This window comes from Chenopodium album, chromosome 1 (assembly GCF_948465745.1).
Source record: "Chenopodium album chromosome 1, dcCheAlbu1.1, whole genome shotgun sequence".
Classification (NCBI taxonomy): domain Eukaryota; kingdom Viridiplantae; phylum Streptophyta; class Magnoliopsida; order Caryophyllales; family Amaranthaceae; genus Chenopodium; species Chenopodium album.
Window position 1 is genome coordinate 17,535,977 of NC_137834.1, and position 72,089 is coordinate 17,608,065.

At 35.5% G+C, this 72,089-nt stretch overlaps 6 protein-coding genes, 1 long non-coding RNA gene and 1 other non-coding gene across 8 annotated transcripts; 1 reads left to right on the top strand and 7 right to left on the bottom strand.

Annotated features, from left to right (window-relative positions):
* Window positions 1-1,190: 1,190 nt before the first annotated feature.
* LOC145628924 (uncharacterized) lies at window positions 1,191-2,081 on the bottom strand. The gene has a single exon (XM_081681360.1). It carries the CDS (start codon window positions 2,079-2,081, stop codon window positions 1,191-1,193), a length of 891 nt encoding a protein of 296 aa, XP_081537486.1.
* A 12,964-nt stretch (window positions 2,082-15,045) lies between these two features.
* Window positions 15,046-15,151, top strand: LOC145565527 (small nucleolar RNA R71). Its single transcript, XR_014095048.1, has one exon. It is a non-coding gene; the product is annotated as a small nucleolar RNA R71 (small nucleolar RNA).
* Window positions 15,152-19,370: 4,219 nt separating this feature from the next.
* LOC145568814 (uncharacterized) lies at window positions 19,371-20,597 on the bottom strand. Its single transcript, XR_014095982.1, has 3 exons — window positions 20,466-20,597; window positions 19,699-19,773; window positions 19,371-19,466 (listed from the first exon to the last, which is right to left on the bottom strand). It is a non-coding gene; the product is annotated as an uncharacterized LOC145568814 (long non-coding RNA).
* A 6,273-nt stretch (window positions 20,598-26,870) lies between these two features.
* Window positions 26,871-27,935, bottom strand: LOC145628932 (uncharacterized). Its single transcript, XM_081681373.1, has one exon. It carries the CDS (start codon window positions 27,933-27,935, stop codon window positions 26,871-26,873), a length of 1,065 nt encoding a protein of 354 aa, XP_081537499.1.
* A 511-nt stretch (window positions 27,936-28,446) lies between these two features.
* LOC145628941 (uncharacterized) lies at window positions 28,447-28,968 on the bottom strand. The gene has a single exon (XM_081681380.1). The coding sequence runs from the start codon at window positions 28,966-28,968 to the stop codon at window positions 28,447-28,449; it is 522 nt and encodes a 173-aa protein (XP_081537506.1).
* A 1,177-nt stretch (window positions 28,969-30,145) lies between these two features.
* Window positions 30,146-30,943, bottom strand: LOC145628948 (uncharacterized). Its single transcript, XM_081681394.1, has one exon. It carries the CDS (start codon window positions 30,941-30,943, stop codon window positions 30,146-30,148), a length of 798 nt encoding a protein of 265 aa, XP_081537520.1.
* Window positions 30,944-55,867: 24,924 nt separating this feature from the next.
* Window positions 55,868-58,767, bottom strand: LOC145628956 (protein FAR1-RELATED SEQUENCE 5-like). Its single transcript, XM_081681406.1, has 6 exons — window positions 58,397-58,767; window positions 57,883-58,055; window positions 57,098-57,708; window positions 56,863-56,966; window positions 56,162-56,168; window positions 55,868-55,978 (listed from the first exon to the last, which is right to left on the bottom strand). Exons 1-6 carry the CDS (start codon window positions 58,765-58,767, stop codon window positions 55,868-55,870), a joined length of 1,377 nt encoding a protein of 458 aa, XP_081537532.1.
* Window positions 58,768-58,932: 165 nt separating this feature from the next.
* Window positions 58,933-60,274, bottom strand: LOC145628964 (protein FAR1-RELATED SEQUENCE 5-like). The gene is made up of 2 exons (XM_081681416.1): window positions 60,223-60,274; window positions 58,933-59,501 (listed from the first exon to the last, which is right to left on the bottom strand). Exons 1-2 carry the CDS (start codon window positions 60,272-60,274, stop codon window positions 58,933-58,935), a joined length of 621 nt encoding a protein of 206 aa, XP_081537542.1.
* Between the last annotated feature and the right edge of the window lie 11,815 nt (window positions 60,275-72,089).

Here is a 72,089-nt window from a genome sequence, read left to right on the forward strand (position 1 = left end):
GAATTAATAACAACCAGCTTAGCAGCCGCTGATAAACGCCTCGAACTAAATGCAGAAATCCGCTGCGAAATCTTGTCAACTAGAGGCTGAAACTGACGGCATTTAGCGCGACCTAAATCCACATGAAGGCCCAAATACTTACCCAAAGAATCCTTCGACTGCATGCGAAGGGCAGAACTTAAATTAGCCCAATAATCTTCCGGGATATTCGAGCTAGACTTAACAAAGGATTTCTGAACATTAACCATCTGACCAGAAACCAAACAGAAGCGATTAATCACTTGCAAAATATTAGAACAGGCCTCTGGCAAAACTCGAAAAAACAATAATGCATCATCTGCAAAAAACTGGTGAGAAATCGACGGAGCACGCCTGGAAATACAAATACCCCGAAATAAACCCTACGCCTAAGCTTTCCTGATCATAGCTGAAAAGACTTCCATACAAAGAACAAATAAATACGGGGACAAAGGATCACCCTGGCGAAGCCCACAAGAAGGACGAAAGGAGGAAGACGGGCGACCATTAACTAAAACCTGATAGGAAACCGTAGAAACACATTGTTTAATAATCTGAACCTAATACGAAGGAAACCCAAAGATCCCAAGAACTTCCCATAAGAACTCCCAATCAACCCTGTCATATGCTTTGTTCATTTCTAACTTCAAAGTTGTCAAACATTTCTTAGTCGAAGAGGTATTCAAATAAGAAAGAACCTCATAAGCAATAAGACTATTGTCTGACATAAGTCGACCCGGAACAAAGGCGGACTGAGAATCTGAAATAAGTAAAGGAAGAAACTTGCGCAACCGAAAAGTCAGGCATTTCGCAACACATTTTTATAAAACATTACATAAGCCAATGGGACAAAACTGGGACGGAAATTCAGGATGCTCCACCTTGGGTAACAAGACTAGAAACGTGCGGTTCCATTCCTTAAGCATATAACCATGGGCAAAGAAATATTGAATGGCTGCGGTAACCTACAGACCCACAATTGACCAATGAGATTTAAAAAAAGCCGCAGAATAGCCATCCGGTCCTGGAGATTTATCATCACCAATTTGAAACATTGCACTTCTAATCTCTTCTGCCGAGAACGGCACCATAAGCTGTTGTATCTGATCAGGCATGAGCGAAGGTAAATCCAGATCATCCCAAATACCCGAAATGGAAGAGGGAGAAGAGCCCTAACCTTTATAAAGAGTGAAAAAGTGATCCAACAAAAGCCTGTTAACACCCGATGGATCCAAGATCCACCTATCCTGGTTATCCTTTAAGCTGAAAATTTTGTTCCACCGACGACGGTCCTGAACCGAAGCGAAAAAAAGATGAGAATTGGTTTCTCCACAAGCATCCCAACGAATTTTAGACCGCTGTTTCCAGTATGAAAACAACGTCTGAGCCTGCGATAGCTTCTCATTTCTAGTACAAAAAAAATGGGCACCCTGAGCTGCCGAGTCAATTAAGGTAGCCTGAGAAGAAATAGATCCTTCCAAATTCTTCCAGTCGATACCCCAAGCTCTCTTATGCTCCACACACCAACGAAGTAAACGATGCCTAAGAGAACCTAACTTACGAGAAATAGCAAACATTTGCGACCCTGCTTGGGACGTGTGCCAGGAGGCTACAATCAAAGAAGTCACTTCTTTGACTTCTAGACACCAGTTATCAATCCTATACGGTCTTTTGGATACAGAAGAACCAGCTACTTCTTTTAAAATGATTGCATCATGATCAGAGAAGAGAATTAGTTGGTGAAGAATAATAGCCTCAGGATGATTATCTAGCCAAGATCTAGAAGCATACCCCTTATCAAGTCTTTCAAAGGTAGGATGTTGTAATTGACCATTGGTCCAAGAAAAATGGGGGCCCGAGAAAGGAATATTCACTAGACCCGAGGCTAGTTTCCATTCCAAAAATTCAAACCGGCCTGGAGTGAAGGAGGATCCCCCTATTTTATCCTCCAAATACTCCACCTGATTAAAGTCCCCTATCAAAAATACATTAGGATTAACTCGAATAATATCCAATAATTCATCCCAAACCAAAGCACATAAAGCAACATGGGGGCGACCCATACACAGAAGCTACAAATCTTATTTCTTGGCCAGGAACAACAACTTTACAAAATATAACATGTGCTGAAACTGAAATAGGAACAACTGACACCGGGGCAAACCAAAACACAACTAGGCCCCCACTTAAACCTAAAGCATCCTAACCACAAAACCCATCAAAGCCTATATTAGCTAATTTATCTACTGCTACATTAATAGAGACCATGGTTTCCATTATAAACATGAGATCGATACCAAAAGAGCGGACCAGAAAAGACACATAAGGAACTTTAGGGGAGTCCGCTGTACCCAATCCCCTACAGTTCCATGCTGCCACATTCATGGTGGCAGTGGTGGCCCAGTCCGGGGAGCCACCGTACCCTCAAAAGACGAACTAGTAGGAGAAGACCCCCTATCCAAGCCTTTGCGTTTTTTTAAAAAGGCTTCAAGCACAAGCAAATTGCAGAGTTAGCATCCTCAATATCCAAATTAGCACCAGACGATTCTTGAGACACTGCTGAACGCTTGCGAGGGCAACCATCTTTAACCCAAGACCACACCTTATCTCCTTGCCGAGCCAACCTCAAAAAGAGAGATTTCGGACCATTACCTTTAGCTGTCCTTGCTGAATCAGATGAACCCAAAGATAATTCTCTAGACTGAGGTAAGGAGTCAAGAGGGGAACAATCCATGGGAACTGGGCAATCCATGTCTGCCGTTTGAGTTCGATCAGAGTCAGATAAAACTTCCAAGGTGTGAACAGAGGAATCAAAATCACCCGAGGAAGAATCCGCTGAGTAACCCGAGTCATTCGCTACATTATCCCTTGTATTTGCCGAAAATGGCAGAGATTCCACCTGAACTGCAATCGGAGGAGGCAGAGATGCTGCCATCCAGTTACTACAACCAGCGCCAAACGGGTCTGGGAAGGCCGGACCAGACGCCCCAATCGGAGGAGGGCAGAAACGCAAGCTTGGAGAAATTTCCGGAACCATAGAAATTTGGTCATATGTAGTATAAGGGTCAGAACCCACCATTCCCGGCCTTGGCAAGGCAGCAATCCCAGATTCAGGACGATATTGGTGAAGCATAATTCTTTCTAAAACATCAGAAGACTCCCCACAATTACCTGGATTATTTTGGTGAGGATCAGAAGCAGGGTCCATAAACCGAGGTCAAAGATTAGAGCCCATAGTAAAAGAAGGCTCAGATGCAGGACCCATAAATCGAGGTCCAAGATTAGAGCCCGTAGTAAAAGAAGGTTGATCCCCAAGATAGTCTTGATCTCCAACTTGGGCTGGCCCAGAAGAATTATTTTGCGAAGTTCGGTTCATGAGATTGGGCTCATTAAATTGCACGTGCTGGTTTAGGTCAACATGTTGCGAAGATGAACTAGAGTCCAACACTCTAATTGATGAGTCAGAAGTAGAATTATGAGGTGTCCTGATGTTAAACATTATGGGAGGATTATCATGAAAAATTTGATGAGGAAGTAGAGACACACCACGTGAAATCGGATAGAACTATCACCCACTCCCATGTGATCACACTGAAGCTGGTGTCCAGGGAGAGAGTCATTACGCCAAGTGCATTGATAACTCTGTGCATGTGAGAAGGTAAATCTATGTGGGACATGTGATCTGAGGGGTTCTTATTACGTGTCTGCGGAACCTCCAGCGAAGGTTGTTCTGCTCGTTGAATTCCCTGCCTGCGCCTCCAAACTTCATCTTCTGCGCCGCAAAAACCACCCGGAACCGGATTTGGAAATAAACCTGGAAGGGAACGAGCATGATAAGGAGGTAGTGGGGGAGATTCACCCAAATCTGCACCACACAAAGCTGTATCCGACGGATGAGAGTTACCGAAACCACCCGACGAGACCTCATCATCTAGACCACCAAATCGAAGCTTCGTATTCCAAACCTCCGGATTTGGTCTTATACCTCAAATTGCATTTGTATATAACGAAACATCCGTAGGACCAAATAAAACACGTGCACCGCTGTCGTGGAGGTGATGATAGCGACGTTCCAAATGAAAATTAATTTCATCTTGAGCTTTAGTACACGTATCCCGACCGTGTCCGACCAAACCACACTTTTTACAGAATCTGAATATTCCTTCATATTTAAATCGAACCCACGTAGCTCGACGACCGTAGGTAGGGAAGTAACAACAAGGTATAATAGGAATAGACAAATCAACCAGTAATTTAATACGAGGACGAGGAATAGGAAACTGACCTAGAAGCTCTTCCCTATTAGTAACCTCACTTACTCGTGCTATTACCGACTCAGCTACCATAGGCGTCTAGTGTTGGATTGGTAGGCCTTCTATAGTAACCCACATATCCACGAGATGTAGGTTGAGATTTTCTGGAACCGAGTGTCCTCGAAGCCTTTGTATAACCATAAGACTCCCTTTAAAGTGCACCCATCCTCTAGCATCCAATTCTAAAACATCTTGTTCCGTACCACAGAACAAAATAAAATCAGTTCCATAGGGTCGAACAGCCACCGGAGCACGAAGGTGCTAAAAGCGAGAAACAAGACGTTGAACCAGAGATAGCGAAAAATTTACGATCATCCCAAAAACGACCTATAACGCAGTAACTCCAATCTAAAAAACTTGTTTCATGAAACGGAAGAGTTCACTAAATTCCCCCACTCTGTGAGGGTAAACAAAGGTAATTGGAAACTCGTAGTCACTCATTGCTATCTTACTAAGAACTTGACAAACTAAATTAGGAAGAAGAAAGAAACAGAAGAACAGAGAGGACTAAACCACATAGAGGATTTTCTCTCACTAAGACTTTCTCTCACTAGAGAGTTTTTTGTTTTTTTCACTCGTTGTTAGTTGTGTCTGAATATAGTGAAATCACATCAAATGAAGTAATCAATTCCTCATGTCTACTTGAGTAGTTATTGTATCATGTGAAGCTGACATCATTTGGCACCATCCAACAAGATAAAAATTAGCGGGAAAATTGGTGGGCAAAAAAATTGTAATTTTGGCGGGAAATATTCCACTTCAATATAAAGACCATGTTTACCCATTGTAAACAGAGTGTCACCTTCTACCAGACATGGGTCTAGATGAAATTTCCAATCCCAATGAGGTGTAATGTGAGTGTTGATCCATATAGGTTAATTGTGATCGTCATGGTAGATAAAAACCAATTTATCTACAACACAAAAAAAAAAATAGTTCCATTGTTGATTATCCACACAAACTCGGTACAAATTCAGAAGCGACACCCACAGCCCTTAACTGGGAGTAGCTTCAATGGAAGAGGGTTCTTGGGAAAGATAAAGTCGTGCATGCTTGACTATAGAGGTACAATTCCTACTCAACTCATACGAGCGCGGGATGTTGCAGCTGACAGGCTAAAGTCGTATCACCCAATCAAAAGTAATTCCTAAATTCTCTAACTAATGTAGATAGGGAAGTAGGGTCGAATCCACAGGGAAACTATTCTTTCTATTCCTAATTAATTAAAGCAATCTAAATTATTAAGTAATCAAATTGTTATTAAAAAGTAGAACTAAACTACAAAGAGTAAAAGTGGGAAAGATTAAAAGTAGGATGAAAATCAATAAAATAAAAGCCTAGGGCATAGGTTCACCAATAAACAATATTCCAGGGTAAATCATAACAATTTATCATCAATGCATCAATTAATCAGATCATAAAGGGCTTTCGCTACGTATTACAATCACAGAGTTAATTTATCGGAATTAAATCTCATCTCTCGAATCTCGACTTAACCATTTATAAAATAACCTGCCTATTGAAACTAGACCTAAACATTAGTTCTCATTTCTCGAATCTCAAATCAATATTGTCAAACTCATGCATAAAAGATAAGGCCTGATCTAGGTACATAGCATTAAATCAATCAATAGGAAATTAATCTAGCATTGATAATCAACAATAATAACTTACCCCTTCATATTATTTATGGATCCCCACAAACCCTAGAAAGGAAACCACTTATACATAATTAAATATAATCTAAACAAAGCAATTAAAGGAGACATGATGAAAGAATTAAAGTAAAATAAATGAGATTAAAGTAGAAGAAATCGTTACCAAAATAATCAGAATTAAGGAGTTGAATTAGGGACAAAGTTGTAGAGAGAGAAACTAATCTAAAGCTAAGTAGAGAGAAAGTCTAAGAGAAGAAGTACTAAGCAAAAAGCATTAAAATCGTACTTAAACAACAATCTCAAATTACTCCTAATTAGAAACTAAGAAATCGGCGAAGAAGTCTCCCCAGAAACACGCGCCCGATCGGGCGAAGGGCCGCCCGATCGGGCCTGCCTTTTTCTTCGCACACCCTTCTGAACAGCCGCGCCCAATCGAGTTAATGCTCACCCGATCGGGCCCGGCTTCTCCTTGAGGCTTGGAAATTCGATTGGGATTTCTCCTTAGCCCAATCTGGATATCCACCTAGGGTCTTGAATACTCGGTCCAATGCTCGTATTCCACAAGTCGAGCCCTTAATCATCGGCTTGATAACTCTAACCGGCCCTGGGCTTCAAAAACGGTCGTGCTCCTCCAATGTCCGTATTTGCTCCATGAAAACCCGGGAAAATGCTCCAAAAGTGCAATTTCCTACAAAACTCAACCAAAACTACGAAAACACTAGAAAACACAAATTAGTAATAAAAGTGACTCTAAAGAGCCAAAAAAACTACTAATTATGACCAAGGGACGGGGGTAAAATACTATATAAATTAGACACGTATAACTCCCCCAAGCCATAACTTTGCTTGTCCTTAAGCAAAGAGCTCATCAATGAACATATAAAACATGCCTCACCCCAAGTAATCAAAATCAAGCACAAACGATTCAAGGCAAATCTAATAAACATGCTTCAATGTCAATCAATCTCATTCATCTAATCACTCTTCCTCCCCAATAATTGTCAAGTAGCGCAAACCACATGAGCATATAGAATTCAAGACTAGTGCTCACACACTCAACTCTCATTTATGTGGCGAGTAAAAGATGTACTCGATCGCTCTCCATCCCAACCCCTTTTATGTGAACAATGCCCTCCCAACTCACACTCTCGTGTGTTTAAAAAGATATACACTCAACCTACTAGTCGACTCGAAATATGTCAAATCATAACTTGCATTGATAAACAACACTTTCACATTCATACAACTCTATGCACAAAGTTCGAAAAGTCTTTAAAGCCTGTAATGTAGGGCTAGGGAAAAGGGTAGGAAACATTTAGGAAAATGTGGGAGAAAAGTCATGCTTAAGGGAGCCATATCCTAACAAAACCCAAGGTCAAAATAAACAACGACCAAATCATCTCCAATCATAACTGAACTCCACAAAGTTCACCAAACAATCCCATACATAACAACAATCCCAACATTTACACATTCACTCACAAAAATATGATAATAAAGAATTAGAGTGAAATAAAACAAACTTTGAACTCATTCTTTTTTTTTTTTTTCTTTTTTCAAACTTGAACTTCTTTTTTTTTTTTAATTCTTTTCTCTTTTTTTTTTCTTGAGAAACCTTCACATAGAACATTTGAATATTTGAAACAATTTTTTTCCTTTTGCTCTTTTTTTTTTCTTTTTATCTCACATTGGAAATTTTTTTCATTCTTGAACAACAAACCATCAACAATTTTTCCAACCACAAAATCAAAAGAACAAACACTCTTCTTTTATTCCCACATTGTGCAAATAATATGCACATCACAACCCCCTCACCTCACCAACTAATAGCTCCCCCAAGCCAATCTTGGGACTAGTAACCAATGGGGCTCATATAGGCTTGTAATGTGGCTAAATAATCAATAAAAGGGCACAAGCAACAACATGGGTAGCAAGAAGGGAACAAATGTATCTAATATCGTCTGAAGGCTACCTAAAAGAACAAATGTCTTCGCCCTCCTCAATGTGCATAATATTGAGCCATACTGTAGGCGTCGTTGGAAATGCGCCTACGTTAAAAGCATGTGTGAATATGCTTGGCACTCATAGGAAGTGGGAATTGACATAATATGATTAGGGACAAAGCAAAGTAGGGAGCCGCCAACAAGTTTTTAAGGAACTTGTAAACCGTTCACGGATCATAAAAGGCAACCACGAATAAGAGACAATGATTGACCCGTGAAGGTTACACCTGCCCATTCATAATCCATGAGACTACTAACTTCATATGGTTCGAAACCACGAAAGGAGGATCGGGGATGATGGTAGGAAGTGAGTCATGGAGTCACATTCTCCCGTATTGGCCTCTACTCGATTCTTATAGTGAAAAGTGATTCCTGCGATCTTAAAGGCATACAAACAAAGATTCAATTTGCTCCAAACTATTATTATGCTAAATTGGTTGAATATTAATGCAACATATAATTCTATAATATCGTGATCACTTGATTAAACAACAAGATTAAAAAGGAACCTAAACCGGTCGTCCAAATTATCTTATTAGGCGTGATTTTCAATTACATATTCCCTTTAAACATGCAATATAGTGATCATAATAATAAATAATGGAAAAAACATTAATATTGGAAGCAATTTAACAATAATAGCGTTAGTCAAATTAAATATAAAATAACCTAATCATGATACTAGCAATAAGAAAATAAAATAAGAGTAATTAAATTAATTAATTACTCACATTCCGCGCGTTCCTTTAAATTGCTACATCATGAATAAATTGTTAGTAACTTCAATAAAAAATATAAATCAAATGAAAATTAAATTAAATAAATATTATATTTGATTTGGTCCAAACCCTCAGTCAATTATACCTTTCACGCCTTGGTTAAAGTATAGAACTTCAGGTATTGTATGGACTCCTTGGAGTGCTTAAAGGAAAGAATAGTAAAAGAATGGGGAGGCTAGTGTTTAGGCTAAAGAGGGAGAAGAGAATAAACTTGTGATCAAGCTTGTTGATGATTGGAAAAGGGGAGATATGACCTCTATTTATAGAGAAAAAAGAAGGTCGAAGAATCAAGAAAAGATAAGAATTCGAATCGGATAAACTCTTGCGATAGACAGCAGTTTTTGCGATTTTTGTTTTTATCATATCTTTTGATCCAGAAATCGGAATAAGATAAATAAGATATCGTTGGAAAGATATTGAAGTACACTTTCTAAACCAATTAGAATCAGATTAAAATATTTTATAGAATAAAATATATGGCCGAAATAGTGAGACGGTGTCAGTTTTGGGTAGAGTTTGATATCTTATTCATATCTTTTCCGTTATAGCTCGGAATTGATATTATAATATATCATTGAAAGATAATTTCAAGGGATATCCAACCATATAAAAATTGGATAAAAAATATGAGGCACGAAAATAATATTTGTCTATCTTTGAATGTCTTTCAATTCGAATAGAATTAGGACTTTCAAAAAGAAAATTTTATTCAATTTCAAACTCTTTCATTTTATCTTTTCAAAAAGGATAATTAAGATCTTTTAGACACTTATAGAAGCTTCTAATTAATCCTAATTGGTTTATGAATGGGATTAAATAATTTGGACCCTCCACATGATCATTGGGTCATAGATATGGTGGGCTTAGGTTCGGTTTGGGCTCAGTTTAATATTTTGGCCATAACTTATTCGTTATAACTCGGATTTGGGCTTATAATATATCGTTGGAAAGCTCTTTTAAAGCCCCATCAAATTATTAAATCATTGGACCCAGATTATGGACCAAAATAAACTGAATTAAACGTTTTTATAAAAAGGACACGAAATGAATTATTTTGGGTTTAAAGGCACGAAAAGAGAAAAATAAGTTATGGTTTGGGGAAATGGGCTAGGAATTGGGTTGGTTTTATGAAATGGAAATATGTATTTAAGCATTTTTCCATCATCGGGTTTGGTTTTGGGAAGACATTTTTAGGTGTCTACACATACAAACACTACTCATAGTTGCAAACCAATACTCAAATTCCTTGACATACCAGGAACTATCACACAATTCCTAATCAAATCAACTAGTCAAGCACTATATTCACAAATAGTTGGCAAAATTGACGCATGTTAAGGCATCCGAACAATCAAACTTCAAATCATGATCAACAAATTCACAATGCTCATTATCATATACCAAGAATCAAAACAATATTTTTCAAGTATGGGGCACAAGGAATCATGATTGCAATTCACTGGAACGTATTTTTGGATTTTTTTTTTCAATTTTTTTGTATTTTTTCATATAGGAAAGCAATAAAAACTACATTATAAAGCAATTAAATCTATACTAGAAAGCAATAAATAGAAAAAAGAGAGAGAGAGAGTTACCATATGTACAAGATCATCTCCCCCCCCCAAGCCAAATCAAGCAATGCCCTCATTGACTTGGGGTGTAGCTAGGAGTAGCTACTCCTCATCATCATCCTCATCTATCCTCGAGTAGCCACCTCCATGGCTAGAGCCGGCACCTCCATGGCTCGTACCAACGCCACCATAACCTGAACCACCTGCAAAGTAGTTATGGTCCACATTCTCCCCAGTCCCACTAAAAGGAGCATTGGCCCCATAACAATGGACTGAAGAATAGTCCACATAACTACCCTAGGCACTGGGGGTCAAATACCCTCCTTGGGGGTATTGAAACCAGTTGGGAACAAGAGTCTCGGGGGGGATAGCCCCTCAGCGTGCATAGTCATCGTACATGGGGTATAACCCCTCCCTAGGTTTCTCTCCACATACCCAACCCTTCTATCTAGAGAACCTAATCTAGAGTCCAGGTTTTGCACCAACCCCTCTACTATTCCCTATCCCCTCTCAATCCTATCGAGTTGGATCCTAAAAGCCGAAAAGTCATATGGGGGATGAGGGTGAATGTTGTAATCAACGAACGAGGTAAGGATGTCATGTGTGTAGGGTTCGGGTGGTGGTTGGAATTGAGGTTGTGGGTGGGGTGGTGTATGGTGAGCTGCTTGAGCCTCCCCTTGACCATCTAACTCGAATGTGTAAGAAGGCTTACCCTTCTCAAATTTAGTCAAGGTGGGGTTGGGTAGCTTAAAGGCTTGGTCTCTCCTACCCGACTCTCAGTGGATTATCCACTATGTCTCACCACCCATGGGTTGGATCCAGTTAAGGCCTCCTAGGTAAGCAAGATCCATAAGGGTAGAACCCTCTACTTTCCTATGGCTGATCGGGGTGAAACCTAGATGTTTGACTGCAATGTGGGTAACCAACCCACCAAAATAGATAGGTGCCCTAGACCTACCCCCCTCGGCCGCATTGGCCGCCCTTTGGAAGTGTTGGGCTATCCTATGCGGTATGTTCAATTTTTTGGCGCTAGGAATCATATAAGAGGCTAACAGCTCTAGCTCATCCCTCCTTACATTAGCCGGTTCATGCCTCCCAAAGATGGTGAGGCCAACAAACCGTTGCCAAAATTTTGACACGGGATGTTGAATCCAAGTTCCCTTGACATGTTGGAGGTTAGTTAAACCCTCCCCTGTGAGTTGTTTATAGACCACGGCAATATGGTCTTGGGAAGGTTCAATGGGTTTATCCGATTTTAGCTCAAATAATTTACCAAATTCTTTCAAAGTCATTCGCACATTATTGTTAAGCAATCGAAATTGAACATGAGTAATCAAAGCATTAGATTTAATCACATTAAAACTAGAAATAAATTCCAAAGTCAAATAATCATAAGTATCATAATGCATTTGAAAAAAGCCACTCATTCCAATACCCTTGAACAATTTTTCTACCGATTTATCAATTCCTAATCTAGACAATGTAGGATGATGTACAAAGCGCGTAGAAATTAACTACCTCTAAATGAGGTTAAGCATCCTAGCTCGTTGTTCGGTTGAAGTGATCAACACCTCGCTCCACCCCGAAATTTGGAGTTCCGGGTCAACCATTGGTTATTGTTGTTGTCTTGAACTTTCACCCCTTTGTTGCCTAGATCTCTTGGAAGCCATTGGAGTGGGAATTTGATGATTTTGAAGCTTTCTCTCTCTTAGGGTTTTCACAAATATTGAGAGAAAGTGGGAAAAATTGTATGGAGAATGTAGAGGAAGGTGGGAGGATGAAGATTATGTGAAAATTTATGGGTTTTGATGGGAGAATTTAAGGGGATCTTGAAGAGAAAGTGAGTTTGAAGGTATGAAAATGGAGTTTAGAGAGAGAAAGAGTGAATGAAGAAGATGAAATAAGGAGGAAAAGAAGAGAATAGAGGAGAAAAATAAGTAATTAAGTCGGCCTAATTTAGGCGCGCCCGATCGGGCGGCAAAATACTTGACTCTGGAAGTTGCATTTGCGCACCCGATTGGGGGACCTCCGCCTGATCGGGCGCAAACTCAAAGTAATTTTTTCCATATAATTTGCCCGACATTTCTTTTTCATTCACTCGATTTCTCCAAAATTGCGCCCGATCGGGCGCCTTCTCGCCGATGGGGCAAATTTCCCTTGAATTTCTTTCATCACTTGCGCGCGCGATCGGGCGAGCTAAAGCTCCAAAAATTCTTCACTTGCGCGCCCGATCGGGGCTCCTTGCCCGATTGGGCGAATTTTTGCTTGATTTCGGCCTTTACTTGCGCGCCCGATCGGGCGACCTTCGCCTGATTGGGCCCTTGCCCAGCTCGGAGTACGAAAATTCTTCTACTTTTTCTCTTTAAATCTCCTTACTTGTTGATTCTATACCTGTACAAAAACACTTTGGAAAGATAAAATTGCACTCTCCTCACCTCTCTAAAAAAAATAAATAAAAATAAAGGAAATGAAAAACTAGTCTAGAAAGCAAGAAATACGGGTTGCCCCCCGCAAAGCGATGGTTTCTCTAGGTGCCGCACAACCTTCTTACCAAGTTTAAAAATTAGGACCCATGGCCTACCTCTTGGTCGGGTGGTTTCTCACCCGGTCGAGCGGTGTTTATACCACGACGTGGCTTCCTGACATACCCTGTGGGACGCCAATTCACCTTGTCAGGTGGATCCTCCTTGACTTGAACTGGGGGTTCTTCACTACTACACACTAGAGACCCCTTTTTAACCGATGGTTGCTTCAAATTATTACTAGATTGAGCAATTGCAACTCGATCTGGCGGAACACTTACTGTAGGCTCAATTTCCACAACTTGCTTGTTTATTTCCACCTTCGTTCTCAACTTCAAAGCCAAGACTGACAGTGTAGAGGGATATTTCTATTGCATCAATTTCCTTTTGCTATTTGTCTATCTCATCTGTATAAGATGCAACACAAGATACCGCCTCCAAGGGATCTTTTACAAGAGCTTAGGGCTTGTTAGAATAATTATGAACCACATTAACACTAAAACACTTCTCCTCTATCATGGGGCTTTTAGGGGTATTATTCAGATAAAAAGTAATTTTATCGTCCCCTACTGATAGTGTCAATTTGCCACATTTCACATCTATAATTGCTCCTATAGTATTAAGGAAGGGTCTACCCAAAATAATCGGGGTTTTCATATCCTCAGCCATATCAAGAACAACAAAATCAACAAGTATATAAAATTTACGTACTCTAACAGGAACACCTCTAAAACACCTAAGGGGTATTTAAAAGAACGGTTGGCCATTTGTAGAGTAATATTAGTAGCTTTTAATTTACCTATGTTTAACTTGGAACACAAAGACAATTGCATAACACTAATTCTAGCACCCAAATCACATAATGCATTATCAATCATTAGATTGCCAATATGACAAGGGATAGAAAAACTACCCGGATCTTTCAGTTTAGGTGGAGATTTATTTTGAAGTACGACACTACATTCTGCAGTAAAAGCGATTGTCTCTACCTCACTAATAGACCTCTTTCTAGTCATTATTTCTTTCATGAATTTTGCATATGAAGGAATTTGTGTAATTAATTCAGTGAAGGGAACTGTTACTTGCAAATCTTTAACCATCTCTAGAAACTTACCAAACTGCTTATCCAAATTTGTTTTCAAGTGACAATTGGGGAATGGAAGTTTGATAACTGGCTTTGGAGCATTACTGCTCTTATCTGGAGCTGCTACCTTCCCTGAAGTCGTACTCTGCAATGTATTATCATAAATACTAGTACTACTCTTTATCCCTGCAGGGCTATTAGCTACATTGTCAGGTTTAATGGAACCAAGATTAGCATTATTCATTAAAACATGTTCATCAGCTCTGGGCATAGGGGGCCCTTCATAGTGTGAACCACTCCTTAGAGTAATTGCATAAGCTTGATCCGTAGGCCTTGTTGGCTGTGCTGGCAGGGCACCCTGTTGATGAGCTTGTAGAGTAGCAGAAATCTGCGCAATTTGATTATCTACAATTTTATTATGTGCTATGATCGAATCAATTTGAGCATCTCTACTCTCCATGTGCTTCTGCATACTAGCCAGCATTGCTCTAATTTCTGCCAAAGCAGGGTCGGAAGACGAGGAGGGTTGTTGAGATTGGTTCTTCTGGCCAGCATTGGGGTGGTAATATTTCTGCTGAGTTTGTTGTGGCGCTTGTGATTGTTGTGGAGGTGGCGGATTTTGAACGTTGGTGCTCCAGTAGGAAAGATATGGATGATTCCGGTATCCAGGACTGTAGGTGTTGGAGTATGGGTCATTCTGCCTATAAGCTTGAAAGGCATTGACTTGCTCCACGGAGCTCCTGCAATCTTGCTCCCAATGACCTACAATTCCACAATTTTCACAAAAAGCCTCATTAGCATTATTATTAATTGCAGAAACATTAGCTACATTTGCAGTACTAAGATTATCTAATTTTTGGCAACTAGAGGTTAATTGAGCTTGTAAAAAGGATACAGAGTCGACACTATGTTTACCTTTGTTAGCAAAGCCTTTAGGATTCCCATATTGGGAATTATGTATTGCCATATCTTCAATAACTTGACCTGCATCATCAACATAAGGTTCATAAACCTCCCACTAGCTGCAAAATCCAATATTATTCTAGATGAATTTCTAATCCCATTGTAAAAGGCTTGGATTAACTGCCATTGTGCCTGATTATGGTGGGGGCATTCTCTCTGTAGATCCTTGAACCTCTCCCAAGCCTCATATAGAGTTTCATCGGCCTCTTGGGCAAAGTTCTGAATCGCACTCCTTAGCACAGTTGTTCTCTCTGCAGGATAATATTTATTATAAAAATTTAAAACAAGAGTCTCCCAGTCAGTTATACCAAGTGCAGTTCTATTCAATCCATTATACCATAATTTGGCTAAGTACAAAACTCTCAGCTTCACACTAGAAGCTTACACAACCATGTAAAAAGATAACAAACTCACCCAAATAACCCAACCAATATAAATGTATGACACCTAGTATATGATAGGCAAGCTATGCACGAAATCCGAAACTAAAATGACAAGTTAGAAGCTTGGTAAACTTACTCAATTAATGCTCAGTGATATCTCCACGCATAAACTCGCAAAAAACCTTAAACCCTTTCGATCTCTACTATTTATACAAAGTATGACTTGTATAGCAAGTAGGTTTTCTAAAAGATAAATAAGTTAACTTAACTTATCTTTATAACACGGTTTTATGAAAATCATATTTGAAGAAAATCTTTTCCGGAAAATAAGATAGAAAGATATTGTTAAAAAGAATCATATCTTTTAACAAACCGATTTTAAGAAATAAAACATTTTAGAAAATCTTTTCTAAAATCTATCTTTTATATTTTCCTTATTAATTTATTTACCAAGCAAACTTGCCACGGTTCTAATAAATCTCGTGCATTAACCTACTTAACATATTAACAATAATCTAGAAGATAAAAACCTTAGCTAAATTAAATTGTTGCGTCGTGCTTCTGTACAGATAGGTTACTTGGGCTCCACGCAGACTAAGTTCCTTCAGGGACCTTAGCTTGCTGACTTCAAGTTCCTGTTAGGAAACGTTCCTGTTAGGGAACGTTCCTGTTAGGGAACTCGGTTCTTGTTAGAGAACTTAGTTCTTGTTAGAGAACTCTTCTTCTTTTCTGTTTAACTATTTGTATAAAGATCTCCTCATGTCTTCTTAGTTCCAGTTACTTCTTCCATCACCACGATCAATTTCACCTAAACTAATCAAACATTTGAAAACCTTTATTAGAGGAGTTTGCTTTAGTTTAAGTTCCTCATTATCAAAACCTTTAAGCTTCAACAGTCGTGATATGGCTAGGAAAACATTTATGGGGAACTTCAAACACATTATTTCAGTCCAACCCTGTTCACATTTACTGAATTGAGCTGAGCTAAACTAAACTGAGCTGATTGATAAGAGCTGAACTAAACTAGACTGAACTGATTGATTAGAGCTGAACTAAACTAGACTGAACTGATTGATTAGAGCTGAACAGCATTGGTGCCTCGCGCAAACAGCCAGCGTTGGCGCTGGTTCTTTTTTTTTGTGCGCCAGAACTCTGTTTTGATAATTTTATCTTTTTGGCTGATTTTCTCTATAAATAACGTATTAAAAACTCCGTTTTCATTCACCTACAACCAGTTTTCAATTCTCTTTCATTCTCTTTAATCATTCACCAACTCTCATCAAGATTCTCTTGATTACTCTTTCTCTCTTTTTCTAAACTAGCTTTTTCAAATACAAAATTCCGCATTCATTAGATCTAGATACACCTAGCCATATTCAAGTTGCCTTCGCCCTAGACGTGAATGGTTTAATTTCTGAGGGTTTGTTCTCTTTCAATTATTTAATTTAATTGTTTTGATTATTATTTTCCTTGAAGTTACTAACGTGTGTATTTTGTTATTAGAAAGAGGTACGAGGCATCAAAGTAAGTACTTTAATGGTTTTTATTGATGTTATGATGTAGAGTTCATGCTTAGATTTTTATTATGATTCCTAGTATCATGTCTAGGATAGCTTTAATACTAAGTATGATTAAAAGTATGATGCTTCCTATGCGCTTCCTAATATTTATGATTGTTAGTATCATGTTAGGATTAAAGATTTGATTTTTATTGCTTAGTGGCATGCTAGGGTTTGTTATTAATCTTGTTAGTATCATGCCTAGGATCTTGCTATTATTATTATGCTTTAACATGATTATGTTAATTATGATTATAATTGTTATAATTTATGACCATGATTATTTTAATTATTATCATTATGATTATTATTATAATTGTTATTGTGATGATTATTGTTTTAATTATTTATTATGATTATTTTGATTATTATTACTTTATTATTATGATTATTTTGCTTGATATTTATTGTTATTGCTTGATCACACCTTTTATGCATGTTTGAAGCGAATTTGTACTTGTAATCACGCTTAATAAGATAATTAATAATCTTGTTAGGGTTAATATGATTGTAATTTCAAGTGATCGCCAATAATAGTTTTATTTGTGCATTAATATTCAACCAACATAGATAAACAGGTTTAGGGTTAATCCTATTGATTGCATGTTAATCAGAAAGCGCACATGAATACGATCAGAATAAAGTAGAGGCATATTATTAGGGCAGGTTCAATCTCTTTTAGGTTGGATTTGTACCTTCATCCCCAAACCCTTATTTGGTTCAAGACCTTATGGAGTTGACGATCTCTTTAATCGTTAAGGGGTGTAACCTTCACCCTGTGACTGGTTTACAAGTTCCTAAAACTTGTTGGCGACTCTTTTGCTCTGTCTTCTTCCCTTTTAGACGCCACCGTACTTTAGTGTATGATCATAGTGGGGTTCAAGCTAGGAGGTTAACGCTTGAAAAATATTCCCCACAAACACATAAAGATGAAGAAAATTGTGGACATGGTTTATTGAAGTGAAAAAAAGTGACAAGGAATAAAACTCATGGGGCTATAGAGGACTTCATCTTTATATGCCCTTTACAAGAAGTCGTTCTACCTCTCCTTGGCCGATACATAAATCCTACTCCATGTTGTGGTAATTCCTTTATACGTGATTTTTCCATTGATAGATAAAATAATAACTAACCTATAACACTGTCACAATGCCAAAGCAATATCAAATCTTACTTTAACTAATTCACAGTGGCAAGGTCCTTCTGTATCCCTCGCATCTCTTGGATGTTGTTCACCGTATGCTACATCCAAGACCTACATGTATCTCCATTCCCAAATATCAAATAAACGGGGGTTATAAGCAAAACGGAAAAAATTCAAAAGAAATCTCACAAACAATTACACCTAATTTCCCAAAGTCCCCTAAACATAAATTATCACACTTAGCTGCCTTCCCAATCTGTTGCATATTCCATGCCTTGATTCTAGGAAAGGCATACCACTCCATCGGATCCCTATCCAACTCTAAAAAAAATATATGTGACACAAAGTTAGTAGTTAGGAGTAAAACAAGAAACTTGGAATGTACTAAATGTAATAGGAAGAGGAAACTGTAACTAATAGACATGAAATACATAAAACAGCAAAGATTGCACATCCACCACATCAACCAGATACACCAGTTGTGTAGAACCATCATGTAAAACTAGTCACACTGCCTATGAATTTGGATAATACCAACCCACACCAGTCATATTAAGCCGTATCCATTGCAATACTAATAGCAAGAAGAAGATCAGCCGCAAGCCTTGGTGACTGTGTTGGGCACAACACCATCATCTCCAGCGCCACAATAAAAAACAGGGTCTTGAAAACCTCTTCCTCATCTTCCCCAAAATACCGCTTTAACTGATCCATCATCTCCCTAGTAACTGGTATCCCTACAGACGTGTACATCCGTCCACTAGGTTTGCTAGACTTTGACTCCCACGATTTTCCATACCTTAACAGAATGTTCTGCTTTTTTATACGACCATCTTCAGTCATAGTTTTCGAGGACAGAACAGGTCCGGAACCATTTGGGATGCCTAACACCCACTTCTTTGACAACTTAAACTCCCTACTAGAAGTTATCATCTTCTGGCTTATCGGGTCTATTCGGGTCATAACCCAGTAAGCCAATAGTATTGGTAAATGAATATCACATGCAAGATGCAGCAGCCCACCAAAGCCCATTTCAATTACCTAACGTTTCCTACGGTCATCAAATTTTTTGACATATGCGGCCGAAAGATTCAATTCGACTTTCATATTTTGGGGCTGCCAACATAATAACATCACATCACACTCAAATTAATAGAATATCTATATCCCTATTAAAAGAAGCTCAAATGTCACTTACCCTCCTACAAGAATCGCTACGCCACGAAATCAACTCTGATCTAGCTTTCACACATCCCCCAAAACTTATGATGTCATCCTACAAGGTATTAGACCAACCTTATACAATCAATAACACACACACACACACACACAAAATAATAATAAAACTTGTGTTCTTAATGCAAATAAATCAATTATTAATATCAACAACATTGTACAACCTTAAACAAATTGGGGTACAAAGTGATTGTCTTCTGGATAGAGTTTTGGAAGGACACCTCCGCAGATTCCTACAATTTTTAACAAAATAACATAGCCAGGAACATACACAATCAAGTTCATAACAGAAACCTAAACCCTAAACAACCTTCACCTTCAAAAAACAACACCTTTACTACCTTGTCATTCTTCAAGTCAGAGCCCTCAGTAGTACCATCCTACACACACAAAATAGCCTGAACAAATCAAAGGCTAGCAAAAAATACAAGCCATCTAACATGAAAATAGGACACATGTACTCACCAGGGATTCATCACATACATTGCGCTTTCGTTTACCAGTGAACCTATCTTAGGACATCGTCAATATTTCTTTTGCCTGCACATAAATTCAGAAACATGTGTATGCTTATTCAGTGCTCTTTAATCAATAGTTTACAATTTTAAAAATGTACAAATGAACTTTGTTTATCAATCATCATTCATTATCCTAGTGCGGATACATATGAACATCATATAATTTTAAATTCATTCAGACAAACATTAATGTGTTCAATGCAGCTAAGGTCATCTATCAATAAGTTTTAACCAACACCCCCGCCTTGCAAACATTTCACCTTTTGAAAGGTTTCTTCATTCCATATAGGCTCCCATTCTAAAATCGCAACAACTTAAACTCAAAACATCCAGCTAATATTCCTATGACAGTGTGCCAATATGCCCCATTGCCTAATTTCAAAAAAGAATTATAATCAAATATTTAAATCCTCATTCGAAACACCCTAATTCAACAATACACCTATCTTTCTTTCCGGATACCAACCAACACATTATTCAACACCTGATTCGATAATACCCTAATTCATCAATACACCTATCTCTCAAAATATGTATAATCACATATTCAACTCTAGATTTAAAAAACCTAATTCACCTAAATTCCTATATTTCATTTTCAATACTAACCACACATTAATAAATTATTTATAACATGAACACAGAGCAAATAGAACTATATTCATACATCAAACACTGAATAATATAACAACCTACAGAAGAAGACGAACAAACCTTGCCAAATTAATAGATACCACCGGGCAGAGAACACTGCTATTGTATTTCACCGATCGGCAAAATGCCTATACTCTGTCCTTCTGCTGAGTGTGCACCACTTCCACACTGGCTACAACAAAACCACTACTGCCGCAGCAGGCACCCTTTTGGGTTTTTGTTCGATTCCAAACGACAAATTAAAGATAGATGTCTGCAAGAGAGTAAGTAACTGTCAAAGGGATAATGAATTTGATTAATGTAGTGTGGTAAAAAAAATCAAGGGTAATTGGAATTGGTTACTGTATAGGGGTAAAATATTCACTTCACGTTCCGTAAATTTCTCCAAATTTGAGAGTTAACGGCTGTTTCTACTTAAAAGTATGCAGTCAAGGGAAAAAGTCACTTATACCCTAAAATTGAGGCAAAACGGACGAAATTACCCCCTTGAGAAATGCTTCTTGTTTCTCAAGAAGAGAAACTTGAAATTACCCGAAATTAAGCTAAAGTGAACAGGCCCTTAGTCTCAATATCCAATTTTATAAATTATTATATATATATATATATATATATATATATATATATATATATAATTTTAGTAATATCAAATTAAAGATATTAATGGTGAAAGTTGTGCCTCAATAAATTTGCAAACCCAAATTATCTTTGATATGAAGTAGAGTTTTTCCCCCACAATACACACGACTGCGTAGTGGTGTCAAACCCAAACCGACCCGAAAAAAACCATCCATTTTGAACTGTAACCGATCCGATATAATCTAAGAATTAAAGATCCAACCCCATCTTCAACTAAACTAAACTCAACCTGAATTCTTGACCCAATTTGAACTTAATTCGGCACTGATTTGACCCAACTTGAACTCAAACTGAACATATTTGAACCGACCTAAACTCAATCCGAACCAAAATTGACCCAAAAAATATCTGATTCAATCCGATATGTTTTTTTTTCCGAACTGATATTAACCAACCCAATTTTTATCTGACCTGATTTTGACTTGACATGATTTCAAACTGACCATAATTTTAACCTTTTTTTTTACTTAAACATATATTAAGGACACAATATAAAAACATGAAACATAAATATTGACTTGATATCGATGTAACAATAAGATTTAAAAAAAAAAAAAAAAAAAAAAACGTCAATAACTACTCTAGTTTTACAAATGTACTTATTTGAATATTAAATTTGGTCAACCCAACCAAAATTTAGCCAAACAGAAAAGTATCTGAATCTGAATTGACCGAATATTGATCAACCTTAGTATTCAAACCGAACTTAACATAACCGAAATCAACTGAACTGAAAGCACACCGATCCAAACTTAACCAACAAGAAATTAACCCGGCCAAGCTCGTTTTGAACCTGATCCGAATATAACTGAATCAATTATGAACCAATCTAAATTGACCCGAAAACCAGCCGATCCGATTTGAACCCGACAGATCTTGACCTGAATTTAACTTGACTCGAAAGTGACCTGATCCAACTCGAGGTTTGGTTAACAGGGTAATTTTGAACCGAATATATCTGACCCGTATAGACTCGAACCATCATGGATCAACCTAAACTCCATCCGGTTATTGGAATGACACCTCTATGGTTGCGGATTAATCAACAGGAATAAGGACCCCTGTTTTAATGCAAAAGAAACTTGTAGCGTTAACAATGAACAATAAATTGGACTACTTTAAGGGCCTGTTCTCATTGACTGAACTGAACTGAACTGAACTGAACTGAAATGAATATTTTATAAGAGAAGGAAATTAGGAGTTGAACTGAACTGAATTTCAACGTATGAGAACAAGCCCTAACTCCAGCACTTATAAACATGAAAGATGGACTCGATGGTCCAAATGTTATGTAAACCTCTATACTTAGTATTTATAAAAACACAAACTATAAATTTTTTTGGCATCACAAGTCACTCATTACCCCATATGCACAGTCACCCTTAATAATATTTATGTTTAAGTCTTTATGCATTCTACAACTTTTCAAGAAACAAAATGAAGTGTTTCATTTCCATCATAATAAAATAAATTTCAATTAATTAGTACGCATTACATGACATATGAATTATACTCCGATCCCTCCGTTTTTAAATACTTGCTCCACTTTCCTTTTTCGGCTGTTTTTAAATACTTGCTCCATTTCCTTATTTAGAAAGCTTGTACAATATTTAATTAATTTCTCTTACCTAGTGGACCCATCATAAATTATATTTTATTACTTTCATATTCTCTATCCTCCAATTCTCTCCACTACTTTTGCTTATTCCAATTTTTTATTCTCTCACATACCCTACTACCTCCATATTTTATTACTTTCTCCACTTTCTCCTAAAACTCCGCGTATGGAGAAATGGAGCAAGTATTTTAAAATGGAGGGAGTAATAAATATTGTCTTTTTATCTCATAGACTTTAATTAAATACTTCCTCCGTCCCCGATTGATAGTCACTTTTTCCATTTTTGGTGACTCAAAATGTTAGTCACATTTGCTTTTTTCAAGTACCATTAATATTATTTTTTTACCAAAATTCTCTAACATTTGCAAAAATATTTGTGCAAATTTAACATTACCATGTAAATTTTACTTTCCGATGTACTTTAATTACTTTCTCTCTCTATTTTTTTGCATACCCAATGTAAATTTACTTTTTCAATGTACTTTCTTTAATTCTCCTTAATTCCCGTGATTTTTCTTCAATAGTGACTATCAATCGGGGACGGAGGGAGTATAATTTAAACTAATATGTTATTTCATATCCCACAATCTTCATGTATATATATCTAACTAAACTCCTTCATCTTCTTTCACAGTTCTACTCTCACTCTTTTTTTTCTTTTAAGTTTTAGAAATGAGACAATATTTCGAATAAAAACATCAATACTATTTACTAAAAGACACACCATTAATGACACATGTCATTTTTTAGTGTGTCCCTTACTCAAGGAAGTTATGGACTGGAATCAGAGATTGGATCTCTCTCCTCTACTCTGGGCTAGCAGACTGCTTTATATTTTTAATTTTGTTTTTAAAAAAAATCCATATAAAAAAAATTTATACATAAATAAAAGATTTGATGTGTCTTTATATTTATTGTCAACTATAAACTTAAGTATAAAACAAAGTTTCTAATTTATATAAATAAAATATTTGATGTATCCTTTAACAGAACAATATATTAAAATGCATATTTTTAAATATCTATTTGGCAAATAGGCTATTTTATAATCCATTGTAATATTTACATAGGTAAATTTACTTATACAATGTTAATTTAAAACTAATTATTAAAATTTCCGTGCATGGCACGGGGTCTAACCTAGTACCTATATATGAAAATAATTAACCCAAGTAACAACCCGTGCATTAAACGAGCAAAAAAGCTAGTTATTCTCTTAAAGAAAACACTCTTATAATTTAAGTTGAAATTTGGCAATCACACGTACATTGGAAAGTATAAACGCCATTAACCGAATGTTAAGTCAAGAGACTCAAGACTCTTAGAAGACATGTATTCCCTCCATTATTCTTTTTTATTGTCCAGTTTCGCTTTTTGTATCGTTTTATTCCACACAATCACTTGTAAAATAGAAAAAATTGTTATGAACTGCTCACTTAACAGATCTATTTGTAAACAATTATTCGCTAAAAAGTCTATAAAAAAAACTACCCCCTAAAATTTTCCGGCAACTAATTCCGACGAGAGGAACCCATATGTTAGTTTTCCTCTAAAAAAGTTCTCTCCCTTGTATATATTAACCAACCCTCATCTTTTTTTGCAAAAACTCAATCCAAAAAACCAAATCTTTGTGAAAACCTAATTGTTTTTCCTTCTTTGATTGGTGATTTTCATAATGAATAGGTATTTTGGATTGATTTTTTTGCAAAGAAGAGGATGGTTAGTCAATATATATGAGGGTGAGGATAATTTTTTTGGAAAATAAAATGATAAATGGGTCCTACTCGCTGGAATTAGTTGTCAGAAAATGAAAAAGGTAGTGTTACCCAAAATTTTTAAAATTAGGGGTAGTTTTTTTGATAAAATTTTGGAAAATTTATAAATAATAATCCAAACTTTGCTCCATTTTCTTTTAATAATCCCAACTTTGGATTATTCTAAAATAATCCCAACTTTGGGGCTATTTACTTTCTTCAATCCCTTTGACCTATTACCGGCTGAAAAGGTTATTTTTTTTTTTTCATAAGTGCCACGTGTCTATACCTAATTAGCCAAAAATATTATTAAAAAAAAAATAAAAAAAAAATAAAAAAAATAAAAAACCAGACCTCACCCCTTCCCTGACCACCCAGCCCAGCCGCACCACCTAGGGAGGGGGTTGTCGGAATTGGACGGGTAAGAGAAGGAGGCAGAAACGGAATCCCAAACACCAGCTCCTCCACCACCGCCAATTGTCGGAATTGGACGGGTAAGAAAAGGGGGTTGTCGGAATTAGAACACCCTTTCCATCCCCACTGCCCACCGAAACGACCCCAGCCACCCTAACCCCCTCCTACACCGGAAAACTCACAACCCTCCTCCAACCAGAAATTCGCCCCTACTCCCGTCCAATCGTTCCTCCCTCTTCCCACTTGAAACCTCATCTCGTTCATCTAACGCATTGTAGACTAGCAGCAAATCCCGATCGCCGGAGAGTAAACCTGAAGGAGACGAATCTTGATGCCTTCATCAATGGAGGAAGCGGCGACGACGTTGTAAGCCTCCTCTTTGATGGAATTAGAGGTGTAAGAAGTTTCGTCTTGTGGAAGAAGCATCTGAGGTGTTAAGCATCTCTCCGGCGACCGGGGATTCGTCTGAACTTGGAATTTGGAGATTCGTCTGAAGGGGATGAGGAAATTTGAGGTTGGTGGTTCAAGGGAAAACGGTTAGCGAGCTGGAAGTGGTGGCTGCGGTCCAACGAGAGAGGGTTGGCGGGTTGGGCAGTGGTGGCGGCGACGTTTGTGTGCTGATGGAGGAAAGGGAGGATTCCGACGCGGGAGGAGGTTTCATGGGGTTCTGGCGTTTTCGTGGTGTGGGCGTGGGTTTTTTGGTGGGTTTTCTTTTTTTTTTTTTTTAAAATTATTTTTGCACCAATGACAAGCTGACACGTGTAATGTGACCTGCTATTAGAGGTCGTTGACTTTTGTTGACCGGTTTGGGATTGATGAAAGCAAACAACCCCTAAAGTTGGGATTATTGTAGAATAATCCAAAGTTGGGATTAATAAAAGAAAATGGAACAAAGTTGAGATTATTATTTACAATTTTTCCTAAAAATTTTTTAGCGAATAGTTGTTTACAAATTGGTCTGTAAATTAAGCGAGTAGTTCCTGACAATTTTTCCTCTAAAATATGTTAAAAAAAAAAAAACATACAAGTACTACATAAATTATTTGATATTTGAAATTAGAAGAAATGATGAATTAAACAAGATTTCTCGTGACTAATCTATTTATATGTAGTATTACAAATGGATGATGAAAAAAGAAACAGATTGAGTATCAAATAAATAAACTATCGATATCTCTTTATGATTCCATCTAAAAAGTACTGATTTATGACGAATGCAATATTTAGTTTAGATTTCTCGTTAAACGATAGAACTACGTTTAATTTCTCTTGAAGGGGTACTATTTTAATTTCCCACATTAATTGGTTAGAGTTTATTTGTTTCATAACTCTATAGTGTGCAGTTCTTGTGAGTTATTGTTATAACTCCCTATTGAATGAAGAAAAAGTTTCCAATGTCATTTTGTTGGTAATTTTATTTATTTTTATTTAAATATAACGAATCAAATCAAACAGTTTATTCTAATCCAAATTGGTAACATAATTGGCTTACCAATGACTTTAACTTAACTTAAGTATTATTATATCTTTAAATTAGGTTGAAATGAACAACCTCAGACCTTGGTGACCAGCTAATTATATAAGGTGGAATGAATGAATTAGAAAATTAACCAATGTCAAACAATATTTGGCAAACTGGCATTTTCAGGGTAGGTACAAATAACTAAAATTACCAATAAATACTTAATCCTTGGAAATTTATGACCAGGCCACTCTTCAACACTATTCTTGTCCAAAACAGAGGAAAAAGAATCATGGTTATCGTGAAGTATTAAATATGACCAACTTATTTGACACTCTCTTAATTATCCTTCTATTGAAAGTTTTTGTACAAAGATGTTGTTGACTAATGACTAGTCAATAATTTCCAAAACTAAAGTAGTCAATATATAGTTCTAGGAAAACTTTATCAGCCTGCTCCCTGCTGAGCCGATCCAAAATTAATCCCAAAACCGCCAATTTTGGTTGGGATTTTTAAATCCCAATTTTATTTTATTTTATTTTATTTTATTTTATTTTTTTTTGACAAAGAGAACTAAGAAGCTAAAAACGAAAACAAATAAAATGACGACTACGAGCTGAATTACCCAGGTGATGAGCATAACCAACTTCCGCTCTAGAGACCTTTTGAATATGAAACCTCTGAAGACCCGCAATAATCTGCCGAATTTCCCGCAAAATCCAAATGACCGAGATAGAAGCCGAAGACTGACCCCCAATTAGAGTCTTGATTGAACTGCAATCCGTACAAATTCTCACACTAGTGTAGCTCCTATCCCTAACATGTCGCAAACCAAGAAGGCAGGCAAACAATTCAGAATGAAGAGCCGAGGAAGCAAAACCCGCTTGGGCTCCTCCCCCTACAACTGGAGAAGATAAGTCAGAGGATAAAAACCAACCCATGCCAGCACGTTGATCCTTGGCGTTCCAGGAGCCATCAGAAGTAAGACAAATGTCATACTGATCACCCAAATTTAGATCGTGCAAGCAAGAAACACCAAACCCCGGAGGGCAAGAGGGATGCAAACGATCAGACAATTCTTTAGCCTCTTTACTCCTAGACAGCCAAGAGGCAGTCATAGCATAAATCCCAGCAGGAGAATAAACCTCCGAACGGAATCTAAGATTATTCCTAGTTAACCAAATAGCCCAGAAGAAAGCAAGGATCTCATCTAAACCATTCCAATCCTTAGCAGCCACAAAACCACTAATGGAATCAGCAAACCATGTACTAAAATCTCGATCCAAGGGCAAAGTCCAAATTACCTCAAGATGGTGAGAAGAGCGAACTAAGCAAGTGAACTCACACTGTTGGAAAATGTGAGAGATCGTTTCAAGATGTTGATGACAAAACCCACAAGTGGCATTAATAGGAACACCTTTCAAGACTAAGACAGCCGCCGTGGGAAGACCGTTATGTAAAATTTTCCAAACAAAGATCTTCCATTTTGGTAAAATCGGAAGACCCCAAAATTTCTTCCACCAATGAGGAATGATAGTTACATTTAAAGACCTAATTAACCCATTTTGATTTAGAATATGAGCATATGCAGATTTAGTAGTAAATAAACCATCCCATGTAAATTTCCAATACACAAAATTATCCATTTTTTCATGTGGTCTCTCCATTCCCAAGATGGAATCCGCAATAGGAGGGGGGAAAAACCTGTCGAATACGAGTACTATCCCAAGCATGAGAACCAGGATCAATTATCTGCGACACCACAGAAGGAAGATCATCCGAGGGAATTGAATCCTTGAAACGAACAGAAACCCCCGGAATCCAATCATCAGCAGTAATATTGACCTGAGAACCAGAACCCACCTTCCATCTCACACCATGAGAAAGAACACGAGCCCCTTCCATCAAGCTCCTACATCCCCAAGAAGGACAAGGAGGCAAACTAGAAGCTTTGTAGTTTACAAGATGAGGATACCGAGCACGGTAAATCCTTGAAACTAAAAGCTGTGGATTATGAATTAAATGCCACATTTTCTTAGCCAGTAAAGCCAAATTAAAAGAAGGCACATGACGAATGCCTAGACCTCCTAACCCACGAGGAAGATAAAGAGCGGCAGAAGGAGTTAAAGCCATACCCCTAGAAGAACTGTTGTTTTTTCACCAAAAGCGAGACAGCAGACGGCCAATCTGATCAGAAATAGCCACCGGCAATTTAAACACCGAAAGCACATGATTTAAAGAAGCGATGACCACCGTATTGATAAGGACTAACTTGGCTGCTGCCGATAAATGCCGAGAACCAAAAGCAGACAACTTTTGCGTCACCTTATCCACCAAGGATTGAAATTGATGACATTTAGAACGTCCTAAATCCACAGGGAGACCCAAATAAGAACCCAGTGAATTTTTAGCTTGCATATGTAATGCAGAGCTTAAAAATTCACGATAATCCTCCGGAGTATTCGAACTAAACTTAACAAAGGACTTTTGAACATTAACCATCTGACCAGAAATAGTACAAAATCGATCAATAACGTCCAAAAGATGAGAACACGCAGAAGGATTAACTCGGAAGAAAAGCAACGCATCGTCAGCAAAAAATAAATGGGAGACCGAAGGAGCTCGCCTGGAAATGCGCAAACCTTGAAATAAACCATTGCCCTCGGCCTGTCTCAACATTAAAGAAAAAACTTCCATACAAGGAACAAATAAATAAGGAGATAACGGATCTCCCTGACGCAAGCCGCAAGCCGGACGGAGAACAGAAGAAGGCTTGCCATTGATAAGGATCTGGTAAGAAACCGTAGAAACACACTGCTTAATTAGCTGGATCTAGTAAGGAGGAAAACCAAAAGCCTTAAGCACATCCCAGAGAAACTCCCAATTAACCCTATCATAAGCCTTGTTCATATCCAACTTCAAAGCAGCAGAACATATCTTGGAAGTAGAAGAATTTATATAGGATAGCATTTCATGAGCTATAAGACTGTTGTCTGACATTAGCCGACCCGGGACAAAGGCAGATTGGGACTCTGAGATCAAGAGAGGTAAAATCTTCCGTAATCGAGCCTTCATGCACTTTGAAATACACTTATAAAAAACATTACATAGGCCAATCGGGCGGAACTGAGAAGGGTTATCAAGGTGGTCTACCTTTGGTAATAGAACCAGAAAAGTCCAGTTCCAATCTTTAAGCATATAACCTCGAGCAAAGAAATACTGGATTGCAGAGGTAACTTGTTTACCAACAGTCGACCAGTGAGATTTAAAGAAAGCAGCCGTAAAACCATCCGGTCCAGGAGATTTATCATTCCTATATGAAAGATTGCATTCTTTATCTCGGCTGCAGTAAATGGGGCCATCAACTGTTGCTGATGAAGAGAAGACAACACAGGAATATCTAGATCCTCCCAAAGATCTGGAATATTAGTGGATGGATTTTTCTGACAATTATTTAAATCCGAGAAGTGCTTAAACAACAGATTCTCAATTTTCATGGGATCAGAAATCCAATTTCCATGAGTATCCTTTAGACTAAAAATTTTATTTCGACGACGCCGGTCTTGAACTGATGAAAATAGCAGGTGTGAATTAGTTTCACCAAAAGCATCCCATCTCACTTTAGATCTTTGTTTCCAATAAAGAAATAAAGTATGAGCCTGAGAAATTTTCTGATCTCGAGTTCGAAGGAAGTGAGAGCCTGTAGTCATAGAATTTGCAGACAGTGCTTGCGAACCCACATAATCCTGTAAATCTTTCCAGTCAATACCCCAACTCTTTTTATGCTCCACACACCATCTCAGCATCTTAGGCCTAAGATGCATCAATTTTGGGGATAGAACAAACATTTGTGAACCTAAAGATTAATATCCCAAGCTGAATTTATCAATAAGGAAATTTCTCGAATATCTAAACACCAGTTTTCAATACGATAAGGGGTTTTCCTTGGAGAAAGAGGACTTGTTTCCTTTAAAACAATAGCCGCATGATCCGAAAAGAGGATGGGTTGGTGAATTATCATAGCATCTGGATAAGATTCTAACCAGGAGCAGGAAGCATATCCTTTATCAAGTTGTTCAAAAGTAGGGTTTCCTAATTGACCATTAGTCCAAGTAAAAGGAGATCCTGTGAAAGGAATGTCAACTAAACCAGATGCTATTTTCCAGTCTAAAAACTCATAACGACCAGGGATAGAAAGAGCTCCCCCTAATTTATCAGCTAAATACTCTACTTGGTTGAAATCGCCTAATAAAACAACATCAGGGTAAAGGTTTAAAATTTGTAAGAGTTCATCCCAAACCAAAGAACGCAAAGAAACATGAGGCGACCCATACATAAACACTACATATCTTATTGCTTGACCGGGAACTACAACCTTACAAAAGATAACATGAGGCGAAATTGAAACAGGAACTACAGAAACCGGGGCAAACCAAAAAACTACCAAACCCCCGCTTAGACCTAAAGCATCTGAACCACAAAACCCATCAAAAGCTAAGCTAGATAATTTATCTACAGCAACATTTACAGGAACTAAAGTTTCTATTAAGAATATGATGTCGATCCCAAAAGAGCGGACTAGAGAAGACACATATGGAACTTTAGGGGAGTCCGCAGAACCTAGGCCCCTACAGTTCCAGGCTGCCACATTCATGGTGGCTGTGGTGGCCCAGACCGGGGAGCCACCTCACCCTCAGAAGAAGAAGAACTAGTTGAAGAACCACCACCCTTAGGATCACCCCTACGTTTCTTGAAAGGTTTGAGACAAGCTAAAATTGCTGAATTTGCATCATCAACAGTCAACGGAGGAGTAGCAGGTTCATGAGAAGTGGCAGCGCGTTTACGAGAACAGCCCTCTTTAACCCAAGTCCATATTTTATCACCCTGTTTTGCCAATTTGAGGCATAGAGGTTTCTTACCCTTGTTTCTTCCCATTTTAACTGAATCAATAGAAATTGGTGAAGGTGGAGCTGAAGACCGAGAAGAAATCGGTGGAGAACAGTCCATCGGCACCGGCAAATCAGAATCCACCATCAAAGTGTGCCCAGAAGATCCCTAGGTAATTGCAAGTTGCTCATTGGAGTACTGAACTATACCCAAAGAGGAATCCTCCATATAACCAGAATCCGCCCCTCGATTTCCCATTACTTCCCCTGATAAATCTTGAACCGGTGAAGGGATTGGAAGAGGAGAAGTCGGAGTTTTTTGAGAAGAGCCTCGCATCCAAGTGCTGCAGCCCGCACCATATGGGTCAGGAAAAAGAGGAACAGAAGGTCCCACCGGCGGCGGAGAAAACGCATACCCGCCAGAAAGTTCGTCTGAGAGAAATTCCGGTTGAACCGAGCATAAGGGTCTGCCTGAGAAGATACCGGAACAGAGCCATGGGTCGGATTTCCCACCTGGATATATTGTTTTAGAAGGATTTGGTCAATTTCCTCCAAGTGAATTTCATTAAGAGGTTGGGGCCCTTGTAAATTTTGATCCCTTGAGCCCAATATATTAGGCCCAATAACAAAGCCTAACTCACCCAAATTCGGATCCATATGAGAAATTGGGTTGGCTAAACTTGGCAGCCCAGATTGAGATAGAGTGGGGTATTGGGCCACAATAGCAGGACTATTACACTGCACGTGCTGAGAATGTCTAATAGATGAATTATTTGCAGAAGATAAAGATTCCAAATTACCTCCAACCGTGTCAATTGCAGAATCATGAGGTGTCATAACCTCAGTCTCTATAGAAGGATTACCATGATAAATTTGATGAGGTAATTGCACCGCTCCATGTGCTAAGGGATGAGCATGACCCATGTGATTACTATGAACATTATTTTGCCAAGTGCCTTGAAATTCATATACACGAGTAAAACGAAATCTATGAGGTGCACGTGGTGCTTGACGACGTGGCAGGGGAACCTCAAGGGGAGGTTGTTCAGCCCGGATAACACCTTGCTTACGCCTCCACACCTCATCTTCCACCCCCCTAAAACCACCAGGGATTGGGTTTGGAAACAAACCCGGTATATTGCGAGCAAGACAATGATGCGGGGGAGGAGAATCACCGAAATCATCAAAATTAAAATTTGTATCCGAAGGATGTGAGTCCCCTGAATTATCATCATCATTAAGCCCCCCATACCATAATTGAGTAGTCCAAACATCCGGAGTCGGACGAATCCCACGAACTGAATTTGTGTATAAAGGAAAATCTATAGGACCAAATAAAACACGTGCACCGCTTTCGTGGAGGTGATGATAGCAACGCTCCAGATAGAAATTGACTTCATGTTGTTCTTTATTACACGTAGTACGACCGTGTCCGACAAAACCACGCTTTTTACAAAATCTGAATATTCCTTCATATTTAAATCGAACCCACGTAGCTCGATTTCCATAATTAGGAAAATAACAACCAGGAATTATAGGAACAAATGATCAACAAGAATTTTAACTCTTGGTCGGGGTATAGGAAACTGACCTTGAAGTTCCTCCCTGTCGGTTACATCACCTACACGAGCAAGAACAGATTCAGCTACCATTGGAGTGGAATGTTGAATCGGAAGGCCCTCCACTGTAACCTACATATCAACTAAATGGAGATTAAGATTATTAGGAACCGAGTAACCACGAAGACGTTGGAGCACCATGAGACTTCCTTTAAAGTGCACCCAACCCCTCATATCAAGTTGCATCGCATCCTCCTCCGTGCCACAAAAGAAAATAAAATCATTACCATAAGGGCGAACTACTATACCACCGGAGCACGGAGGTGCCAATACCTAGAAAGTAGGCGCTGCACCAGAGATAGAGAAAATTCACAGTCATCACAGAAGCGACTAATTATGTAGTAACTCCAAGTTTCATGGAAAGGGAGAGGTTCTCCAAATTCACCTACCCTATGAGGATAGACAAAGATATTTGGAAACTCATAATCACGTACTCATCTTGAAACTTGAAAAGAAATTACGAAACAAGAGTTGAACTAGGAAATATGAACTAATTCTAAGAGCAGGATAAAACACTAAGAACGAACTAAGCTAGGAAGGGAACTAAAATAGAGAGAATTTCTCTCACTAGCTAAGACTTTCTCTCTCTAGAGAGTTTTTAACAATAGATTTTAAATCCCAATTTAATTATCATATTAGTGTGTATCCCTGATGTTTCATCGGATTACTTCTTGAATTAAAATTTGTGATTACATGTATTTGTGAACGGAATTGAGGAAAAGAGAGAATTTGGGAAGAAATTTTGGAGAAAATTATTATGAGATCATAATTTACGGTTGAGAGTTATTACAAATATTTATAATCATTGTAATAATCAAAAAGCTTCTAAAAATATCTATTACTAACTCTAACAAACTAGCAATGTCAGCGGAGCTCTAACAAACTTGCTGCATCAGCGAGGCTAACTCAACCCCAACCCCAACCCCCCCTCTCAAGAATGACTGGTAAATGAAAAACCAGACCATTCTTGAGATGGAATGTTATGAACCAAGCCAATTTCGGATGCCAAACATCGATATTGATCTGATCCCAAAGGCTTCGTCATTATACCAGCATGAGCTGCATAAGACCAAATTTCACATTTTCTCTAACATAATTAACATTAAGTTTTTTATGTTTCCTTCTCAAATTCTTTGTGCGCTCATGAAATATGAATTTTCAGTAATATGTTGAGCTGTAACATTATCACAAACAAGAGTGATACGAGTTGGAATGTCAACATGTAACCCAACCAATAACCTTTCCAGCAAAATAATCTCTTCCGTGGTGTGGCTCATGGTTCTATACTCTGCCTCAGTTGAGCTCTTAAAGACTACCTTTTGCCTTTTGGTTTCCCATGAAACCAATGAATTAACAAGGAGAACACAATAGCCTGTCAAGGACCTACCAGAATCATCACAAGCTCCCTAATAAGCATCATTATATGAAAATAACTAAAGAGCATAATTAGCATAATATAACAGCCTCAAATTGAATGTACCCTACATGCAGGGCTGCAGAAAAATGTGTAGCTCGAGGTGCAGCCAAAATCTGGCTCAACTGTTGCACCACATAAGAAATGTATGGCTTAGTCATATTGAGATACAACAATTTACCAATCAACCTCCTGTAAATCTCAGGATCATCCAACAAATCAACTTCAAAATTGCTCAGCTTTAACCCTTTTGGAAAAGGAAAAAGAGCTGGTTTGCAGTTCGTTCGTCATATTTTGATCTTGTAAAAGTTCTAAAATATATTTTCTCTAGTTCAACAAAATACCAAATTTAGACCTTAAAACCTGAATTCCCAAGAAATACTTTAGACAACCCAAATCTTTGATTGTAAAGACATAATGCAAGGCTGACTTTAGATTTGAAATAACACTGGGATCATTACTAGTAACTAACAAATCATCAACATGAGCCACAAGAACTGTGAAAGAGCCATTTTTATCCAGTGAACATATAGTAATCCTGTTTGGATTGAGTAAAACCCTAACCAACCAGAAATTTACTCAACTCTTGATTCCAACACCTTAAAGCCTATTTCAGTCCATAAATGGACTTTTTTAGCTTGCAGCCCAAGTTTAGCCTCATTGTAACCAGGTGGTGGTGTCATATACACTTCTTCTTCTAGAAAGCCATGTAGGAAAGCATTGTTTATGTCCATCTGCTGAATATCCTATTTGTTAACTGCTTTAAGAGCCAAAATAACTGTAACAGCAGTGAGCTTGGCAATTGGACTGAAAGTATGTTTGTAGTCCTTACCAAACACTTGCTCATCACCTATTTCCACCACCCTTCCTTTACATCTTTCCACTTCACCATTTGGTTTGAACTTGGTTTTATAAATCCATTTACAACCAATGGCCTTTTTATCAGGAGGTAAAGTAGTTAAGACCCAAGTTACATTCCTTTCAAGAGCCCCAAGTTCCTTTTCCATTGCTTCAATCCACTCAAGATGTTGTTTAGCTTAATTGTAAGTGGATGGTTCATATGCAGAAATTACCAAGGAAAGAGTATATAAATTTGTATTAAACATATTTTCTAGAGAAGGTTTAGAATAAACATTGATAGTATAAGAAACTGATTCTAAATCAGAAACGGTTCTAAGAGCTGGTTTAGCCATGACAAAATATTTGTATTTAGCTGGTAGCACTACTACAAAATAGGGCTAAGAAATCGGCCAAAATAGGGCTAAGAAACCGCAAAAGGTCTGGTGCCTAGGTAGTAGGTCTCTTTGATTAAGAGACCGTATTTTCTATCTGGTGTCTTAGATTAATCAAAGAAACCATATCTAGCTAATAACCGGTCTCTTAGGTCCTTCTAAGTGAATAAAATTATTGAGACAAAGGCATCGTGCATCCTTGCTCTACCGGTTTCTTTGATAAAGTAAAAGAGACCAGTGTTTATAGATGTCCGGTCTCTTTGCTGTTCTTTTTTTTAAAAAAATATATAATAATGTTACTAGATCAAACTTGTTGCTACATCCAGGACTAAAATTAACAATGGAGTATCTTTATTATAAAAAGATGAATGATCAATTTCATATTTTACAATTTACAAGATCTTTATTATAAAGATATTACGAAATATAATACATCTATTTCATAAAAATATTCTGTGACATTAAAAGAAATAATTACATAATAATTACATTAGCATACACCATAAATACAACCTCCTCCTTGAAACTATTCAATGTATTAGCATTAATCTGCTTCGTTTTACTTCCTTCAAGTCTTCAACTACAAACATGACTTGGCCATATTTAGATTCATTTCACTACAAAATTAAAGAGCATATAATTATATATCATCAGTTGTTATTCAAATCATATTTGTAATTAGAAAAAATTCAATGAGGCTTGTAATTAGAAAAAATTCGATGAGGCAGCTTGATTAATAAACCGTTCACAACATAAGAATGGATACTGTTATATGCACATAGTCACAAATTAATCGAAATTGAAATTGAAAGCAAAATAAATCAATGAAACATACTACGTAATTAAAATTGATTGAAAAAGTATTTGTACCGAGTTTAATGGATGAGCAAACATCGATGAATCAAAGGAACGGCGTACAGATGACGGTCAATTTGACGGCACAACAAGCACGCAGACGGTAGATCGGATGTCACAGTGAGAAGGCGACGACGAATACGAAGGAATTATGAGAACTTAACGGTGAGGAAAAGAGAATTTAAAGAAATTGAGGACGACGGGAAATGAATTATAGAGGTACTGGAATTCTAGATGAAGTTTACAAGGGAAACGGCTACTCATTTTAAGGGGGAGGTGGGTGGTTTTTAATTTACACGATTAGGTTTTCAATTTATTTATTGCCTATGTTATAGTAAGATTTACGATTTTTTGAATATCTAATATAGTCTAGAATCTAAGAAACCATATTTAAAATAGATATGGTTTCTTTTTTTTACATAAGAAACCAAATTTCTCTCAAATGAGGTTTCTTTATCTAAGAAACCGGATTTTTAAATTATACGGTGTCTTTAGAGTGGTTCCCTAGGCCATTTTTGCAGTAGTGTAGCTTGACAAGTCTAAGTGAAGTTCTAATCATAAGAGCAATATCTTGAGCTTCAGATTGTATATTAGAAGATGAAGAAACAGATTTTGAATCTCCATAAGCTAATTCATGAGTAAGGGAATGATCATGAGTAGGAGAAGAGACTGAAATAGGTGATGAATGTTGAAAAGGAATAGAATAATTAGATAAAGATGAGGTAGAATCATGGATAGAATAAAAACATCTAAGGCTTGATTAACCAAAGGTGGAAAAGGAAAAGGAACAGGACAATTCAGATTAGAAAGAGAAGTATCTTTGAATGGAAAGGAATGCTTAACAAAGTAAACATCCCTGCTGAGAATTACTTTATGAGAGGAAAGATCATTAAGCTTATATCCTTTTTTCCTAAAAGGATATCCAATGAAAACACACTTAGATGATCTAGAAGCAAACTTATCACGTGTCTTCAAAGCAGGATAGCAAAAGCAACCAAAAACCTTCAAATTGTTGAAATATGGTTTCCTTCCCATCAATAACTTAGGAGTTTTCCAAAGGAAAATAGAACTAGGAATTATGTTAATCAAATAGGTTACAGTTAACAAACTATCACCCTAAAATTTATAAGGTAATTTAAACCAGCATGAGTCCTTAGAGTTTTAGCAGTCTCTAAAAGGTGTATATTCTCTCTTTCCACCCTACCATTCTGTTGTGGATTGCCTGAAATACTTTTCTAATGAACAATACAAGAATCAGCAAACAATGTTAAACAAGCTTCCTGAATAATCTCAGTCCCATTGTCACTTCTTATCACCTTCACTTTAAGATTAAACCGAGTATTCACATACTTTAAGAAAGCAGCTATGACAAAATACACTTGAGTTTTTTATGACAACGAATGATTCCAGTTCACTCTAGTATGACCATCCAAAATTGTCAAAAAATGAAAAGCACCAGATAGAGAAGGTCTGCTATACTTGCCCCCATAGATCAATATGCACCAAATCAAAACGAGCCAAAGCATAAGAAGATAAAGAATGAAATGGCAAGTGTATAAACTTGGTAGTCTTGTACCCTTAGCATCAACTCTTTTAGATGCAAGGTCTCGAAATTGACAATAAACAAAAGATTGTGTTTAAAATATGGAATTAGAACACATTTTGGAGAATAATAGAATCAGTAAGACAGACTAAACCAGTGTGTTTGACTAATTTAACAGTTCCATCAAGTAAAGACACTTTGATTGAATTTTTTAGTTGTTTAAGTGAGGTATATATTGCCAAATTAGAAGCCATGTGATCAGAAGCACCAGTGTCCACTATCCAACTAGAATGATCAAGGTCACTACTAAAATTCGGTCGATTTATGACCGTTTTTCTACGACCGTCATGGAAACGGTTGCAAAAAATGATATTTGCGACCGTTTTTGGGTTATAAAACGGTCGCAAAGGTACTTAAATATATTATTAAATAAAATGCATGTGAAAAATTATTCAGAATTAAATTAATTCTGTTACGATCATTAGTAGCAGTTGCAAAATGTGACAATTACGACCGTTTGAGAAACGGTCGCAAAATTACGACCGCTAATACCGGCGCAAAAGTTTTTTTAATATTTAAAAAAAAGGGTACAAAAAGAAATCCATCCAAACCTTAATTTATTGGAAGCCATCGTCTACTCTTTCTTTCCTCTCTCTCTCCTCACGCATCTATCCTCATCTTCTCCTTTCCTCTCCTCTCTCTCTCTCTTTCCTCTTCTCTTCCTCTTTCCTCTTCTCCCCGACCTCTTTCCTATTCTCCATCTCCTTTTAAAGACTATGGTGATGGCGACGAGTCCGTTGTTGGCGAGTTCAATGATGGTGTAAACAATTTAATGGTTTTCAAGGTCGAATTCGACCATGAAAACTCTAGATCTAGACTTTTCATAGATCGAATTTGGCCTTATTTAAAAAATTTTGACGTAAAATTCGAAGTTTGAGGTATTATTTCGTGTTTTTGGTTTTTTTTGTTTCGTTTTTGGTTTATTTTCGTTTCTTTTTGGGTTTGATTTTTTTTTTGTTGATTTTTGGGTTTAATTTTCGGATACTTTTTGGATAATTTTGTGGCTTAATTTTTGTTAATTTTAGGGTTTGATATTCAAAGTGAAATTGTTTGATTTTTGTTATTTTTGGATTTGATTTTTGCTAATTTTTGGGTTTTCGTGTTATTTTGTTTCATTTTCATGTTCGATTTTTGGTTAATTTGGTTTACGGGTGGCTTTTGTGGTGGCTGATTTGGGTTTTCGTGGGAAAGGGGTATGAATTCGAGGTGGGGTGGAGTTTTCGTAGTGGCTGGAAGATGTTTTTGAGGTGATTCGAGGTGGCTGGAGGTGTTTTCGAGGTGATTTGGGGTGGTTGGAGGTGTTTTCGTGGTAGCTGAAGGTGTTTTCAGGGTGGCTGATGGTATTTTAGGGTGGGCGGTGGTGGTGGGTAAAGGTGGTTTTGGGTTGGAAATGGTAGTGGGTAAAGGTGGTTTCGGGTTGGCATTGGTGGTGGGTAAAGGTGGTTTCGGTGGGTTAGTGAAGCTGGATACGGGGTGGGTGTAATTTGTTTTATAAAAAAATTTTAGCGACGACTTAAGACGGTCGCTAAATCCAGTTTTGTGACCGCTGATTATACTGGTCGCAATTATATTTATTTACGACCATTTTCCAAACGGTCGTTGAAAATATTAAAAACGGTCGCAAAAAATTTGCGACCGTTAAACAGTCGTAATTTTGTTTTTTTGCGACCAACTTAATAATGGCCACCACGTTACGGCCGTTGATGGTCGCAATTATTTTTTTAGCAACCGTTTTTGCTATTTTCAACGACTGTCAGAAGCAGTCGCAATTTGGCAAAATTTTAGTAGTGGATGTTGAATTGATAAATCTGAGTCTAAAGCAGAGAATGTACCAGCAAAACTCACGGAAGCATTTAATGGACTGTCTTCTGGTCCACGACCATGATTCGTCTACATCATCTGAATAACTTGAGTGTAAACAGCATATGCAAGAACAGGATCAATATTCTGATCACCAGCAGCAGGACAAGTAGCATGTTCAGCAGGTTCTTTGCCAAGAATTCCAGCAGAATTACTGTCAGCAGCCACAACATTACTTGCAAAAGCAGTAGCAGGCATATGAAGAGTTATATAAAAAAAATTGGAACTTATTTAATTTCTGGCAATCAATGCCATCTTAACAATACTTCTCTAATTGAGAAAATTTAAACCGGTCAAAATATGATATCCTAGCTGCATACCAGGATGATCACCATTACTGAGATAGTAAGGATAATTGAAGTTGATTCCAGAATTTGAGTTCTGAGAGTTATCAGAATTTTCCACGATTGTAGTAATCAAGTGAATTTAGAAGAATTGCAGAAAATAGGTCAGAAACAAAGAAGAACAATCAAGATTTAGAATAAAAGAGGAGAAGAATTAAGATCAGAAGATGAAAATTAATGTATTGAAAGAAGAAAGTGAGACAAAATCGATTGAAAATTGATCAAAAATCCATAATATTATGCTATGATATTATGACCAGATTAGAGGAAAAGAGAGAATTTTGGAAGAAATTTTGGAAAAAATTATTCTAAGATCATAATTTGTAGGTGAGAGTTATTACATGTATTTATAATCAATGTAATAATCAAGAAGCTTCTAAAAAATATCAGTAACTGACTCTAACAAACTTCGCCACGTCACGAAGCTCTAACAAACTCACCACATCAGCGAGGCTAACTCAACAATTTGATATTTTGGCTTTAGATTTTTTTTCCTCTATTTAGGCCTTGTGAATTGAAATTACATACATTTAATTTCATGGTATATATAACATGCCCGATAATTAGCTTAGGTGGTTAAATAATCATTTTTCTTATAAAATAAAGGTTGGGTGTTTGAATCTCCTTATCCTCATATTTTTATATAAAGTAATGTTAGGTCACGTGGCATCATGATTAAAATTGATTGAGTGGTGATGTGGCATCATGAGAGGTTAAGTAAGTGACAGAGCGTGATGAAAATGAGTCTATGTGACACAAAAACGTTTTTAGGAACACCTTTTAATAGATTAATAATATAAATTATATATTTACAAACTACATCCCAATTTTATCATCACACTTCTTCTTATAATAAACTTTCAAATATTATACTCCCTCCGTTCCCAAACATTCGACTCATTTTGCATTTGCGCGGCCTCCAATGACCATATCCATATTTGACTATAAATATCTTCGGTTATGTATAAATAAAAATTATAAAAATTGATATTTGAAAATTGTATGAATCATAATATGTGGTCAAAGTTATTTTATTTTGACCAAATGAATAATAAGGCATTGTTTAGTTCACCTTATTTTGACTTATTTCAGGAAAAAAAAACAAGTTCTGATTGGAAAAATAAGTTCAAATTATCATTCTATATGCAATTTTTATCGCTAAATATCTTTAATTTCGTAATGAAAAAATTATGAAAATTACACATTAATAGAATACACATTATTAAGAATCTAACAAGGTCCCACTTGATACATTTCTTTTTCTTTTAGGGCTTATTTGGTGATAGCATTTGAGGTAGCGATTAGCATTTTGACTAGTCAAAATACTACTAGAAAAAATTTGAGAGTGTTTGGCAAGGTAGCGGTTCTAGTAGCGGTTAGTGATAGAGGTAGTGTTTAGATAGCTTTTCTCAAACGTTAAAAATAGTAGCGTTTAGAAGTAGCGGGTAGCGTTTGACCAATTTCTATTACTTTTTAATTAATATTTATATGAAATATATTAATTAGTATTGCAACCGCTACTTTTGTCAAAAACTCATAGTCTCGTACTATTAACCATTACCTTGACAGTTAACCTCTACCCACTACTAGTTGACACCTACTCGCTACCTTACCTACTACTCGATCGCTAAAGCTACCCGCTATCGCTACTTTTGCCAAACAAGACCTTAGATTCACTACCACAAAATAGGGAATAAGTAACACACAATACACAACGGTCAAGTCTCATAGGCGATCTCTAGAATTATACAGATCGCCTATGTAAGATAAGCGTTTTGTATGTTAAAACTTATAGAGCGCCTGTCTAAGTTAACAGCTCAATTTGATACATCCAAATTTACTCTATACAATATAGAACGCCTATGTAAGATAGGAGTTCTATAAGTATTATAATTTTAATAAAAAAAAGTTGAATGTATCATTTACTTCCCACATCCCGCCTAACCCTAATATATACTAGTACTTCGTATACCAATAGAGCCGCCCCCTTTCTATCTTCTTCTAGCTCTTTCTCACTTCCTTTATTTCTTATCAAATATTAAGATCTTCCTGGCTCCCTCCTCTCTCTCTCTCATCGTCCCCCTCACCCTCTCTCTACAAATCTCAAGTGTAGACACCTAAAAATGTCTCCCCAAAACCAAACCCGATGATGAACAACCTTTCACCGCCATTATTGGTCGGGTTGAGTATTTAATTTTTGGAGTGCTTAAATCCATATTTCCATTTTATAAACAACCCAATTCCTAGCCCATTTCCCCAAACCATAACTTATTTTCCTCTTTTCGTGCCTTTAAACCCAAAATAATTCATTTCGTGTCCTTTAAAATCATTCATTTCGTGTCCTTTTTATAAAAACGTTTGATCCAATTTATTTTGATCCATAATCTGGGTCCAATGATTGAATAGTTGGATGGGTCTTGAAAAGATCTTTCCAACGATATATTATAAGCCCAAATCCGAGTTATACCGAATAAGTTATGGGCAAAATATTAAACCGAGCCCAAACCGAACCTAAGCCCACCTTACCTACGACCCAATGATCATGTGGAGGGTCCAAATTATTTAATCTCATTCCTAAACCAATTAGGATTAATTGGAAGCTTCTATAAGTTTCTAAAAGATCTTAATTATCCTTTTTGAAAAGATAAGATTAAATAGTTTGAAATTGAATAAAACTTTTCTTTTTGAAAATCCTATTTCTATCCGAATTGAAAGACGTTCAAATATAGATAGATATTATTTTCGTGCCTCATATTTTTTATCCAAATTTTATATGGTTGGATATCCCTTGAAATTATATTTCCAATGATATATTATAATATCAATTCCGAGCTATAACGGAAAAGATATGAATAAAATGTCAAACTCTATCTAAAACTGACACCGTCTCACTATTTCGGCTATATCTTTTGTTCTACAAAATATTTTAATCCGATTCTAATTGGGTTAGAAAGTAGACTTCAATATCTTTCCAACTATATCTTATTCATCTTATTCCGATTTTTGGATCAAAATATATGATAAAAACAAAAAACGCAAAAACTGCAGTCTATCGAGTTTTATTCCGATTTAATTCGGATCTTATCTTAATTTTTCGAACCTTCTTTTTTCTCTATAAATAGAGGTCATATCTCCCCTTTTTCAAACATCAACAAGCTTGATCATCAAATCATTCTCTTCTCCCTCTTTAGCCTAAACACTAGCCTCCCTATTCTTTCATTCCTTCCTTAAGCACTCCAAGGAGTTCATACAATACCCAAAGTACTATACTTTAACCAAGGCGTGAAAGGTAGAATTAACTGAGGGTTTGGACCAAATCAAATCTACATTTATTTAATTTAATTTTCATTTGATTTATATTTTTATTGAAGTTACTAACAGTTTATTCATGATGTAGTAATTCAAGGAAGCGCGAAAAGTGAGTAATTATTCACTTAATTACTCTTATTTTTATTCTTGTTGCTAGTATTATGATTAGATTTATTTATTATTTGATTTGACTAACGCTATTATTGTTAAATTGCTTCCAATATTAATGTTTATTCTATTGTTATTATGATCACCATATTGCATATTAAAGGGAATATGTAATTGAAAATCACGACTAATAAGATAATTTGGACAACCGGTTTAGGTTCCTTTTTAATCTTGTTATTTAATCAATTGATCACTAATATTTTAGAATAATGTGTTGCATTAATATTAAACCAATTTAGCATAATATTAGTTTAGAGCAAATTGAATATTTTGTTTGTATGCCTTTGAGATCGCAGGAATCACTTTTCACTATAAGAATCGAGTAAAGGCCAATACGGGTGAATGTGACTCCATGACTCACTATGTACCATCATCCCCGATCCTCCTTTCGTGGTTTCGAAACATATGGAGTTAGTAATCTCATGGATTATGAATGGGGTGTAACCTTCACGGGTTAATCGTTGTTGCCTTCGTTGTCCCTTATTCGTGGTTGCCTTAAATGATCCGTGAACGGTTTACAAGTTCCTTAAAAACTTGTTGGCGGCTCCCTACTTTCCTTGTCCCTAATCGTATACGTCAATTCCTACTTCCTAAGAGTGCCAAGCATATTCACACATGCTTTAACGTAGGCGCACTTCAAACGACGCCTACACCAAGCAACACCATCGTTCAGCTTCCCACGCCTACAAGTACACCACCTATCAACGTTTTCATGCCCACCGTTAAGCCACTAGCCACCGTTGAGCAACGTTCGTCCACCACCGAGCTACGAGCCATCGTAGACCCACGAGCGTCCAACGACGGGCCACCATTGAGCCATGAGATGTCGATCTGAGCCTTTAATTGGTCAAGGTTATTCAACTTCAGATCTGAGCCCTCATCCTCTCTACTTCAATATTTACAACAAGCAGGTTGTTATTTTTCGCCATTTTTGTTTATTTTCTGTTCATATTTATAAATCTAGCTTTTCTTATTTTTGTTTTTAATTTAGATTTCCAATTATAATTGTTTGATGTTTTCGTTATTACTTAGATCTGATTTTATCTTTAATTATCTTTGAGTTTGTGTTAATTTATTTAATTTTGCTAATTCTTTGGGTGTGTGGCGGATTTTGTATCTGATTTTGTATGTAGTGTGGCGGATTTTTTAGGGGTTGTGCTGCAGGTGGTGGTGTGGGTCGTGGGGGTGTAGGTGGTGGTACTGCAGTGGTCGGGGGTGTTGTAGTTAGTGGTGGTATTTTGCTATGTTGGTGCTCTTTATACAATTGTTTTGTAATTTTATTTTTTTGGCTTTTGATGCATACGCAGATATGAGTGGACATGAACCGATAGAACAATTCTCGAGACGATGCGAAGACGCGACAATGCTACTGCATAATATTAAAATTGATCTTAAATTGTATAATTTGTGTTATATTTAGTTTTTAATTGTATTTGAGTTTTTCTATGTACATGTATTTTTTTATTAATTGAAGTTATAATGAGAAACTATACTTTTGGTGTTTTTTTGGTAATTGTAGATATATTTTATTTGAATTATTATTATTGTTATTAATATTAATAATATTAATAACAATAATAATATTTTTTGTTTTTTTTTTGAAAAAAAAGTAAGGAAAAGAGAACGCCTATCATAGATAGGCGTTCTCTATTTACATACTTATAGAGCGCCTATCTTTAGTTAACCGCTCTTTATCCCATGTTTTTTATTTACTTTGTACTTAGGATATGAAGCGCCTATCTTGGATAGGCGATTCGTATTGTGTAAGATATAGAACGCCTCAAAGAGGCGTTCTGTAGACTTTATAGGGCACCCCCACAGAAGAACGCCTCTGAGACGTTCTATATTGCATGTTTTAGGCGTTCTGTATTCCCATTTTTGTGGTAGTGATTATCGTACACTTAAGGTCAAAGTTTGGTCAAATATGATAATAAGATCTGATCAGACCAGACCAAACCAGATAAGATCAGATCAGACAAGATCAGATAAGTTTAGATAAGTAAAAAGAAGATGAATTAAACAGGGCCTAAGTAAGTCGAACTTTCAAGAACGGATGTAGTATTACATTTTAATTCCTTCTACAATCCTACTAAAAGTTAAGATATTATATTCTCAAACAATCAATTAAAATATTTCACCGCTCTTTCCCATTAATTTTTTATATTTATTGAAATAAATTACTTTTTCTTGTCGCAAACAAAAGCCTCATTAACATTTATTTCTTTAACTCACTTTTAATCAACCAAAACTATCTTTTTAATTGTGTACTCCCTCCGTTTTTTAATAAGTGTTACACTTACCAAATCCGACCGTGTTTTAATAAGTGTTATACTTTCTTTTTTGGCAAAAAACTACGTTTAAATATTATATCTCTCTCCTCTTATGATCCCCACCTAAACTCACTACTACCTTTTTTTATAATATCTTTCCTCTCACATTCATTATTTGTGAATAAACTATTAACTACACTATCTTTCTTTTATAATTTTTAATACTCGAACTACCCTACTTACCTCTTATTTTAGGAAAAATACACTTTAATAATCCCAAATATGGGCGATTTACCTACAATAATCCCAACTATCATTTATTCTACAATAATATCAACTATTAGGTCAGTTTTCCTCCAGCAGTCCCAAACTGGTCAACAAAAGTCAATAACCTATTATTGTAGGTTGTTTGACACATGTCAGCGTGTGAGTGGTTCCAAAAAAAATTTAAAAAAAAAAAAAGAAAGAAAAAGAAAACCAAAAAAGAAATTATGGAAGTCACCATTCTAGCCATAACCACCACCTCCACCTTCTGCCACAACCCTTAAACACCACCTTTACCATCCACCCAAGCCGAAAACGACTCCCACGACCAGCCGCACCCCCGAAACCGGCCAAAACACCTAACCCTTGCCCGAGAAACCACCAGCAGCCCCAAATCGCACCAAAATAACCGACATAAATGCTTGAAAAAGTCCCTCAAATTCGTCTTAAATCCAAGAAGGTGGTGTTTGGGGCTTGAGGCAAGAGGTGGAGGTGGTGTTTGGGGTGGAGAAAGTGTCTATTAAGGTCGGTTTTGGAGGCGGAGGATAGCGTAGTACTTGGTTTTGGAGGCGGTAGATCTGGTTGCGATTGTTGACTAGGTTTGTGCGGCTGTAGTTGCGGCAAGCTGGCGTCGATCTGGCAGCGAGCAGGCGGTGAGGAGGGGTCATGGTTACGTAGGCGTCGCTGGCCGTGCGGGAGGATTGGAGTAATTGGCGCAATGGCAGTGCGGGAGGAGCAATTGGGGTTGGGGTGGATCGTGGCTGGTGCTCTTGGGGATTGGGAAGGCCCGCTGGCTATTTTCCGGTGGTCTGCGGGTTCGCCGACCATTTTCCGATGGTCTGGAGGTTGGCCGGTCAAATTCACAGTTGGATAAGGGTTTTGGTGGCGGTTTCCGGTGGGCTAGGGGTGGTTGGGATGGTTTTTGTTTTTTTTCCTTCTTATTTTTAAAATTTTTATTGTAATATTATGCCACTCATGTACTGACATGTGTCATTTAAAAAACAAAAAAAAAAAAAGTTTACCCTTTTAGCAGGTAACCGATTTTTGGGATTGCTGGAGGAAAACTCACCTAATAGTTAAGATTATTGCAGAATAAACGATAGTTTGGATTATTGTAGGTAAATCGCCCATAGTTGGGATTATTAAAGTGTATTTTTCCTTTATTTTATATAAGTTAGTTAAATTGCCTAAAACTATGTGGCGGTCAAACTGTAACATTTTTAAAAACATAGAGGGAGTATAAAGAGCACAATACTTACTAAGAATTAATTTTTTAAAAAGGGTAAAAAGAAAACTATTGATTGGTTTTACCACACATATAATGTCAAATCATTTAAAAAATTAAGAATTTCTCTATTAAAAATCACAAAGTATTTGGTGCGTTAATGTTTCGTCAGTCGAGACTCAAGAAAGTATCAAATCACCGTCATTTTGTTGCGATGAAGAACAAGTTTTCACCCGATAACAAGTTGGTTGTGGTTACGATGAAGGAGAGCAGTGAGGTCATCCGTGGCGAAAGAGGAACAAAGCTTGAGATTCTCGGATTTTTTGAAAAATGCCCAAAAATCAAATTGGGGCTTTCTTATATGATGTATAAATGTTGAAATTGATTGTCCCATATGATTGTATGTTGCATTGTGAGCATTTTGATAACATATGCATGTATTTTGGTTGAATATTAAGCAAGTTATGTTATGCTCATGACCTTAGTACGAGCACTTCAATGGAGGTTCCACCATTGTTATACATATTATCAAACAAATTATACATATCTTCAAACAAGTTATACATATCTCCATTGGTTGGATGATATCCTCCATTGTCTATATGATATCATGGTTGGATTATATCCTTTATTAACTACTCCCTCTGTCCCAGTTTACTTGCAACATTTTGACTCGACACGCTTGTCGATGCACATGTTTAACCGTTGATATCTTTTATTATATATTTATAAAAGTTATAAAAATTTTATATTAAGAAGTTATACATTAAAATAGACCCAACAACATCTTACATGATTACATTGACTTTCATATACTAGTTAAAAAAGATGGTCAAAGGGAGATGTGTGAATAGTGCAAAAAGTCAAACTGTTGCGAGTAATTTGGGACGGAGGGAGTATATGATAGCGTTTATGATTGTGTCTATGATATCTTTTATTGGTTGGATGATATCCTCTATTGGCTATATGATATATCATATATCCAATAGAGGTTATTATATCATATAGCCAATAGAGGTTATCATCCAGCCAATAGATGATATCATCTAGCTAGTAGAATTATTATCCAGTTAATAAAGGATACCATATAATCAATAAAGGATATCATCCAACCAATAGAGGATATCATCCAGCTAGTAGAAATATCATCCAGCCAATAAAGGATATTATATAGACAATAAAGGATATCATCTAGTTAGTAGAGGATATCATCCAGCCAATAGAGGATATCCTCTAGCCAGTAGGAATATCATTCATCCAATAAAGAAAATCATATAGCCAATACAGAATATCATCTAATTAGTAGAGGATATCATCCTGCCAATAGAGGATATCACCCAGCCAATAGAGAATATCATCCCACCACTTGACGATATCAAAAAAATATTAAACTTAAAAAAAAAACATATTGATCAGACTCATAACATATTTCTTATGGATAATATATATATATATATATATATATATATATATATATATATATATATATATATATATATAAATAATTATAATTTTTTTTACCAAAAAAATATGGAATGCAAATAATAAATCAATTTCATAAATTAAGGTTTATAAATAACAAATCAATCCCTTAAGAGTTGAGAGTATCGTTTTGATCGAATTTTTTTGCTCGTGTAATTAATAATTGTACACAACGTTCTTTCTGCCTTTTCATAACCCTTGTATTATTTTGACCAGGTGTGCATGGTACACGTGGATGTATGATGAAATTTTCATAGAAATTCATGCTCAAAGCCTCCGAAAAGATTATAAAAAAAAAAATAAGATGAGCTCAGCGCAACCTGACTTCAAGCCAAAAATTTTAACCCATATCTTGCCCAAAATTAGGCTGAGTTGGGCTTAACTTGATCAACGTTAAAATAAATTCCTTCCACTTCAATCGGTCTTGGCTGCACTCTAATGCAGCCAAGATAGCTGCAACAACACGCGGCCCAATACTCGCGACCCAAACCAAACAGCAGCTTCAACCCATCAAACATACAGCCCACGCCATATTTCGGAAAAAAAAAAAAAAACCATCATATTCAAACCGCCATTAATTCCAACTTCTAACCATTTAACCATTTACTTCCTCACTTAAGATTATTTTCTCTCTCCATTCTCTAATTTTCTCTCTCCTTTCTCTTGATTTCTCTCTCTAAAAAATTGAAAATCCATGGCAAGCAAGCTTCTACCATCTCTGAAAAAAGGGTAACTTAAAAATTAGCATAATTTATGTTGAATTTCTTTCGTTTTCCTCTCCAATTCTGTGAATATTGTTCATATTTTATAGAGTTTACATTTTAAAGTTAATTTTTATTATTTTTGTCGAAAATTATGAAGTATTTGTTCGTTTTTTTTATTTATGTAGAAAACCCAAAGAAGATACAACTAGTTCAGATGATGAAGATCATGCGTAAGAATCATAAATTTGTTGTTATTCATTGTTATTTTTATGTTATATGAATTTTGATTTTGCACTAAAAACCCTAAATATCTAAAACAGAACTCTTTCTCAATTATTTGGAAAGAAAAAGAAGGAAGGAGTAAAAAGTCCAATTGTTGATCCAAAAATTTTAAAGGACTTGGAAAGAGAAGTTCAAACTGAGGATGAAAAAAGTACAAATGACAAGTATGTTCGCTTTGTTAAGTTCATGTTTATTGTAATTAAGTTCATTTTCATTATTCTTATATTCACTTGTTAAGTTCATGTTTATTGTACTTATGTTCATTTTCATTATTCTTATATTCACTTGCTAAGTTCATGTTTATTGTACTTAAGTTCATTTTCATTATTCTTATATTCACTTGTTAAGTTCATGTTTATTGTACTTAAGTTCATTATAATTATTCTTGTATTCACTATATGCAATAGAAATATGATTATTGTACATTTCAATTTATGACAGAGAAAATGAACGACGTTCAAATCCTTCTGAACAAACAAAAGAAATTTCTGAACAACAAACTTTTGGAACTTGTAACACTAAAACTGTAGAAATTTCGGACCCCCTAAATGAAAAAGGGTATGCAATATACTTAATTTTTGTTAATATTCATTATTGTTCACTTGTTGTTAGTTTTTACATAGTTTTTTTTTCGATTTTATGATATGGATTTAGTAATTTTGTATTCTAATTTATATACAGAGAAAATGATGCTGGAAAGCCTAGTGTTGATCAACCTTCTGTTGAAACTAGGAAACAAGTGTAAGCATTTTATTTAATATTGGATAAACTTCATTTATGTTTATTTGATATTCAGTTTTTAATGGATGTTGTTCAGTTTTCATAATAGAATATTCAATTTGCACTTCCAACTTAGTTATGTATTGCCTTAAACTTGTGCAATCTTAATTTATAAATTCATTGTGTTTCTTTTGTTGTGCATATTTTAATCTTTTATGTGCACTGATTTGGACTTGCAAAGAAATAATATATATACTAACTAGTTTAGAATTGAACACAACAATGAAAATGTACCTTCTGATCAACCAAAACCATCAGAGCTGAAGCAAACTGTTTCTGAACATAGACCAATACCATCAGAACTGAATGACACTTTTTCTGAAGAAGGTGATAATCAAGGTTATGAACAACAAGAAAATTCTTCTAAAAAACCTACTGAAAAAGAAGCAGAGTAAGAAAAAATATTATTAGACAATGTTCATATTAATATAATGTTTATTCATTTTATTTGTTTTGATATTCATTCTTATATCTATAGAGATATGCCTCAAAATCGACTTGTACAACTTGCTATAGCTTCTGAACATGAATCTCTTTCAATGGTTGATGCTAAGTAAGAAAACCTTCAATTCTGGTCTATATTCACTAAATGTTTTTTTATGTTCATTTTGTATAATGAATTTATTCATTTTTTTTTTTTGTAGAACTCAAATGAAAAGGAAATATATTGCTGTAAAAAAAAATCAGGAGAAAGTGCAAAAAAGGAAAAGGAAAAAAGAATTGTTGATCAAGGTATTAAGAAATCTCCTGGTAAGAAACAGGAACAAAAAAATTTGAAAGAGAAGGACTTAACACAGAAGAAGATGAAGGGACAAAAAGATGAAGGACAAAGTTCAAAAAATCAAAAGCAATTCTAAAGAAAAAGGAGTTGAAGGATAAGAAGATAAAGGAAAATGAGTTGAAGGAATTGAAAAAAGAGTTGAAGATGTTGAAGGAGGAAAAAGTTGAGGAAAAGAAAAAACCTATAAAAAAAAGAAAGAGAGAACTAGAAACTGATGAAGATGAAGTTGAAGTGGTGAATTTAGATGATGATGATGATGAGAACATATTGGATGATGAAAAAGACAGATTAGGTGTTAGAGTTGGACACTTCAAATTCATGACTTTTGTGAAACATTTGAGTCCAGCTCAAAAAGAACTTGTTGTTCAAATGGGGTTTGGAGCTATACTTGATGTTAACTTGCCACAAAATGACCAAAAACTTTGTGCTTGGTTGGTGAAGAACTTTGAAGAAAACAGTTGCACACTGTTTTTGCCTTTCAACAAATCTATTGAGATTTGTGAAGATGATGTAGAATTGGTATATGGAATACCAAGAGGAGAAAAAGTTGTGAAAGAAGTTGAAGAAATAGCTGAATCTAATGAGGAGGAAGAGCAAGAAAGTCTATTAACAAGGTTAAAATATGTTCAGTTTATTAATATTCAATATAAATTCACTGATGTTCATTATTAATTTAAGTATATTCATTATTCTGAAATTTTTACTTATTTTTTAAAATAAAATATGAAGGTGGAGAAAAGCATACAGCATCACCTCTGGAAGCCCAAAAACTCTCTTGATTTTGGGAAAGTATGCACCTGAAGAACAAGAAGAAGAGAATGACAAGAAAAAGAGGAAGAAGAAAGCTGAAAAATCACCTACTATTCAACAAAACTCGGGTGAAGCAAATGAAATTTTCATCATTGATTTCATTGTACTTGTTGTAAACTGTTTAATGAAAAGCAGCCAGAGCATCACCTGTCATTACAAGTTCCTATATTCATTCAAAGATTGTAATGAAATCAAGGAGTACAATTGGTGCAAGTATGTACTTAGAAGCTTGATGGATACTACTTCTGATTGGAAAAGCAACAAGAAAGGGTTCTATAAGGGTCCATTGCCTTTCTTAATGGTATTTCTATAATTCATTTATTCATTATGTTTATTCATATATTTAATTTAGTTATTCAGAATATAATAACAGTGAAACATTTGTTACTTTAGTTTATTTAAAATATTCATTTTATATACTTGATTGTTCATATTTTTATATGAATTATTCTATGTTTGCTCAGTTGACTTACTTTGATCGATTGCAAAGAAAGGGTATTGTAACACCAAGAACTCCACCACTGATTTCTGTTTGGAACAAGGACATGGTGATTGAAAGAATGAAGTTGGAGAAGAAGGATTATGGATTAGGAACAGTGTTACCAAGAATCCAAATCAAAAAGGTTGTTATAGATGTACCAGAAAAAACAGATACGGTTTGTTTACTTTTATGTTCATCTCCAAATTCACAATTTTGTTTTTCGATTCAAAGTATTCAGTTCTATATTTATATTAAAAAAGTATTATGTTCATTTTTTTGCTATTGATGTTTATAATTGGATACCGAATGTTCATATCCTCTATATGTTATGTTAATTTTGTAGGACCAATTCATGGAAGAGTTAATTGATCTGGCAAAAACTCTAGGTGGATATTTGTCAAAGATGGCAGCAAAACTCAACTGTGCCAAGGAACTTTTCCCGAACAATCTCCTTTTCAAAACAATGGGAGAGTTCATTGAAAAGAAGTTAAAGGAACCTTCAATCTTGAGTCAAGATGACGAAGTGTTTGGGTCAGAGTCCTTTTTGCGTGCATTGGATGAAGTTGAGAGAGAGTACTTGCGAAGAGTGGCAGAGAGATTAGCAGCAGAAAAAAAAAACAAGCAGAAAAGAAAGCAGCAGCTAAGGAAAAAGGGAAAGCTACATTTGACCCGAGCAATCCTTTTGACTTGAGGATTAATGAAAGTCCTTCCCCAAGCCCCCAAGAAGCTGTGATTGCAAGTGGATCAAAAATCAACTTGAATCTCGGATTAGGAATGTAAGCACTTGAAACAGAAGAGATTCCGATTTGATCCATCAGAATTTGGAGATATGTTGAACAACCCCGATACAACTCTGGCATATATTTTTGACCAGCCACAGTTAGGAAACTTCCCGTTTAATGAAGGGTAAAGTAACTCTAAACTGGACATTAGTTTTTCTGTAGGACATATAATAGATGAAGTGCTAGGATGTAGTATGAAGATGAAATTTTTTGGTCAAGTACTGGATGAAGTACTCTGAAATTTTTTGATCAAGTACTAAGATGAAGTACTGTGAATTATTTTGGACAAAATGTAATTGAAATGAACAAGTATTAGAATGAAGTACTTTTGTATTGTAAATATTCTGGGAAAACTTATGTGATTATGATGAAATATATAAAATTTATGGTTAAGTTTTCTATACTTGTTCAGTTTATTTATATTAATGTTCATTTTTAAATGCATAATGTATTGTTCTCAGATATAAAGAAGCAGCACCAAGTGAGGAACAAAAAAATCCAGGAACTGAACAACGGTAAAAGAAAATTTGACGTTCATAATCTGTCCCTTTTTATTCAAATATATACTTTAATTGTTAATAAATCAGGGAGAAGAACACTGAGCCAAAATTGCAAATTGAGGCAGAAAAGAGTGCAACAGATAAACAAGAAAGGTATAATCACTGTTCATTTCTGAAAAGTTTTTAAAGTTCATAATCTCAATATTATTGTTCATATATATACTTTAATCCTTCATATATCCTTAAAATAATATCATGTTTTTTCAATTAGAACAAAGGATGTAGAGGCAAAGAAAAGACCAAGGAGAGAAATTAAAAGACTGCCTCCTTGTCTTAAATCCCCTTTCATGATAAAATACAAAGATTTGTTCAAGGATGTCAACGCAATGAATGCAACCATTTCTGACTATGCATTCAGTGAAGGTCCTAATGAGTAAGTTTTATCTGTGAATTTCATTGTTCATAACTTGATACTATATTATTCAAAAACTAATAAGTATTGTTCATTCTTTCATAAGTTATTAATTTTTTTTGTTTGTTTTGGTAGTGAGCTTTTGTACCATGATGGAGAAAACAGTGTCAACAGAGGTGAAATGAAGACACTTGGAACTGATTCAGAAGTCGACACCGCCGTTATTGATGCCTGGGCACATATTCTCAACATCAAGGGCAAAAAACATCGCCTTTACTTCTCCACAATGCCATATGTAAGAAGATATCTGCTTTGATTTACAATTCATATTATTTATCATTGTCTTAATGTTCAATTTTGGTAAAAAATGTTCATTATTATAACATAACATGTTCATTTATTTGTATTTGATATGCAGCTGATAGTATGCACAGACAAAGGTGCAACTCCAAACACTACAAAAGAACAGAGATTTGAAAAGTTTGCACAAAGATTGCACTATGAAATGACAAACAGTAGCATTCAAAGAACCAAAGGCTTTAAGCAATTCTTTTTTCCTGTAGCTGCATATAAGCATTTCTACTTAATGTGCATCAACATGTACAATGGCACGATTGACTTAATCGACAACAGAAAGCTACCAATGAATGTAAAAGCAAGTACAAAATATGAAGACAATCCAGAAAAAATGGTAAATTACTAAATTTCCTTTGTTCAATTTTTTCTGTTATGTGTTCAATTTTTGTTTGTCCATTATTCAACATTTCAGTTTGTTTAATTTCATATTTCAGCTTGAAGCTTTTGCACACTTTCTAAAAATTGAAGATTACAAAGAAGCCGATTTCAATAAAGTAAAGAGCTTCAAAACAAATCTGATTAAGATGAAATGGAGAAGCAATTTGGATCATGACAATTGTGCTATTTACTTAATGAAACATATGGAGACATACACCACAGAAAATTTGGTGGAGTGGGATTGTGACTTGGTGGCTAATGATGTAAGTATTTTAACAATCTTACTCATAATTATGAGTATATTCATTTTTTAAAAAAATGTTCAAAACCTTTAATAATATGTTCATTTTTGTGAAAACAGATTGATCAAATCCGGAAGCTCAGGCTGAAATATTGTGCAGAAATTATTCTAAGTACCACAAATAAAGAAGGATACAGAGTGAAGATGGCTGCAAGAAGAAGAATTGAAGATTGATGTTGTGAATTAATCATGTTGAAGAAATTGTGGTTTTATTTAGTGTGTTTGAGTGATTAGTTTGAAAGACAAATGTTTTTTTTTAAATTTGAGACTGAAATTTTATGTTTAGTTTGTAGCAAACTGTTTACATTTAACTTTCTTCAAAAAAGCAAGTCTAGATGTTTAGTATTTGTGTTAATTTTAAAAATAATAAACAACAATAATAAAATTGAAAACAATGAAAAAATAGATTTATAAATTGAAAAGTAATAAAATTTGTATATTATTACAATTTCAATGAAAAATAAGGAATAAATCTATGACTAACTTGTCTTGTCAAACATTGATAACATTTCATCATAATGAGACACATTAGAAGAGGCAGAAGCATTAGAAGATCCTTCATTCCTTGCATTGCGACCGACATCAAAATACTAAAAATTACAAAAAAGAAAATTAAAAAAGTAAATTTTGTTCATAAATAAAATGCACATATTCATAATTTAATATAAAAAAAAATCATATTACCTGATACCATTTACTCTTTTCATATTGAAAACTTCAGTTGGAGTTAACTTCAGGATGTTTTCTTTTTTTAGCTTGAGATCCTAATTGACTTGATACCTACATCACATAAAAGGTGTTCAGATGTAATACAAATTTAGTTTATATTTTTAGCAACAAACATTCAAAAAGGAAACTTCATATCTTACATTTTATGAAGAAGGATTAGAAGAATTTTTTGGTGGTACACATGAAGATTGAGCAGCATAGTTAGACTTATTGGACTTTTCTGTTCTTGGTGGACCATCTACACCCTGTCAATTAAAAAAAACACCTATATTCATAATCTAATATATAAAAACTCATAAAAAACTATTAAAAGTTCAAATAGTAAATTACATTAGAGGAAGAAGGTTGAGAAGCATGTGTTGACTTATTAAAGTTTCCTCCTGCTGGTGCACATGTAGGTTGAGCATTATTTTTTGATTTATTAGTATTTCCTCTTGCTGGTGGACGGCTAATACCCTTCAAAATAGAAATAATATATATGTTCATTATCAATTTGACTAAATTCATAAATAAAACAGTAAAGTTCAAATTAGTAATTACATATGAAGAAGATGGTTGAGAAGCTGTTGTGGAAATATTACTCTTTTCAGTTGCAGATTGGACACCAATACTCTAAATATATATATATATATATATATATATATATATATATATATATATATATATATATATATATATATATATATATATATTGAAAAAATTGAAAAAAATATAAATAAAGTATTGAAAAATATTTAAAAATTACCTTTTTGATGGTTGAAAATTCTTCTGTTTTGGAAGGACATTAAGATTTGAACCTGGTTCTGTTGGGTGTGAATAAATCATAGGATCACCATCATCATCCAAAACCTACAATTAAAAACGATATTTTAGCATTATTCATTTATTAAAATCTAATATTCACATAAATTAATATTATATTCAGATATACTTGGAAACTTTTCAGTAGTAGCTTTGACTTCATCCTTATATTTATCAACCTTTTTCTTCCACCCCTTGGATTTATTGTAAGCTTTTTCAACCGTACTTTTTGGCCTATCATTTCTCTCACCCTTTTTTCTTTTTATTTTGGGATTTTGAATAGGCTCACCTTCTTTAGAAACCTCTTCAACCTCCTCTTCTCCATCATCAAAAAGTATTGGTCCTCTAACACTCTCCACCTTTTCCCTTAGAATATCAAAAGTATATTCAATTTCAGCCCTTGCTTCAACATAATCTTGACAAGATGTCACCAATTGAACAAACTTTCTTGTCATTTGAGCCCTCCAAACAGAAGATGCCACTACATTCTCATCTATAGTTTCTTCATCAACCACATGACTACACATAGCGGTTTTGGTCCATCTCTTAACTATGTACTCTTCAGGAATTTTTTGAACACAGTGGATGTTGTAAATACGAAGAGAATATGAACACAATAAACCCATTTCACTCCAATACTTACATGTACATTTGATTACCCTAGTAAATTTGTTCAAAATAACCTCATGCCTAATTATATCCTTGTTAGGCCTCCATACCAAGTAAGTAATTGTCTCATCATTTTCAGACTTTCTCTCTTGACAACAAGAAATGGCTTTAGCAAATTGATCTTCAAACACAATATAAATCGAAATAGTATACACCTCTCTAGCATGAATAAGAAGACTTACATTAGCAACCGCCAAGTGTCTATTACCTCTCAAAAATCAAAAGTCTTGTTTGCTTTCCCTACTTCTCCACTCAGCCACAACATCAAGAAAAGTCTTATAAAAATCACACATACCATCTGTTTTCCTCAACCTAAAAGAAACCGAATGGTTAGTAGTTTCACTCCTCTGTGAACTCAAAACTCCTGCAGAAAAATATTCCTTCGAATAAGCTGGACACCATCTTTCTTTGATCGAGTACAAATGATTCAACCAAGCATTATCATGACAGTCGTACTTATCCATCATCCTATTACAAAAAACATATTCAAACTTTTATCTGTTCATAAATTACAATACTAAGTTCAAAAAATAAAACAATATGTTCAAATAGTAAGTAAAGCTCGTAAAACAGTGATACTTATACCCAAGTCATATAATACACACAAACCCTATATATTCATAGATGCAAAAATGTTTAAGTTCAAAATATGTATGTTCATACATTAAACATACATATTCATTACATAATATACAGTATTCATAAAGACAAATTAATAACAGTGGACAAAATAATTATAGCCAAAAACATATTCAATTGGTAATATACAAAGTTCATTTTTGTGTTATAAGAGTTCATACGAAAGGTACCTTGGCCAATAATGTTCGAATTCTACAGCAGTTTCACAATACTTCGTTAGAAAATCAAACAAGTCTGTGAACCCCTTCATAGCTCTAAATTTTCCAATATTTGTTTTTGAGTTCTCCCCAAGGTGCCATGTGCACAATCGATGCCTAGAACTTGGGAATACTGCCCGAATAGCAGCAGCAATAGATGGTGCTTGATCTGTCATTATAGTTATTGGATGCCGCCCACCTCCCATTGATCTCATGAATGATTCAAACAACCATATGAAACTACCTGTTTTTTCATCGAGAACAAATCCCATGCCAAACATAACGTTGTTACAATGGTGGTTCATCCCAATAAATGGGGCACATATCATGCCGTACTTATTCATTCTATAAGTAGTATCAAAAACCATCAAATCCCCAAAAAAATCATAATCTCTTTTCATCCTTCCATCTCTCCAAAAGACACAAGTAAGAGAGTTAGCTTTATCTACCTCAAAGTCATAATAAAAATCTGTTTCCTTGGCTTGTCTTTGAGCAAAATACTTGATCAATTAATTACAATTCGAACCATCAAGCCTATTTGACTTTTCAACATCCAAAGAATTGTATACATCCTTCTTAATACACCCAAGGTTTGGTGAACCACCAACTTCTTTACTAATAACACGAAGATAATCACTAACCCGAACACCACTAGCCTTCATAACACTAATCACCTTCAAATGTTCTTTATTCACTTTTCTTTGAGACCTAAGCAAATGTCTTTTATCAATTGGAATCATAGGGTGATTATGATCCATTAAATGTTGTACAACAATCCATACACCACGCTCAATAATGAACTCAACAAACGCACCACACTTTGTTCGAAAATCCAACCTCTCATACCTCCTAACATCCTTCTTAGAATCATCCTTCAAACCAGCATTTGAACATACATATTTCCTACTTCGCCATATATTAGTGTTATAAATTGTTCGCACATTGCTCCTCCTTATACTAAAACCCATCTTAAAGACATAATCATTGTACAAATCAAATGCTTCCTGCTCACTTCCAACTTCTTTGAACATTAATTCAGATACTTCAGCTTCCTTAAACACAACAACATTTGAATTCTCTGAAATAATAAAAAAAATAACAAAGTGTTCATAATATGTACAAAAAATGTTCATAAAATGGAATACAATGTTCACAATTACTATACATAATGAAATAACAATTCATTGTCTGGAGATTGTACACTGTGCACTTGTAGACAATTAATGTTCATAGTATAGGAATGGAGTATTCAGATTAAACATATACATATTCAAAATATAAATGATATACGTATACAATGTTAAATATACATACAACGAACTCAAAAACAAATTCAATTAAAGAAGAAAAAAATCATAACGAAAAAATCAATTTAAGATTTCATAAATTTTTCAAGAAATCAATACCAATTGTAAATTGAAATAGTTCAATCAACGACAATCATTAAATAGAACTTGAATAAATTCATGAAATAAATCACAAAATTCAATAATTATAAAATCAAAAAATCAATCATAAAAATGCAGAACAAAATTATAATTGAAATTCATCGAATTCAATGTCGTTAAACTCGATTAATCAATAATAAATTGAAATAATCACAAAATTCAGCAAAATTCATGAAATAAATCACAAAAATCAGCAAAATTCATCGAATTCAATGTCGTCAAACTCACTTAATCAATAAATTGAAAATCATCATATTCATAAAATATAAAATCAGAAATCAATTAATCAATAACCTAATTAATAATAAACAACAAAAACTAACCTGCATTGATGATTTCGTCAGGAATAACTGCTGCTTTGACGGCGCTTTTTCGCCTTCTCTTCGCTCTGGATCACCTCCATTGTTTAGTAAAGAACAGAGGAGGAGAGAGAAAATCTTGATTAAAAGTGAAGGACAATACAATGGAGTAAAAAAAGAGGAGAGAAAAAATTGCAATCAAATGTGTAATTTGAATGAGAAGAGAATCGAATCAAATAAACCAAATAAGGAAAGAGAAAATTTAGGAAAGTTCTAGCGGGAAACTTGAAGCATAAATAGAATGTGGAAGCTTTTAGTAATGGTTGCGTTTCATACTTACACTTCTGCGTTTTGGCTTGTTGCAGCCAGCTTGGCTGCATTAGAGTGCAGCCAAGAAATTGTACCTTCCACTTAAGCATTATTTTACTATTGATGGATTTGTTAGAACAAGGTATTGGTCAAAACGATCCACTTACAAAAACATAGAGAGCCTTTAATTTTGAAATAGAAAAAAAAAAGTTTTTCTACATTGTGACCCTCTAACTTTCCGTTTTCTACGATGTGCCTCTTCTTTTTGAGAAATCCACACTATAACCTCAAAATACTTTTAGTTTCTATACGGTAACCTTGGCGTTATCCCACCGTTAATAAATTCTGTTAGTAGGGCCCACTCTCCACTTAATTATATTTTTTTTTATCGATTTGCGTGTTGAAAATTGTTCCGTTAAAAGTTTGGGGCTATTTTGGTCCTTAAGAACCCAAATTGAGCTCAGATTTAGCAAATAAATAACATAAATGTCTCATTTTGCGTAATAAACACGCAAATCAAGACTTTTTTAATACGCAAAATAAGGCATTTACGTTTTTTTTTGCCAAATTTGATCTCAATTTGGTCCCTTAAGAATCAAAATAGCCCCCCAAACCTTTAACGGACCCATTTTTAACACGCAAATCGATAAAAAAAAAAAGTTACAAAGTGGTGAGTGGGCCCCACTAATAGAATTTGTTAATGGCGGGATAACGGCAAGGTTATCTTATAGATACTAAATATATTTTGGGGTTATAGTCAGTGGCGGATCTTGAAACATTTTTTATTAGGGGCTGAAAATTCTTAACATCTTCTATTGTACAATATACATCATAGCATTTCGCACATATTAAATAACTTAAATTTAATACTTCGTACCAATCAAATATCTGATAAGTTTGGGTCATGTTATGAGACGTGACAAAGTATAACACTGGTTGTTACTGGCTTACCAAGCAATTACTCGTATGTGATAAACAAAAAAATTTGTAATATCAACTTTTGCGTTTATAATCATTTATGATTTGTAGTGTCTGACCTTATATATGATATACATAGTACTCCGTATAATCTTTGATTTACGTTAAAATTGATGGGAAAAAATCAATTTTTTTAGGAAAATTTGTACCACCCAAAAAGGGGTGCTGTTTTGAAATTACCACCCATTAAAAATTTTATTTTAAAAAAACACCCATTAAATTAAAAAACCTTTCAGATTACCACCTTTTTTTTCCGGTGGAAAATCTGTTAGAGGGCCCCACATAACGGCTATAAACGGCTACTTTGACTCTCTCTCCCCGATTTCTGTTGTGTATAAATTGTCAAACTTCAATTGAAAAATTTTTGCCCCAAATTTCATTCAAAATTCCGCAAATTTCGATTTCTACTGTTAGAAGAAGGTATCTACTGAATTTCATACTCTGATTTTGCAGCTAAGGTATGATTCCAATACTTCGTAATTTAGGGTTTTTTTTCCCTAATTTAGGAATTAGGGTTCTTGAGGCAATTAAATTTGGGGCTTTTTGCAATTTGGGTATTTGTTTGCAATTAATTGTGCGATTTAGTTTGAATTCTGCTAATTGAAGTTGATGTTGTCCAAATTTGTTCTTCAATTGATTATTATTCTGAATAATTGTATCTTATGTGATGTGTTTTGCGATTGAATGATTTGAATGATTAATTGATGCATGAAGTTGTAAGCTAGTTCTTTTTGTTTGTTTTTGGATTATGTCTTGCAGAAATGGAGGAGAATAAGTACATTTTCAGATTTAAGTATATGAGTGTTGTTGTTGACCTTGAATATGAAGTAGGCAAAAGTAACCTACAGGATACAGCCATAGCTTTTGAAGATCAACTCCGTGACATGGAAGATCCAATAGAAGGATCAATTGACCTTCTGTACCCCATATTTCAGTATATCTATAAAGGAAAGTATAGGACTTTAGAAGATGATGGTGATGTGTTCAAGATGATTAGGAGGTTGGGAAAAAAGGATATGTACATCATACATGTTGGGAGCACAGATGATCCTGGTTTCTTGGCTGATTGCATCATTGAGTATAGGATGAAACAGAATGGGACTTGGCCACCCCCTGGTTATCCTCATTATGGTGGCCAACCACCACAGTGACTAGGTGTGCTTGACTTAGAAGTGTTTAATTGCTTGTGTTTCATAGACTGACTAGTTGTTTTGTAATTGCAGGTTGGAATATGTCTTGGAATAACACATCTCCAACCAGAAGAAATGCAATTGTGGATTGCCTTTTGCTAGATTGACATCTTGGACCAGAGAGAACCCAGGGAGGAAATTCAGGGCTTGCAAATTCTATGACCCTAACACTGAAACTAGGGGGTGCAAGTGCTTTGAATGGATTGACACAGAAGATGGAACTGAGTGGCAGAGAGATGTGATCAATCAACTATTGCTTGACAAAAAGTTGATGAAAGCTGAAGTGAATTCTCTCAAAAGGGATGTTGATGACTTAACAGGGCAGAGAAGATGTCTTCTTAATGAGGTGGATACATTGAAAATGAAATGCAAGGCTTTGAGTGGGGACAGGAAGAAGATGATCAATGGTAGTGGCAATCCTGACAGCAAGCTGATGATAGTTGTAGTTGTTCTTTGGTCCTTCATTTTAGTTTTAGGTTGTGTTGTAGTTAATAAACTGGTTTAAGGGGGGTGTACTTATTGTAGTAGTAGTTGATTGTAATGTTAAACTTGGTGTTTTGTTAAGGCAATGAACAAGTAGTTATGGTTTATATAAAGTGTGTTTATTGTTTTTATGTCCTTTTATATATTGGTGTCTTTTTGTTTATGAACAAGTAGTTATGCAATGAACATGACAATTAACATAAGTGCAACTTAAACAAACTAAGAGTGAAGCAAAGTATTTTCAACCAACTGTCTATGGCATTGAGATAATGTGAATAACATCCAATTTATACAAGGCACAAAATACTAGCCACTTGTAAATTGTTGGTGTGCACAAAATTGAAATTGTTGGTGTGCACAAAATTGAAATTGTTGGTGTTCACAAAATACATCACAATTGGATAGTGAGCAAAATATCACAGCCTAACACTACCACCTTCTAATTGCTACCACCTTGGATGTTGTACTTCATTAAAGTTGGAACAGGGTTAGCATCAGTAGTTGTTGAGGCTTATCTTGGTTGTGTTAATGGTTGTTGCTGCTCACTCTGCTGATTCTGCTGAAGTTGATGCTCTTGTTGTTGCTGCTGACTATGCTGAAGTTGATGCTCCTGTTGTTGCTGTTGCTTCTGCTGTTGTGCCTTCCTGTACTGCTTTTGAGGGAATCTCTTGTTCCCAATGCTGTTAGGACCAGCAGTAGCACCAAGTGCATTCTGCTGTATTTGGCACATAACATAACAATAGGAGTTAATGATTTTGAACCGAAGATAAACACAGAAAAAAAAAGGCTTATCATATACCTTCTGCAATGCCCTTTGCTCTTTCTTCTTTCTTTGCTCTTTCACCCACTCACTGTCTGACTGGGGTCTGCCTCCATCTTTTTTAGGTGAAGAGACAGCAATAGGAGTTACTGTAGGATTCTTGCAAGTTTTTGCATAGTGTCCTAGCTGGCCACAGTTTCTGCAGGTGCTTCTTCTCTTCACAAGCTGCTGCACAACTTGGCTGTGGGAACCCTCTTCTCCCTGTTCCAGCTTTCTTTTCTTATATTTAGGTCTTCCAGGCTGGACTCTGATGGCTGGTGGCATAGGTGCTCTGAGTTTCACCTTCTCCCAATGGTGTGGGCCAGGCATAGGTTGCACTTCATACCTATATGCCAACATATAGGTATCCACAGAGTATGCACTGTCTACATAGTCTTCAGGATCTGCCCTTTTGTCCATGATGCATGCATATGCATGGACACAAGGGATACCTGTAAGCTCCCAGTGATAGCAGGTGCAAGTTTGTTTGGTAAGGTCAACTGTAACTATATCAGAATTCAGTTCAACCTCATATGCATCATCCCTAGATACTTGCACAATACAATGCCTTGCAATAGCCTCCATTCTTTTGAATGTTTTCTTCACATAAGGAGTTACTTTGCCTTCCATTTTTTGGTAACACTCCCATTTTTCATGGTTCCTTTTCATCATATACCTCCTAAGCCACTCCATTTGAGTCAAAATAGGCTTATCCCTAGCTTCTTTGATAACAGCATTAAAGGTCTCACAGACATTTTTGAGAAGCATATTTGACTTTGGGAAAGAGCTAAAGGCATGCCTAGACCAGTGCTCTGGAGGGATGTCAGCAAGGTACTCATATGCCTCCTCAGAAAGAAACTTAATTGACTCCATGGCAACTTCAAAATCAAACTAAAAAACAGAAAAATTATCTAGTAAATACCTTACATATAACCTAGTTTCTGCATAGTTCAAGCAAACAACAAGATATGAACACATTGTATAAGTAGATTTAAGTTATTGTATAAGTAGATATAAGTTAGTTTTGTAGCTTACCAAGGTAGTTGCTCTAGCAGCTGACCAAAATAACTTCTTAAATGTTGAGCCACTAAATTGCAGCTTGAAGTTAGCCCATATGTGCCTGACACAGTACCTTGTGTCTGCATTTGGCACAACTTGAGTCAAAGCTTCTAGCAGGCCCTGTTTCATAAATCAAAATTGAGCAACATGATTCATTTTAGTAACCCAAGTTCAGTTTGAAAATGAAACTAAAATATACATTAACAAAATAGGATTACCTTTTGTCTATCAGACATAAAAGTATATCCAAGGCCTCCATCTTCATCTTTTAGTGTATCCATCAGCCTCTCAAGAAAGAAAATCCATGTTTCTTTGTTCTCAATCTCAACTATAGCCCAAGCAATAGGGTAAATGTTGTTATTACCATCCTTACCAACTGCTACTAGGATCTGTCCTGGGTATGAACCCTTGAGATGAGTGCCATCAAGCCCAATTAGTGGTCTACAGCCAGATAAAAACCCTTTGGCTAAGGGTGCAAGACACATGTACATTCTCAAAAATAATGGAGGTTCAGGCTTCTCTATTCCATCAACTACTACTACACAACCAGAACCAGGGCTATGCTTAATAATAGCCTTACCATAGTCCCAAACTCTAGCATATTGTTCTGATGCTGAGCCATAAATCATGAGTTTAACTCTTGCCCTTGCCATCCAAGCCTTACTGTATGTTATTTCTATCCCAAGGTCACCTAAAACTTTCCTTCTAAAAGCTTTAATTTTCAACCCAGGATCTGATCTGAAATCCTCAATGTACTTCTCAGCTAAGTACTCAGCAGTTAAGTTATGATTACTTCTAACCCTAAGACAGTTATGCTTCAAATTCAATCTCTTAATTTGCCAAAAATCTTGGTTCACATACCTTCTAACCACCACCCTAAAGTGACATCTCCTACCCCCAACACATGTACAACTAGGAAGTCTACATTTTTTAGCATTCCATTTACACTGACACCTCTTCCTACACTGTATAGTGATCTTACTACTGTCATTATGCAAATACCAATATTCATACCTATTTTCAATGGCATGAACCCTGAGAGCTTTCCTCACCACTTTGTTGTTAATGAACTTCTGGTATTTCACCAATTGGATTGGTTTCTTAAAGTCTGTTGCAGCATGAAACCAAGGACTATTATCATGCTCATCATCAGAAGCTCTAGGACTGTCCAATTCTTCAGAATCTGAAGTGTACTCCCTCTGAACAGTTACCTCTTTATGTAGTAGTTCACTTTGCAAAAACACTTCCTCTTCATGTTTGTCTTCCACATCCTTCAAACTTGCATTCACCTCTTGTAGAATTAGCCTCCCAGTGTCCTCCAATAGTCTGGCCTCTTCTGGTCCCTCATCTTCACCCTCTTCTTCCCCAACATCCCAATCTAAGTCAGTATTATCAGAACCAGAAGAATCAGATCCAGATTCTGATTCAAGCTCAAGCTTTCTCTTTGTGTTCTTCTTGCACTCCCCCTTTGCTCTCCTTTTTCCCTGAGTTTTTCCCTTCCATTTCTTCCCCCTAGTAGTAGAAGGACCTTCCTGCTCACCTTGCTTCCCCTTCCCTTTTACACTCTCTGAAATAGGATTATCTACAACCTTATCAACTTCTTTATCACCCTCTTCCACCCCCTTGTCTTTTTGCTGTTTTAACCTAGGGCTTCTTCTAATCTCACATGGCTTTGCAACTGTGTTTTGAGTACTTTGGGTAGGCTAAACAGTAATGGGTTCTGCACTAACAGCCCTACACTCTTCTTGGCTAGTACAGTAAAGTACAACAAAGCCATCCTTACTTTTTGTCTCTAAAAAGCCCTTAACTTCCTCATCATTCACAATTTCCCTTTTGCCATTTGACCAAAGCTTTCCCTTTTTTTATACCATATATTCCACACACTAGGCACATGCAAATCTAGCTTAACAAACCCCCAAATGCAACACTCTCTGAGCAAGTGCACTGACATTTCACTCACTTTACAACCACTTCTCCAAAACTCCCATCCTCCATCATACACAACCAGATTCCTTCCCTTTATTTTTCTTTTCACAAACCCACCACCTAATCTAACCTTAACATCCACATATACCTCGTTATCAGGGACATGTTCATATAATAAAGGCATTACACACTAATTCCAGATTAAAGTCAACAGTTTAGCAAACCCAACACAATTATTGTTTATTCAATTCAACACATGTGGCATAATTAAACAATTCCCCCAATTAAACAGCAATTACATTACCAATTGCAATAATAAACAAACATAAAGTTAATCCATTAAACAATGAACCCTAAGTATGCACATAATTGCAAATATACCATCAACAACAAACAATTACAAAATTAAATTGTAAAGGGTCTCAATTGCTTACCTCAGGTGTCGCCATTGACATCACCAACTGACAGAAGCTTGACCAACGCGCTTTTGGTCCCCAGAAAACACAGGAAGATGGCGATTTGAACAGCAAAACCAAGTACAAAAAGGGTCCCAATTTGCAGAAAAAAAAAATATTAGGGTTCTGATTCAGGGTAGTTGCAATGTTGACAGAGAATTAATGGAAGAAAGAGGGGAAAGATTGATGTTTTAAGCTGAATTAATTGAAGAAATTGGTGAGGGAAGATGTTTTTTTGGAGTTTAATTTTGAGTCAGAAAGTTAGGTCGAAGGAAATGAAAAAAAAAAGGAGGGAAATTAATAACGTGGGGCCCTCAACCGGATTTTCCACCGGAAAACAAAAAAAGGTGGTAATCTGAAAGGTTTTTTAATTTAATGGGTGGTTTTTTAAAATAAAATTTTTAATGGGTGGTAATTTCAAAATAGGACCCCTTTTTGGGTGGTAATTTACAAATTTTCCATTTTTTTACATAACTAAAGAATTTCAATACCATATATTGAGTAATTTTGATAACATGAATTGATAATCATTCACAAATTTGTTGTCAAATTGTTAAAAAAAACTATATCATTGCAATAGTGTTGCATGCTCATAGAGATAGAGGGAGGAGAGTTAGGGCATGTTCTCATTGACTGAACTCAGCTGAACTGAACTGAACTGAATTGAGCTGAACTGAACTGAGCTGAACTGAACTGAATTGAGCTGAACTGAACTGAACTGAACTGAACTGAATTGAGCTGAACTGAACTGAAATAAATATTTTATAAAAGAAGGAAATTAGGAGCTGAACTGAACTGAGTTGAACTGAACTGAACTGAAATGAACTGAATTTCAACGTAAGAGAACAGACCCTTAGTAATAACAAAGCAGTAAAAGTGGCCCACTTTATCATTATTAGTTGTCAGATTGTTACAAGAAACTCTTTCTTTTACTAATATGTAAGCTTATATGGTAATTGGGGGTGCTTTTCTGGTTTTGGGCTTCTTTGTCAAACGGTCCATTTTTTTTTTTTCAAAAAGCTTTTAGGGGTCAAGCCCTTGCGAGCCTCAATGAAGGTCCGCCTCTGGTATAGTGTGATTTTTCAAAAATGGGACACATCGTAGTAAATTAAAAGTTAGAGTTTTATAATGTAGAAAAATAAAATTAAAATAAAAAATAGTTGTATCAAAAGCTGTGATAAGGATATTACTTTAAAGAATACTCTTATGGTTGTAAAAAAAAAAACAGAATACTCTTATGGTTGTCAAAAAAAAAAGAATACTCTTATGGCCTTCTCCCTAAATTAGGAAAAAAGAGTCCTAATAACAGAGTGAGCTACAGCATACCTTCTTTAGCATACCCTCGATTTTACTCTTCAAATGAAAAGTAGTCACCATATATTAAAGACTAAAGTAACTCATCAATATTACAAGTTGGTATTTCGGTTACTTATACTATGACGCAAAGTATTAAACACCAAATTATTTTATAGCAACAAAAAAAAAACATCAGTCAACCTTAACAAACCCAATAATTAAAAATAATAAATTAAATAAATTAACAAAAAAAAAAAAAAAAAATAATTGTATAATAATAATGTGGAAAAGTCCAATATAGAAATTAAACTTAGTGAATGATTCTCATATTCCCACTACCACCTTCTCAAAACATTCATTTTTTTGAACTTATAAATACTTAATTATTAACTCATCCTCTAATTAACATCCCCTGTTTCTTTCTTTCTCTCTATTTCCAACATTTTTGTCTCTCTGTTTTTTCCCACATTTATATTTAATCACCCTTTTTAACAAAAATTAGGTAACCCTCTAAACCAAACGAATATAACATTGCCAATTTCATCAACAATTTTCCCTACATGCAACATTTATATATCGGGATTAGATTCCGATATCCCGAGTCTACGTGAACGGTATCATTCAGGTAATTATTTCCAAAACCGGCATACATGAGCCAGGAGTCTAGGACTTTTCTCTTGAGAAAATTGATTAACAAATCGATTATATATTACATGCAGGAACTTACAAAGTTAAATTAAGAGAAGAAAGAAGAAGATGAATTATTTGAGTTTAGCTTTAATTATTACAATAATGGCAATGGAATTGTTCTTGGTCTCTCATTGTTATGCCAGAAGAACCCAGTTAAGTTCTTATCTTTTTTTTTTTTTCCTTAATTATCTCTGTCACACATTAATCAAATAAATTTGCCAAATTCTAATAATTGCTTGTGTGATTATTGATTAAGCTTTGTAATTATTGTTTTTCTACTTAATTAAACTATAAAGTATATGAGATGTTTTATGGTGTTTTTTTAACTACATTGTTATTTTATTGGGTTATATTTTTAATAATAATGATGAAGAATGAATGTAAAAAAGTTCACGGGGAGAAGAGAGAGAAAGAGACAAAAAGAAGAAAGTAAAGGTTGAGAGAGGTTTATATTGGATATTAGTTATGATGAGAGAATTAAAATTTTAGAAATAGAATCATGCCTAGAATTCAAAGGCCTCCTTCACAAGATTAATACGTAGTAGGGGTGAGCAAAAATTTAGGGTACCCTCATGTAGAACCGGAACCTGTTCGGAACCGCAGGTTCCAAACCCGGAACCTGTTGAACAGGTTCCGGTTCCGGGTAATAAAATTAGGAACCTGTTGCAACAGGTTCCGGTTCCGGGTAATAAAATTTTGGACCTAGAACCTGTAGGGTACCCTGTTAGTCCATGTTCCCTATAGGATACATGAAACCGAAACCTATATGGTATTGAATATTCTAGACAAGTAGTGTTGGTTTGTTATATTTGAAGCAGTTTACTAAAGTTGTAAGCTTTTATTGTGAACATCCATTTTTAAAAATATAGAATTGTCACAATTATCAAGTAACTATTAAGCTTACTTTGAAAAACAGGGTACCCTGTTTAGGAACCGGAACCTGCAGGTTCCGGTTCCGGTTCCCAATTCTTAGGAACCTGTTGCAACAGGTTCCGGTTCCGGTTCCTATTTTTAGGAACCTGTTGCAACAGGTTCCGGTTCCGGGTACCGATATTTTTACAGGGTACCCTGCTACGCTCACCCCTAATACGTAGTACCATACTACAATATTATACATTTTTAGTTCCCTCGCTTTTTTATTCTTCGTTTTTGTTTTTGTTCTTGTTTTTATACGCAGTATATATTTTCTTTATTAATTACAAAACAAAGATAATTATATAAAAGGCTTTTTTTGGATTATACATGATATTTAGTTTATACATACAGAGTTACAGACGTATAATACTCCATAGATTAATGGATAATACACCCTCCTTCCTAAAATATTGAGTATTTGAGTTATTGTTTCCTATACTATATTTGTTTTTTTTTTAACTAACTACGTAGTATTTGGTGAGCTGTACTCAGTTAATTCCCCAGATTTTGTTTATCTTGGGGTATAATCGTCTTTTCAAGTACCAATGGAAGGTTACATGTGTCTTTTCATGTACTAGTTGAGGGGTACATGTGTAATTTCCTCACCAAATAATAAAAGCAAGTTGCAAACAGTAATTGGACAACTCACCAAAAGTACTGAATAAATGACCACGTTATTTCAATATATTTACAAACATTTCATCAAATTAACAAAAATTCGTTTATCTGACAGATAAACTTTTGTATTTGCCCGTATTTGGTTTGAGGTGTTTATAACTTTATTCTACCACTTCTATTTACTTTGTACTCTCGTAATATTTTTGGCCAAACACCATTTTATCACCATATTACCTCTTTTACACTGTAGTTTTTTTTATTCACATACATTTTCTTACTTTATACTTCATATACCTTTTCCTTTGTATTTTTCTCACTTTAATTATATTCTTATTATTTTATACATTCATATTTTCTATATTAAAAACAAAACTCATAAAAGTGTATACAGCTAAAGAAAAATAAAATGAAGTGATATTTGGTGATTATTTTTAGGAGATTTTATCCCATTTTTCTTGTACTCCGTAGTAGAGATATATCCCATATATTTATATATGTCCTCAAACACTAATCAGGGGTCAGATAATTTAAAAGTGAGCTGAGGAGAAACAATAAGAAAACTACACCCTTAAAGTGTCTGTCCCTAATAGGCTAATAAGGTATCACCTTTGCCAAATATGTTAATACTTTTTCAATTTAATGTAGCTTAGATTGACAAATTGACTTGATGTTTGACTTTAATTGTGTGTTAATAGCCTGTACACACTTACTTTCTCCGTTTTTTTTTTACATGCAACACACCCTTTAGCGCGGTAATTAAGAAAGGTGGGGCTTACATGATATAATAAACTTTAAAATAGGATGAGTGGTTGTTAAGAGTGTAATTTAGTGGGTCATGTGCTTTAAATAGGGAATATAATATATTTTTTCCCTAAAATAACTTTCCTTTTATAGTGAGTTGCAAGTATTATGACATTTTCTTTTTAGGAAAGTGGTGCAAGTAAAAGAAAACGGAGGAAATATATTATTACATGAGGTTATATTAGTATTATTGATAGATGGCAATGTTACCATGTACTTAAATATTGACTTTCAATGTTGTTCCAAAAAAAATATTGACTATAATAATGTCCACTAGCATAGTAACACGTTTTATATTTCACAATAAGAATGGTAACAATTGTGGCTTGTTGTGTGTTTCCTTTTAATTTTTTTTATTTACTTTGCCTTTGCGAAGATAAACTTAGAACAGTATGTAAAG

Coding starts and splice junctions, on each gene's coding strand:
- LOC145628924 (XM_081681360.1), bottom strand. CDS start 2,081: ATGGGTCGCCCCCATGTTGCTTTATGTGCTTTGGTTTGGGATGAATTA.
- LOC145628932 (XM_081681373.1), bottom strand. CDS start 27,935: ATGGATAATTTTGTGTATTGGAAATTTACATGGGATGGTTTATTTACT.
- LOC145628941 (XM_081681380.1), bottom strand. CDS start 28,968: ATGTTGAGACAGGCCGAGGGCAATGGTTTATTTCAAGGTTTGCGCATT.
- LOC145628948 (XM_081681394.1), bottom strand. CDS start 30,943: ATGAATGTGGCAGCCTGGAACTGTAGGGGCCTAGGTTCTGCGGACTCC.
- LOC145628956 (XM_081681406.1), bottom strand. CDS start 58,767: ATGAATAAGTACGGCATGATATGTGCCCCATTTATTGGGATGAACCAC. Junction 58,056..58,396: donor TTCGAACATTATTGGCCAAG/GTACCTTTCGTA, acceptor TTTTTGTAATAG/GATGATGGATAAGTACGACT. Junction 57,709..57,882: donor TAGGTTGAGGAAAACAGATG/GTATGTGTGATT, acceptor TTGTGTTTGAAG/ATCAATTTGCTAAAGCCATT.
- LOC145628964 (XM_081681416.1), bottom strand. CDS start 60,274: ATGGAGGTGATCCAGAGCGAAGAGAAGGCGAAAAAGCGCCGTCAAAGC. Junction 59,502..60,222: donor AAAGCGCCGTCAAAGCAGCA/GTTATTCCTGAC, acceptor TTATTATTTCAG/AGAATTCAAATGTTGTTGTG.